Genomic DNA, 72,089 nt, shown 5'->3' on the forward strand with positions numbered 1-72,089 from the left:
CCAACCTTACATATAATTTTGATGAACTGCCAGTTTTAAAAGTGAAAGAAAAGTTTACAAGAACTACTCATGGTATTTAATATTAATAATAAACACATTTATGCTCAAGTACTGACATTCAAAGTCATTGAATTTGTGATCACATTAGTTAACTCAAGTCCTTTCAGATGTGTGAATTAATGACTCAACTGAGAAAGACTTGAAATATACTTGGACAACAACATGGGAGGAAATGCTTAATGGATGTTGCAAGCACTGACTCTCAGACACTTGCACATTCTTTTTAATCAGAACATGAACTTTTAAAGAGAAGGGAGGTTCCTGCCTTTAAAACCATATACCCCCCAAAGGTTAACTTCTGATACCCCACTGTATATTTCTTCATCATTCCCTTTTTTCCCCCCCAATATTATTTCCATGAGTAGTGAATGATTGAAGATGACCTATAACACATTTCCTAGGAAACAGAGAACCCAACCAGCTTCATGGCTGTTCAGGACAGGGGAAGTTGCTTCCTTCCTACTATACCTTGAGTCTAGATACAAAGGGGCCTCACACTCAGGATTCCAATTCTTGAATTTGAGACAGGAAAAAGAGGATGAGAGGAAAGCACAGCTTTAGATTTGGACAACAAATAAGTGTAACCTGCATGAACTGTCATGTTCAGCAAGCGTGTTCAAAAGGAGATACTGATGCCTCATTGCTGTGGAAAATGTGGGCTCAGCTCTTTGCTGCCCAAGGAGAGGAGAGGTGCTGCTCAGCACAGGGCAGTGCCAGGCAGCAGGATCCTCCTGAGGTGCCTGCTCACCAAGCCCAACCTGCTGTGCAGTGCATGCCTGTGGCAACTGCGAGCGCATCATGACCAAAATAAAAGGGCAGGAGAACAACAGCACATGGCAGGGCTGGGCTGACCTTCACCCCTGGGGAAGGGCAGCCCTGGTCTAATCCTGCAACAAGGCATGGAGTGGTCTTTATAACCTTTACTGGAACAGGACAACCTCTTACCTCTTCCTTTTTTGGGATGCCTTGACCATGTAAGTTCCAAAATGATGCTTACATCGCCATGACACGGAACATGTCATTTAACCTGGCTGGTCCTTACTCATTGCTCCAAAAGAAAAAACAAAAACAACCCTTCTACTTACATCACTCCTGGCAGACATTTCTCCAACCAAATCTTTGGTAAGGGAACCCTACATCTTCAGATAGTCCAATGGTTCAGCATCCCAGCCATAAGAAAGCTTTTCCCAGCAAATGACTCGTAACTACCTTGCTCCAAATTTATCCCATTATTTGTGTGTTATGCATCACAAGTATAGAGAACAAATACTTATAATGCTTTTACTTCCTTATAATGTTTTTACTTCCTCCTTCACTTGTCTTCCTACTCTCCTTGTCCCTGGAAGGGACAGTACCAGATCTTTTAGCTTGTCCTCACAGGTTACAGTTTGTAGGTCTCTGATCATACGTATTTTTTACAGTGGACTGATAGGTGAACATTTTTTTGCACATCTTTCTTGAAGACACTAGCCACAATATCTGAGTGCACACAAATTTCCTCTTGAATCAATGAAAAGATATTAATTCCCTCAGAAATGTAACAACTTAATGGGTTCAACAGAGAGGTCACACTCCTCCCTCATCACGTGGACATACTGTGTAGCCTAATACTGAGGATCTTCTCCTGTGGGATAAATGAAGCCAGTCTGACTGTCCTTGGGTAAGCCTGGTGTCTGACCTTTGGCATCAGGCATCCATGCACTGACAGACAGGGATCAGAGAAGGGTAGAGAGGGCAATTCCTCTCCCTCCTGTTTTTGTCTCAGTGCTGGCTTTGGCTAGGGTAGTTAATTTTCTTCACAGTGGCTGTTTTTGATCTGTGCTGAACACTGGGTTGATAATACAGAGATGTTTTTGTTATCACTGAGCAATGCTCATACAGAAAAACCTTTTCTGCCTTTCCTACTGCCACAATGGCAAGGGGGCTGGGGGTATGTGGGAGATTGGGAGAAGAGACAGCCAGGACAGCTGACCCCAGGTGACCAAAGGGATATTCCAGACCATATGACATCATGCTCAGTATACAAAGTTAGGGGAAGAAGGAGGCATTTGGAGTGATGGTGTTTGCCTTCACAAATCACTGTTACACTTGATGGGGCGGGGGGGGGGCTGGTGCTGCTGCTGCTGCTGTCCTGGAGATGGCTCAACACCTGCCTGCCCATGGGGAGCAGTGACGTAATATTTTGCTTTGTTAGTGTGCACAGATTTTGCTTTCCCTTTCCCCATGTTTATCTCAACCCACAAATTTTCAAGCTTTTACCCTTTTGATCTTCTCCACAGTCCAGCTGGTGGGGGAATGAGCAGCTGTGTGGTACTTGGTTGCTGGCTGGGGTTAAACCAAAGCATCCACATGGGACTCAGGCCTAGATTTGTGTCACAGCCCTAGGCAGCTTTTGACAAACTAGCAGGAGATTTGTTGGTGCTCTGGGAACTCCGCTAAAATAAATATAGATGACTGTGGTTGTACACAGGAGGTTAGGAAGCTCCAAATGCAGATCTTTGGCATGCAGTGTAGTACTGGGTACCCATGGCCACATGGCTATTAGAGTTTAAAAAGCTGAGTTGCTGAACTGATGGTGGCTCAGGTTCCTCCATCTCCTTGGCCCTGGAAAATACCCAAGCACTGCACAATTTCACCCAGACCACAGTACTCACTTGGGTCCATCATGTCCATTCATGCAGCACAGGGAGCTAAAAATAAAGTAACCAGCCTTTCCCAAATCAAGGAAAGATACTGCAGGTGAGAATGGAGAGTAGAAGCTAAGTAAAAGGCAAAATAAAACAGGTGAAGAAAGAAAAATCAAAACATCTTTCTGTATTGACACTTGTTTTCAAACTAAAGACATAATTATCCTGTAGCAAACCTTGGCTACAGAGAAAAACATTTTGTTGGGAACTAATTAAAGAATTAGCCAGTGTTTAGCTTTTCGTAGATAAAGGAACATAAGCTTTGAAACAGAAGTGTTTGCAGTATGCTTTTGAAAAGTCTCTGAAGACAGCCAAGCTTAAGTCTGTTAAGACTCTTTCTTTGACAATTAAATGTCTGTTCAGATTTTTTTTTTTTCCTTCCTTGATTTTTTTTTCTTCTTATAAAAGAAGCAGCTGGTACCTCCTAACAGCAGGCCTTTTCTCCCTTGTTTGGAGCATGGGGTGGTGTGTTACCATGTATCACAGTCATGAACACAGGTCATCCACTGAACCACTCTATGGGTGGGACAGATGTCAAAGCTGGCTTGAAATATGGTGTTAAGTAAATTAGAAGCAACTGCTGGCATTGCATGCCACATCAACCCCCCCCCAAGACTACATCCCAATCAGACCTTTCCAAGGCACAAGGCGGATCAGCACCATGCCCCTGACAAACAACCTGTGGGTGCCGCAGAAGAATGCCAAGTCCCTTTTAGGAAGCTAATCAATTTCTTGGTTCAGCAAGAGGGCACAATGACAGTAACCATTGTCTCTCATCCACTTTAACAACTCAACATCCTCTGCCAGGGAAGGGATAACCCATCCTGAAGAGGATGCTCTGCTCTGCTCCCTCTACCCAGGGAGCTGTGAACCCCTGTAACCACAAGAGATTTCTCAGAGCTCTACCAGTTTGGACTACAGGGTCTTTCTTTCCGTGCTTCTCACCAGCCCCACACACAGAAGGGTTTTAAGAGCCAGCTGGCTCCTCTCCTGTCAAATCAGGTCTAGAGTGTTGGCTAAGATCAGGGATCACAAATTTCCTCCTCTCTAGCAGGACTGTGGGTGCCCAGCATGCTGGCACTGACTCTGCTGCCACTTAAGAACTGCTGGTGACTGCCATTGACCCAGTGTGGTTTATCAGCATCTCCAGCTTTGTTTAAAATAAGCACATGTGCAGATGAAATTATCCCTGCTTTCCATAAGACAGATAAAAAGCTCAATGCCTTGTGGAAGATGATGGGAGTTTTAACCAACTCTCTGAAGTAGAAGTACTCCATGGAGACAACATTATGTGGGAAAGGGGAATCAAGTTTTACTAACCTCTCTTCCACTGTCATGCTCCTTCGCAATTTTCAGTGCAACCTCCGATATCAGATGCATTCTCAAGAGTCATGAGAATTGTCAGTGCAAATATATTTAGCCATATCCCTTTGGGTAGGTGGGGGAGGAAAGAAACCCCTAAATAGCTGTAAGATAACAATTGCTGCAAACATATTTGCTTAGAGAAAGTTTAGTCAGAGTTCAAAGTCCTTGGCAGCTGGATGGCCAACGGCCAGTTTCTTCTCAAGCTGTCCCTAGAAACCTTTACTCTTAGAGGAGCATGCTCAGAAGAGAAACCCCTCTGCTTTCTATAGGTCTTCTCCCTATGCTCTAAGAACTCCTCAGTCTAAAAGAAATGCATAAATCGATGGCAAATATTTAGACATCTCTTCTCTCTCTAAAAAAAAAAAAAAACAACAAGTCAAATCCAAGCCCTCCATGACAGAAACCAGGTTTTAAATAGGAAAAGGGAAAATCTCCTCTTCATGAGATTGTAAAGGAATCAGAAAGTTCACAGATCTACCAAATGAGTGAAAATGCCCTGGCTTTCATTCAACTGCTCTGTTAGTGGGAGTGAGGAGAAATCTCCCACACAGCCACAGGAGAAAACTGTGGGATTCAGACTGGAAAAGTAGCAGGGGGAGGATGTGAACACTGTTAAAAATAAAACTTATCAGACAACAATTGAATCGTGAGAATGTTATCTGGTTCAACAGAAGTGTGAAAACAAATGGGCATTTCAAGAAGAGGGTCACTAGCAAGGTAAATAACTTCAAAATAGCAGGAAGTGACCAAGGGAACGTGCCAAGCCGAGGGCAACAAAAAAGGGCTCTCCAACAGCAGAAGACAGTCATGGATACAGATTTCAGTGTCACCCTACATGCAGCTGCATGGCACTGCACCCACCCCTTGGATCCCTGGCCACAGTAAGACACAAGACTGAAGAGATTTGCACAGGACAGTGTTTAACATGACCCAGTGTTTATTGACTCCTGCGACATTTTTTAATAGCAACAGGAACACAAAACGCGATGTGTGGTAAAATACTACTAGGGGTTTCCACATGAATCCAATGCAAAGTGCCAGCATTGTTGACCAGCATACAACCTGACAAGAGAAGATGTAGTCATAACTCACTCTCAGATATCTGCTGGGAGTACATCACAAAGTAGAACTAGTCATTTGCCTGCAAATAGACACATTTTCTTCTAGATGCAAGTGGTGTTAGAGCCAGCTATTTTGCAACAAGAAATACATATAATATATTCCAACATTTTAAAAAACACAGGACTAAAATTGTTTAAAAATAGAAGGGAAAAAAAAGAGTGGAACTTTTTCGACACTATTTTGTAGAAGTCATTCTTCATAGACCCAAAAGAAACCTAGAGAAAAAGATTTATTAGAGGCTACTTTGCTCAAAAAGCCAGTGCTCACAGGTTTAAGAATAAAAACAGTCTCTTGATTTTCAGCACTGTCTCCTGGCCTTTTTTCCTCCCTGCACAACAAAAACCTCCTGTTGAAAATTGCAGCTTAGTGGCTCTGCACATTTTTCCCATGAAATTGAAAAGGCAATCATGTTTTATAGAGCCATCAAAAACCTGCATGACATGACATGCATGTGCAGCATGAAACATCTTCACAGATATGAACAATGAAGGCACATTACCTAAAGATTAAAAACAAAAAAAAAATTTTGGAGGATTCAAAGTTAAATACCTTAGATAAAGCATTCCTATTCACAACTGGCTGACAAGTGCTGTTTAGCCATTTGATTCAGTTTGCTATGAAGACAAAACACAAGGAAAAGGCCTCTTTGTAACACCCTCCCCATGCGTATGTCACTCATGACCAACACCCCCCTACACCTCACCCCCAGTAAAACTACAGCTTCTTCAAGGAGATCATCCCACTGAAAACAGAGTAGAGATCTGAAAACGAGGACTGAGGAATTGGTTTCAAGCTCTCAGGCCCTCAATTTTTTTTGCACTTGATTACAAGTGTTAATAAGGACAACACACCCTGCCACAGAATCACGGCTCTGTCTTCTGTATATGTAATATAGATGAGGAAGATATTCACAAAAAAGAAAATATCTATTTATTTACAATGAATGCAACTATACTGCTCCATTCACCACATGTATTGCTGACCACTGCAGAAACCTGATGGTACCAACAGTGATAACTAAAGTACCTTCCTTTTTCAGCCCTCACAGAAAGCTCTTCCCCTTCCACCACATTGTTTTTCCACTGTTCCAGGCTCCAGTAAGATGTATACTAACAATGCTTTCTAGTTCATTTTTAAGGTTACAGTTTCTAGATCAAAGCAGTATTTGCTCTGCTCTGATTTTCCTCCTTCTAAAATCATGGAAGAGTTTCAAATTTATGTGTCATTATTAACTTTGAAAAGGTGTATTCCATCACCTTTTCTAAATAGTAATGCTGTCTTTTCCAACACCTTTCACATTTCAAAGGATTACTCTCTCTCAAGGAAGAGCCCAAACTCTTTCAACTCCCACATGAACATTTCAGAATGAGAATTTCAAGTTATCACTAAGTTTCCTTCAAGTCTCTGGTGTTACTTAGAAGCAACTGTAGTAGAATAATGTTTTTCTTAACATTAAAGGACATTTATCACGTTCTTTGTCTTTTTCTAGTCTTGAGTTGTAAGGATATTAATCACACATGTTTCCTCATACTCCTCTCTTAGGGTGCACAATGGTCAGGCCTTTATGACCATAACTAGATCTCTGGGAGAAGCCAGAGAGAATAAGGAGTTTCTTAGCACTGCTGTATTCACATTCAGCATTCATGGGCAGGCTGAAGGATGCTCAACTTTTCTTTAAGACACAAAACTGCTTTAAAAATTACTCCATTTTCTAATATCATTTTTTATGCCATGAAAGTTACTTCTCTTCTGTGCTATGCAGCTGTTACCTTTCTGTCACTGACATTTAATAGCTGCCATTGCACACTACTTTTCCATTCCCTAGCTCAAGAGCAGCCCATAACAGCACAACAGTGCAGCAGAGAGTGGGGAAGCGGCGCAGGGGCCGGCGGTTCAGACACACCACCTTCACCAGCATGGACAGGTGGCACAGGAAACTATGGGACACCCAAGGGGGCATCTATTTGGAACATTTAATAGTGTCTGACATATACACTGACAGCATGAGATAAAAATGAATGCAAGTGAGTGTATTAGGTTGAGAACAATTAGTGTGAGTGATAAATTCATCCACTGCCAGATCCCAGCTTCATTAAGAGCCATTCTGAACTGCATAGTAAGTGCTGGTTGTAGAAGTTTAGACAGATTGGGAATAGGTCACCAGTAACTCATTGAGTCTAGTAAGTTTAAAAAAAATAACGGAGGAAAAAAATGTGTGCTTTGCCATTGAATAACTCTGATCTCACAGCCTGGGCACAGCAGTAATAGTTACCTGGCATTACAGATCAATTGAAACAGAATTGCAGTTTCATTCAAATTACATATGCATGCAAAATAAAGTGTGTTCACTAAGAATATGCAGCATAAAAATTAAGTCTAAGTTACCCATTATTTATCATATATTTGTCATACTGCCCAACATATCTTTCAGATTCATATCTATGTCACACAGAACACAGCAGATGGAGAAGTCACAAAGCAAACACTTCTCTACATATCACTGGCCTTAAGGACCAATGCATTGTGTGCCATAGGCCTTTCAAGTTTACCAGATTTTTGTGAGAAAACAGCTGCTTTACCAAACTGTGAAAATAGAAAACATAGAACCCATCCTGCTCAAAACAGAAAAAAAAAATGGTTTTATCAAGTGTGAACAGATGCATAACTACTTTCCCCTCGGTCCTGGGACAGAAAGGGCAGTACAAATGCAGAGCTAGAATGTGCCTCTTGAAGAGCAAGCAAAATCCAGAAAATGCAATGACTGCGTAGACAAGCATCCGGGAAGTCATGTTTCTGAAGAGCTGAACCAATGCTCTGCATAGCAAAATGATGAACAATACATCAACAGGTCCATTTGGGACAGACCGTAAAATGCTCTACAAACATGCAATTTAATTTCCCATGTCAAATATCTCTCTGTGCCTGTCAGCAGTCTGCCAACTGATTTTAAACTTGCAAGGTTTCTTCCCGTTTAACTAGAACTTTTTTTCCCCATAAAGTGCAAATAAGACTCAGTTTTTTACCACTAGTTCCAATGACCACTATCTTAGTTACAAGAGTGATCAAAAGCCAATTGGCTGAGCCACTACCACTAGGCTTGAGTATCACATACTCTTTTTTTTTTTTTTAACCCTGGTTATTTTTTCCAGCAAAAGGCAAAGAGTAAACAAGTCTTTCTTCTACCAGATGCAGCATGACAGGAGGCTCCCTTAAGTACCATCAGCATAAGATGCACATGCTAGACACAACCGGTGCATACTTGTGCATAAAAATGTTTTGCTCTTATTTGCTGGAAATGGAAGTCATCTTTGGGATCTTATTTCCTCACAAAGAGTTCATGAACAGTTGATTAGTCTTCATTAAGAGGTGCTTCTCTCTTCCTCGCATCTACATCAACAAGAAAAAAAAAACCCAAGAAGTGGTTAAACCAGGAGGTTCTGACTGTATTCATCTGAACACTCAGAATCAGAAAGAAGTTGGTTTGTTCTCAATGGACAACACTTTCCATTTCAGAATCATGGCATGAATCCACTAGGTGGACTGAACTGCTACATGATACCACGGCATGTTAACAAGGACAGTCCCAAAAAGATCTTGTACATTTTTCATGTTCAAATTGAAGATGACACATGCAATATTTAAGTAGCCCAATAAACTCTGAGACCCCAGATCAGTGATGCTTTTCCCCTACTGCCTCTTGCCCCTTTTTCATGATCCTCTTTACGGGTGAAACCAGTATTTGCTTTGCTTACAAGCTAGAGAGATGGCAACAGTCTATTCTTAAATCATTTGACTAATTACAACTTTGCCCAGCTGCACACATTTTTAAAAAGACAAGTGCTCTCCACACTGTATTTTGGAGAGGCAGCCCCTGAAGAACAGATCTTAAACTGCTCTGAACAGCAACCTTTAGATCATGGTCCCAGCTAGCGTGTTGGAACACATCTGGACAACTCAGTCCGTGACTCATATGCCATTACCACAGCAGCAGTGCAGGGTGGCTGCCATTAGAAAGCTGGGTCAGTTCTTTGTGGGCTTCTGCCCTTCACTAATACAGAAGAACCTATTCATTCAGAACATTTAGAGAACACAATTATTAAACTGTCTGTGAAAGTCCAAACAGGGTACGAAACAGAATTTGGAGGAAGCAAAATATACCTCCCAAATAACAAAAGAGCTGACTCCCTGTGATTGCAGTAGCCACCCAGGGTAGGAAAAAAAAATCTCAGCCATTTGCGACTCAAATCAGAAACTGTCTCTCCCATTCTCCCCATTTTGTTCATCAGGGATTCTAGGGCCAGGCCTGAATCTCCTGTCACAACTTCTCCACTTTGCATAAAGTAACTGACTAGCAGTAACAGGAGAAAAAGCTTTCTGAAAATACATTACCTATGCTTGTAGCTACAGAACCACTTCTGGTCTATCTCTGACTTTAGAAATATCAAAATGCATTAAATTCTTTCTAGTGAACATGTATAAAAAAATCATACCAGTTAAGGTCCTGAACTTCTTTTTGGCTTCTGCTCTCTCTTCGGCATCAAAATACCACACGGTCATGGCGTATCTATGAAAGAAAGAAATCTTGCATGTCTTTCCACTTTTGATATTAAAATACAGCACTGCACTTTTATGCTCATGGAGAAAGCAAAAACAAAACTGGATTAGAAGACTAAAAAAGTAGAATGAAAATGACACATCTTTATAGGCAAACACAGACAGCATTTTAGTGCATTTTAACAAGTCAGATTGAAATATAGGTGAGAATTTCTGCTGGAGACACAAAAGAGAGCACAGCCCCTGGTAACAGAGGGCAAAAGTAGCTTCCAGACCTTTGCATGTTTTTCTCTTCTGGGACGCCTGTAGGCAGCTTGGGGGCTGCCCTTCACCACATCAGCTTTTCAGAGGCTGCTGACAGATGGTAGCCCCAACAATCCCTATAGTGTTACAAGGGCAAAAGAATAACCCAGCACCTCCCAGCTTGTAAGATTTCTCCTGTCAATGCTTAGGGGCCTTTTTTTCCAACACATGAGGAAATGTATCATTTGAGCTTGCTCCTCCTTACTTAATGAGAGAATTCCCAATGACTCAAAACCAGGAAATTCACTCAACATCTGTCCATTTTTTATGCATACGTATTTAAAAATGATGGCCATAATTTTGGATAGAAACACTGGTAGGAGAGATGCTCTGGGGTTTTTCCTAGCCAAAAACCAGTATTAAATATGCTACTTACCTGGTTGCATAAGAAGGCTGGACTTCATGTGGATTCCTTCGATCTGACCAAAAAAAAAGTAATCGGTCAAAAATCGGCTCAACATCTGCTACATAGGACTTTCCCTCTGGGAATATTCGAAGAATTCCACCATGCAGCTGAAAGAAAAGGAAAGATTATTTTCTTGCACACACAAGCACACATTCACATGAAAAATAACTTATTTCTCTCTCCTCCACACCTAACAAATGGGGAATAAACGTCTAATGATAAACACGACACCTACATGACAACACTGGAAAACCTTACTGTGTCACTTGGCCACTCTGATTTTACCAGTTTGTAATGTTTCAGTTTAAGCTTCTGTCTAAAGCAAATGAACCAAGATAAAGGTAACACCAGCCCTGCAGCAAACACTGGGAAACTTCTGAGCTTCCGGTCACATTTCTAGAACCAGTAAATACCACAGAGCTGCTCCACCTGACCAGTCTGAGATCAGGCTCTCTGCCCAATAATTCTTAGATACTGCTCACAGTACTTCAGACACCATACCTGATCACTTAGGAGTTAAATTCTACACACCTCAGGAAGAGTCAAATCCGTTTTATTGTTAGATTTGTAAAAATTCTCAAATGCATTATAGATCCCAGCCACCATTTTCCGTACTCATAACACAGCCTGGTTTCTCTACCATACAATTTCTGTCTTTCCACATGCCACAATTTTTAGGAAAAAGGTCTGGTGATCTGCACATACTCTAGAAACTTCAAAAAATGAAGATGAACCCTGCCTCCTCCTGCTGCTATTAGAGTCCTCTTTGGAGACTTTAACGCTGCATCACAGAGTGCAGTGCAGCACCAACCTGACGTGGTACCTCCATGCCACATGCAGATCTCAGTGAGAAACTATTAAGCCAGGTTTAAAGTCACAGGGCTGCTTTCAAAGCCCAGAACTATTATACTCTTATATTGCATGTCCTCCAATATACACTTACATAAAATCACCATCACATCTACATAATCAGCTCCATCAGTGTCCTCCATTTCAGTTAGCTTTTCTTAGTGCTCACTTGGGTGCCTCCCCACTGTTTGGATAAGGGTGCAATGCACAAAATAAACTATAGGATATTTGCATTTCCTCCCACATCTCCTTCATTTTATTATATTGAGCTGTTTCACTGTCATATGCTCTGTAACAAGATATGCTTTTCTGCAACACTGCATTTTTCAATCGCATTGCCTCTGTATCTGAACTCACTTACTGGGGTTCATAGTATTTACCTGTTCTTAAAGAGTATATTGGCCTAAAAAGAGATTAGAGAAGCAAACAACATTGGACAATTTTCAAGTGATAACCCTCACAAACAGTTTGTGGTGCATTTACAACAACAGACTTCCAAAAAGACACCCTGCAATTTTACAAACTCTTCTTTTGCTTTTAATCTAAAGGTAAGTCAGCCTTGAATGTGCCATAACTGCCTTATAGTAATATAGGCAGAAACAAGAGTTCTATCCAGTCAAGAGACCCACTGTTGGAATCAAACCATGTTTGTTCCTCTTCCTAAGCCCCACTGCTTCATAAATAAGAAAAGGAAACTGCCTGAATATCTTCTGCAGGTTAGCCTGAAGTATCAAGACTGATAAAGTCACAAATTTGGGCTGTCATTTTACTCTGCTCCTGCAATTCACTTATTCTGTAGTGAACTGATTTTCTTTTTCTGCTGTTTCCTCTAAACAAAGTGTTAAGAGCATACAGGCCAGAGCTTAAAGCTTTATCCTATAGCAACAAAACAGTATGTGTGTAGAATGGGAGAGAGGACAATAAGTAAACAGTTCACACTCTTACTTCCAAAGCATTGCCAAAAACAGACAGAAAAAAAAAAAAGAGATGAAGAATGGACCAGCAGCTCAGAAGTTCATCAGAGTTCACAGAAACAACAGACAGCTCCAAAGCTCTGTTTCCAAAGTAGTTGTTTTTCCTTCTTGTTATGCCTCAACCCCATGGCTTACTCACCTTGGAGTCCCAGTTCTTATTCAGGTAATAAATACAGGTGATGCAGCGCCCATCACCATTTGGATTGTCCACATGACGAACATACCCAGTTCCATTTCCAGGATAGCAAGCAACCATAGCCTGAAATACACAGATTGTAAAACAGTTAAATCTACAGGATGCCTACCTTCAGTTTTATTTGCTAAACATCCTCCCACCACTGTTTTTCAGATGATCAATCCAAAACCTACAGCAGACATCACCTGAAGGTATTTTTGCACAAACATCTTCCACAGGACAGTTCAGCCAGAGTGAAATTCAAAACTGGAAAATAAATACCCTTATAATTCACAATATATACACTAAAATAAAAGGGAAAAAAAATGAAACTAGAACACTAGTATGCATGGTACAAGCTTGTTATAAGCTATGTGACTTTGAGGCAGTTTCAGCTGAAACTTGCTTGGGTTTCTACAGATAAGCAGTCATTGCAAAACGGATTTTCCAGTTATAATGAAAGTAGAAAGCAATCCCAGGATGCCATGCTTTACTACCACCATCCTCCTCTATTCATATCTTCCAGTCATTGTCATATACACTCCTGTGTGCAACTCAAAGTGAGTGGTCCCCAGGAGGTGTTGGTAAAACTCCATAGAGCAAAGTGTGCAAAAAGCTGCAACTCCTTTGTGCTGTGTTTGCACAGGGCAGTGCATGTTTGCTTTCATGGACTGAGCCACAGAACTAATCAAATAGCTTTCAAAGCATTTCTTTCTTTAATCATCTTCAGACTTGCTGATACAATCACTTAATGCATGGTTTATATTTCACCTTGAATGATGAGATAAACCTAACATGAATTACTCCAAACCACGTGGCAATCAACAGGTCTTAAAAAGTTTTTATAGCAAAAACATATTAAACTTAGTTGACTTAATTTGCAGCCTAAGCAGAATGCAGGCAAGAGCAGGTGAGACTGCTGGTAGGGTACTAGATCTTTGTCTCACTCACTCATCACTATTGGGGCTACTTGGCATCAATACCAACCACCCCTAAAGCTCTTGCAATAGAAGTCTTGTTCCCACTCCCCTGACATCTCCAGATTGCTTGCCAGTAATTACCAGCAAGAGTGATGGGAAATGATGGACTAAATTCAGCTGGGAAACTGCAGATAGTGTTCAGATGTGGTTTCCGCAATTATCACTCCTCAATCTGTGTCTGTGCTCCCATAAACAAGTTGTGCAGGAAGCACACCATAGGCTCAAGTTCAGCTCACTGTCCACCAGGATGAGCTGAGGGTTCCCAGGCTCCCCTAGGGAACAGAGCTTCTGGCAGTCCCCAGCCTGTACTTCTGCAAGGGGCTCTTCTTTCCCAGGGCAGGCGTCAGATTTGCCCATGTTTAATTTCGTAAGGCTCCTGTTGGCCTGTTTCCCCAGTCTATCTGGTTTCCTTTTCGTGGCAGCCTTGCCCCCAAGGGCATCAACTGGTCCCTCTCAGTTTGGTGTCTTCTGCACACTTGAAGAGCGCACCCTGCCATCTGTTTCAGGTTACTGATAAATAAGGGTGTTTAACACAACAGGTCCCATGACAGATCCCTGTGGTGCCCCATTTGGTAGCAGCCTCCAGGTATTGGAGGTCTGATGGACCATGATCCTCCAAGTCCAACCATCCAATCAGTTTTTTTACCTACCTATTTTTCCATCCTTTCAGACAATAAAACCCTAACTTCATATAACAGTATTTTACATGCCACAGAATGAGGATATGATTGTGCACCATTTGCATGACCTGCTCCAATGATCAGATATGCACAATTTATAAAGTAATTGATAGCTGGAGATTGACAATATAGGCTTTACTAAGAACTTTCTACCTAGGAACCCCAGAATTCCTGTTTCCTTCTTCCAAGCACATGTGAAAGGCATGCTGTTCTCATGGGACATGACCAGGTACAGTATAGCACATGCTGGTTTAATCAGCAAGGAAATTTTACTCTGCTAACAAACGCCAGCACAGAAGCTACTGCCAACCAGCACAGTGGATCCCTCGAACCCTCTGCTACCTAGAACAGAACCTATCCACAGGAGTCAGCCATGTATGAATTAACTTTCCTCCCCACAACAAGCACCAGAACAGTACCTGCAGGCAGCAGTAAGTCACCAGGGCCCGCTCCCCACACCTCAGGCCAAAGGTGCCTAGAGACTACTGGCCTGCAGGGTCAGGACACTATGCTAAACAAAAGCAAGTACTTTTAATTCCAAGTAATAAGCCCTCTTCCATCACACCTAGCAGTTAGGTAGATGCCTTGCTGTAGATCCTATCTGCTCTGTTGTCATTCTGCTGTTGCAGATGGCTCCAGAACCGCGCTACGTTTCACTATCAGCCTGATAACAGCAGTAAGGGCCAGTCTACAGCACAGTGCCCAAAACATGTTAAGGGCATAGGTCTGCTGGAAACCACAAGTCAGCTGTATCTGCAATGTAATAATGGTCTGAGGAAGCTGGACCCTCACTGGTGAGGATAACCCAGTTTGTTTCCCCGTCCCAGTTACTAGCACAGCACCTAATGCAGGGGCACCCTTCACGCATCCCTCGTGCGGTGAGCTGCATCAGGTCTAACAACTAAAAGAGTAACCTTTTGTAAAACGGGATCTTCATACGCCGGGAAACATGAGCTTGGTGCCCCTGAAGCCACTCCATCACTCTCCTCCTCGACTGAGCAGGGAAAGAAACACTCATGGGTTCAAAGGATAGGAAGAGATCAGTAACTGTCACAGGCAGAACAGACTAGACCTGGGGAAACTAATTCATTGCCAACCAAATCAGAGTAAGATGGCGAGGAATAAAACCAAACCTTAAGACACCTTCCCCCTACCCCCTCTTCCTCCCAAGCTCAACTTCACTCCCAAGGTCCCTACTCGGCCAGCAGTGGGTCCATCTTGTAGCATTGGCTCTGTCGGACACGGGAGAAGCCTCAGACAGCTTCTCACAAAAAAACCCTGAAGGCCTCTCAGCTACCAAAACCTTGCCCTGCAAACCCAGCCCACCTGAGAGCTAAGAGTACCAAGGAGAGGGGGCAGCGATTCCAACCGTGGGGTAGGGAGGAGGGCAGTGCTGGAGCTGGGTGTGGCACAGCTCTGCCAGGGGCACGGGCACCTGCAGTACCCACTCAGCTCAGCCCTGCTCAGCCCAGCTCACCATACCAGGGGATGATGCATGACAGAATACAAGCTCCCTGACCAACAGTACCTCGTTTTTAAGTCGATGTACAACACAAAATTATGGCGGCCTTAAGTCTCTCTTTAGAGAGTAGACTTGACTCCAAGATTACTGAACTGCCTAAAAATCAATCCAGTATTACTACTGTTTTTGATGCCACAAACAAAAAGCTACTGAGCTGCAGACTGAAGGGCAGATCCTGAAAGGGATTTAGGTGCTTTATTTACTATGGAAATCTAGGCAAAAGGCCAGAGCTTCCCTGGCCTCCCACACATAATATGTTCTCTTAGAACATGTGTTTTGTCTCCAACATTGATGCATTATTTATTTATTTACAGAGCGCACCTTTTGCAACTGCAACACTCCATCCCTGGAGATTAAGTGGAACAATTCCCACAGAATCCTAAAGCATGGGCCACACTATAGCTTAATTTTCAGAAAAGCAAAGAGAAAAAAAGGTTTCTAGTAGCAGCAGCAAAAGAAGAAAAGCAGAAGTGAAATATCCTTTTTCCTGGCACAGCGAATATTTGAATGAAACCTTAAACAATGAAGGGAAATCATTCTGGTTCTCCTAGAGACTGTTGAAACGATATCAAGCTTTATCAGAGCAATGGCTGGAGCAGCTCCAGAGTAGATCAAGCTGGCCTCAGCAGGGATTCCAGCTGTTAGCAGTACTTTTGGATTCATTTAAAGCAAACAAGAAACAGGAGATGAGATGCGTGACCCAGACTTAATTTAGGTAATTTGTGAACACTGGTATCTGCCAGTGTAGTGCACAGTCCAGCTACAAAAGCCAGAGGCTCGATAACAATAATCAAACCATTTCACAGGTGTGCACGTGGAGTGTTAGTAAAAAAATGTTTCCTACACTTTTGGCTATTGTGTCTAGAAGAGCACACTCCATTTTGGGAAACAACTACTCTCTTCATTAACGATCTCCAAACCTAAACTAATCAAACTTACTATAGCAGGCAGTAATGAGCAGGAATGTACCTAACCTTTTCTTTTCCAATACAATCTATTACAATGGCTGTTGGTTGGCTTAACTTCCCAGGGTAAGCACTCAGAAGATTCCTGCAACACTCCCCTTTTTTAAGTTAAAAAAAGAGGAGTTTGTCTTTCTCAACAGCTGAATAGTTAAAAACTGATATCCAGATGCATGCCTCTGGAGTCACACACACCACCATATGAAGACCAATGCTCTGGTAGTCTAGTCAACAGTCGTAAATTAAACCCTACAAAACTTGGAAAATGAAAAACAAATCATCAAGACTAAAGCTCCTGCCCTGTTATTTTCAGGGATGTTAGCTTTCCCAAGAGGGTGCAAATCAACCACAAGTTAAACAAGCAGCAACTACCAGCTTTAGTAAGGACCTAGGAACCATCAGTAAATTCCACATTGCACAGAAGCTTGCAAAAATAAGTTGTGTATCATTCAGTTTAAGTATTGCACGCAAGTCAGCCAGAGAAATCTGCGAGTCAAACTGCAAGACACTAGTAAAGTCTGAAGGCAGATAAAAAACAACTGTTCCATTGACAGAATTTTTCCTCACCTCCCAGTGCTTCTAGCAAGCAGAAAAACAAATTCTCTTAGCTGATGGCCAGGATCATGCTGTGAGACATGATTTACAAAATAAGCAGTGCTAGAGCAGCCTGATACTTGTAACAGAACATTTCAGAAAATATCTCGGATAGAAGATGCTTGTAAGTGGAAACAGACAGTGCTTAATAGGAAGCAGTTGTGACACCAGGTCAGAAGGTCACAAATTTCAGCCCAATATGTGGTTCTCAGGTCTGAACTTGAGGGCAAACAAATATCAGTTTTGACCAGTCCTCTAGGGTATTAGGACTACCAGGATTCACTTGATTGTCTTAGTTTTGAATGCATATTGTGCTCATCCTGATTCTAGTTCATTGTACTTATCCTGACTCTAGTTCAGTCTTTACATCCAGAAAGGGAAAAGCACCCAGCATGCTCTACATTAAAAGAACATGAGTAGGCTGACATTTCATGATCAAAGGCAGGAGATTCTCAGTTGAGGCTTGACTGATATACAAACACTATGGGGTATTTCTTAAGTAATTTCTTATTGCACCCAATTGCACCCAAGTGTTTTGTGCTGCATAGCTTATAATGGTGAAGTCTAAAATATTCATGAACATTATTAAATATTAGTTTGTTTGAATTTATGAAAGTTAAGATATTCAACTACTATACTGAAGCATGAACTGGGAACATTGGTCTAACTAAATACTCTATAGAGACAGGAAGGAACAGAGGGAAAAAAATTATGTTGAAACACCGACAAATCAGAGACAAATTGGAGCTTAGTGCCTGTTGGAAAGGCAATCACCAGTTCCAAGATGGAGTAAAATTCTGCTCACTTCAGCCAAGCAACACATGAAATGGGCTTCAGTAGCATTTTTCTGATATTGCACGAGAAACTGGTCCCTCATTTCCTCACCATAACCAGTCTTCAATCAAACTATTACTTGTAACTGTGTAAAAAAATCCTGTTTCCATGGATAGCACTTTCACCAGGTGGTCTGGTACTTGCTTCTTGCTTATATGCAAGACTGATCATTAGATTCAGATCTTCCAGGAGCTGAAACCTCATCTCTCCTTTCTTATTTTTTAATCTTTTGCATGCACCACAGCTTGCTTGTTGCTTACAGGTACATAAAAGGCCTTTTGAAAGAATTTTTTGAGAAACAACCCAAGGGTGGAAATTGTGGGAAAGACTATTCTCATCTGCAGGAAGAAGATGTCAAGACAGTGGTTTATTTTTGCTTACCAACCAAAAATCTTTTATTATCTGATAATATTCTGATTACTGTACAATGAAAAACTGTTCCTGCTTGTTAAATTTCTTTTAAAAACTAAGGGTAGAAAAAAAAAGAACTACCCATGAAAGCTCTGTTCATGGATTACCTCCATGCCACACAGCTGTTGATGATTGGCATGTTATCTAGTTGTAGCTCAAGGGGCCTCTAATAAGCCCTCAAATCTTATGGAAGGTGTCTGTAAGGAAACCAGATCACAGATTGATGCTGCTTTAAAAATGAGCTCCCTGTTAAATGAATCTATGATGGAGCTTAAGAAGCTTTCCTAATGATTAGCAACAAAATTTAGTTTTTAATAGCCTATTAATATGAAGGACTGTTTCAGCCTGTGACTACTTTTTTTCAATTTTTCTTAACAGAACACACACTTAGAAATAACAAATCTGGATGCCCTTCAAGTTCAAGCTGGCTGCCAGAGCAGGGCCACTGTGAACTGGGAAGGCAGGAAACAGCCGTGCCTCATGTGGGCAGCAGCCATCTGCAACTGCCAAGAGAACAGGGAGCATTTGGGGACCAGCCTTTGGAGACAGTAGGGAGCTCTGCTGAGCTGTTCCCATTGCTGGATACTTCCTGGGATCCTACAGGATCCTAAAGTCAAGGGACAATTCAGAAACTCTGAAAGGATCTGAGCATGGAAGAAGCTCTCCAGGTTTCCAAGGGCAAGACAGTTCCAAGCATTCATCTACCACTGTATACTGTCTACATTGCTCACATTTTTTTTAAAAAGCCAAGGAACCAACACTGCTTTCAGACCACCACCCAAATTCTCTGTATTCAGCCTCTGGTCACAGCAAGGAGAAAACAGAAAACTGAAAGTGAAGGAAACAAAACCGAAACTGCCATAGGATCACAACCGGTCCTTGCAATGAGCATCTTTGCTTGTTGTAGTAATTAAAAGAATTAACCTCCTTTCTTGTATGCTTAATTAATCTACATAAGCCTATGTGCATGTCAATTAACACTTTTCTCCAGTACTTCAAGTGCTTCTCTCGTCTTCTGCAAAGGCAGAATCAGACAAGATTTTTATTTTACATCCTCCTCTGCCCCAAAACCACGCTTTGGTGGGTGTTGTTAGCGGCTCGCTGTGCCTCGCACGAACACAGCGGCAGCGCCGCTCCAGAGGCGATCAGCGCTGTGAAGAGCAGGCACAGCATCACGGCATTTAAAAGGCTATTGCCAGTGAATTAGTTCAGTCAAGGATATTCAGATTAAGTCTCCAATTAGCAGCTGTAAACATGCGCAGTGCATCGATGTATCAATAAGGGCTGTTCAGTTGAGAGAGACCGCCCGCCCCTGCGCCTCGGAGGGCTGGCTGGGGGCCAGCGGGATGATGGCTTAACGACAGTGCTACGTGCGGAGCGTGAGGCCATCGGCCATCGAATGCAAACTTCGCTCCAGAGCGCGCTTCAGACACAGGCTGCGGAGGGAACGGGGGAAACCCACACGGGCTGCGAGCACACAGGCGCTCACGGCGCTTCTCGGCTCTCCTTCTAACTGGGCTGTCCCTCCCTCCTGCGCTGCAAACACAGGCACAGAGGCTTATCTCCCACACTTAAAGAAAAATGCCTTCTAATTACATTTACAATTATTTTTGCCTTTCGCTGAAGCCCTCTTTCATCACCCAGAAAACTCTTTCAGTCCTTTCCTCTCCCCAAAGAGCAAAACCTGGCCAAGCTGCACTAATGAGAAAGCATCCCAAGCAATTGATGCAGATGGAGAAAGCATCCCCTGTAATGAGCCCTGGGGGACATCGTGACAAGCATCACCCCCGCAGAAAGGCAAATTCATAAATAAGTGCAAGCTCATTAAGGAAATCTGTAAGGACTGTCCCTGTGTGTTCAGTTTCTCAGTGGGGAATAAGAGCCCGGTAACCAGCACACACATCCTCTGAGGAAGATTCGTCATCTGTGCGGTAGAAAGAATCTCACAGTTCCTGAAATATTCCAGCCTTTCATTCTTCATCAGCAAGTCAGACCTTTTCAGTTCTGCTACTAGTCACCCAGAGGATTACACCACTTTTTTTTTGTTTGTTTGCAACATTTAAATAACTTCATATTTTGATGCTCTTGTGGTTGCACTAATAAAGGTCAGGAAAGACAGCCACAACATAGGCAAACTTTTGCTGCTGTTGGAGCTGCCTGAGCTGACAACATCCTTTTCTTTTTATTACCCATTTATTTTTAGCCTGTGGGCACAGGGCAAGTGAGCAACAGAGCCCACGAGACTTTTATCAGCTCACATTTGATATGCAGCCCTTCTAACACTTCCCACGAGCTCATCAGGGGCAGCCCTGGACATGCTGGCAGGCAGAGGTGATGAGCCACCACCTTGAAGCACGTGTGCCAAGGAGACAGGAGGTCCCAGCTGCCAAGAACAGTCCTGCCTTGAGGCCACCACCCAGGACACCTCTGTGACCCCACATGATCCTGCCACACCAGAGGCAGCACCACACTGGGGGAGTTGTTTTCCTTTGCCCCCTCTGGCTCAGTGAAAAACGCCCTTCACTGCCAGAGAGGAATGCAGGGTTCAGAGAAGCACCACCACACTTGGCAGGTACCCCAAATATGCCTCAAGGGTCCTCCCTGTCAGAGCCATCTGGGCTTCTGAGGCTGCTAAGACATCACTGTGCTGCATAAACAGAGAGATCAACGTTCTTAAGTGCTTGTTATCACAGCAGTAAAACCAAATTAATGCTAATTGATGAGACCAGTTATCTCCTACGTTCATTTTGGAAGGAAGCCCTACCCTACCCACCTATCTTTTGCTCACTCATACCTTTACAGAGGACCTGCCTAGATAACAGTATCCTGCATAAGATTTTGAATGAATAATTAAGTGTAAAACCCATTAAAATTATCTATAACAAATTACCATCAGAAATAATTTCTACTATGGTTCAATAATGTGTAGTCTTTACCTCTAAGGCTTTGCCTGCACATTAAGTTGTATTGTTGTGTCTACATGTGCACTTTACAACAGTGTAATCTCTCAGTTAAAGAGGACAGATGTGTATTCAGTGACACACCATCCTTCCACGCAGAAAGGGAAACAAGATATTCAGATTCAAGGGAAATTTGTAATAATAAAACTGTACACCTGTTCTAAAGCAAGTCAATAAAATGTATTGGTAAAAATAACAAATAAATATTCTTAAGTGTTTTAGTGCCTTCCCTCTCCACCATGCACACAGCTGGTACTTACACCACTAAGGTATTTATACCACAGTGGTACTTACACCAGTATGTGTAGACAGACACTCAGCAACTCTGAGCAAAGCAAGCATGCACAGACAGACATGCACACACCAAAACTGACTGCCAGCCTTACATCTGCATGTCTCAAAGATATTCACAAAAGCTCTCATCTCCTGAACAAGGAAGTTTGCTCCTTAACCCAGCTGTGGACAACATTCGATTCTGGACTTGAACACGGGCTGCTGAATTCCCACTTCCCTTTGTCCACTGGTCAAGCGTCTCCAGTGGATTTATGCTGCCACCACCTGACAGAAGAGACCAACCTAAGGGCCAGCTGTGTTGTGGCCATTGACACATACTTCGACTCTCCTGCTGGGGCAGTGGCCCTGCATCCATGCCTGACAGGTTTCAGCCTGCTCACACCTGCTGCTCTGCTTTGCTGCAGTCCCCTCTGGAACCTTACCCAGTCATTCCCACCACCACAACTCACCGAAGCAGCACCCCATCCCTTAGGAGATTTCTCAAGGCCCACTTCAGGACTGAGTCTTACAGCAATAATGTTCTATGGTACCTAAAGTAGTTTTTGCAGGAAGCACTCCAACTGTTGAGCACAGGAGGCAGTCTCTCTGGTGTGACTTCAGGATGTTTCCTGAGGATGCAGAAAGCCTGGAGTGTTCTTTCTGGCTCACTTCCCTCCTTCTTCCTCTTCCTCTCCATAATCTTTCTTCTAGCAGTCACTGTGACAAGAGCAGTATGTACTCAGAGCCACCACAGGGGAAGCCAAGGCTGAGCCAAGCTGGAAGTTGGACAGAGGCTGCTCTCCCAGGGTACCAGCTGCTTGGGTAGCCAGAGCCCTCATCCCTGTCTCTTCTCTGGGATGGAGATGAGAGATAGTGGCTGCACAGACATGATGGGCTGTGGTAAGAGCAGGGATAAGAAACCACCTGGTGGGGGTCCTGCAGCTGGCTTTGCTAGAAATATGGGGTACAAATGCATCTCTGTGGTGGGAAGCACAGAGGGGGAAGGCAGGACAGATACTTGAGGGGAAGGCAGAGCTACAGGGTTACATATGACCTTTTCAGTGTGAGGGTCAAATAGGTACTATGTCTGCCTGTAGCTCTGGTCAGCACAGGCACAGCTAGTGCCTTTTCTAACTGCAACCAAAACATTGTACTAATACAGCTTATAACTAGCAGCAGTAGCTTCTACATATGGTAAGTAGTGAAACATGCTTTTAACCGAGTGCCAGCAAAGAAAAAAAAAATTTGTTTCAGTTGCAGACGTCCAAGTGTAAAGAAACAAACAAAAAAAATCACTTCAACTACATTTTTACCCTTGCCAAGAAATTATCAAATGTAAGACTACACTGAGCCTTTACATCACCAGTTAAACATCAATTTATGCACTCAGATATCTTGGTAAAATGCACAACTTGGAGACTTCAGTGTTTGATCATCATGAAATGTTGAATTACACCAAATTTGGCAATGAGGACCAGAGTCCACAAATCCTCTCACTGCTCCTTCATGAGGAGGAAGTCTGTAAAACAGTGAACCAGGCAGTGACCCTTCCTGTTGGCTTGCTTCAGAGACACCATGCACGTGCTCCACACAGCAGATGACAGAGGGTGAGTTAACTTACTTAGGTAGAAATATTAGTGAATTTTGTCAAGAACAGAGTTATCAATACATTCTGGGGGACTCTCTCCTGTTTGTGCACATCTACTTATATGGCATGGCTTTTGTGTTAACAGCAGGACATGTTAGAGCATTTATGGTGAAGCTTCTCCTTTTTCCACTTTTCAAACCACATCTACCAGATTTCCCGAGGGAAATCAGAAGGAGAGGGTGCAGTTACAAATACAATCTTCAGCAGCAAGCACAACATCCTAGCACTGTTAACAACCCAGGCACAGGTAAGCTGAGGACTAATTGACACTTTCCCCCTCCTGCCACTTCTTTAATATCTTCTCTCTCAAATTCTCCTGGTTCTTCTCTACTTTTTCTATCCACATGGTCCAGTTAGAGGCTATGCAAGAAACTTTCTTCACTCCCTGGAGTTCCAAGGCAGTCAGGAAGCTCCATGCCAGTCTCCACCACCACAAAGCCCACTGTTCTTACACCCCAGGCTTTTCCCATTCCACATGGCATTCCTCACCACGCACTGCCTTATCACTTTGAATGCATTACTAGAATAGGTGCTACTGTTAATGGTATTAAGACAAGTTTGCCATTAGACAATCAGTTGCAAAGGTCAGATAAAAATCATAACTACTATCTGTTTCATCACTTGAGGCTCCTTGCTGCCTCCCAGGAGACCACATAAAAGATGACCAGCATTTCAAATGTAAGAAAAAAAGTTATACAAACACCAGGGATGGCACAAGATACACAACTTTTCCTGAAGTTTTCTAAACATTTTCTAGCATAGTCTAAGCCAAGCACCAGAATACATGCTTGAAGTCCCATTGATCTGAAAGTGCCTTTAAGAAAAAGTAGTTAAGTGAATTGCTGAACTGGAGCCAAAATTTTAAAAACATTTGTCTTATCACTTTGTATAAAAAATTACAGTGCAAGAGCACATAAGCAATGACTAATTATATTATGACTTAACAGACAGGAAAAATGCAGACATATAACTTGTTTGGATTTTCAGGTCCAGAAAGAAAGTACAGAAAACAGACTATTTATTTTGACCAAAGGATTCACATGAGCTAGGCAGACACAAGACTCAAAATGGGTATCTTTTTTTGCTACAAAGCAGGATGCAATTTCCTGATGTTTGGCAAATAACATGGCTACTCTGCCTTTTCCAACTGCAAAGCTTTGGACAAACTGTGCTGTTTCCAGTCCGTGCAGATAGAGTGCTATGCGGTACTCCTGCCATTTAGACTACTCATTTTTATCTGGGTGGCTAAACATGAACATTTATTAAGCTTCCATGGAACCACTATGGTCAGCAAAAATCTCTTTGATTACTTTATTTGTGAAAAATCAGAGCAACAAGTAGGTTGTTTAATCAACTGCTTTCTATTAAGTGCTTTGCATGTTGGCACCAAGTTTATTCACCTACTAATCTTATCAAAGCACAATGTCAAGAGAAAAATGACTGTAGGGGAAAAAGCTCCTGTCACTGAGAGATACTAGATGCACATGTGTGAGTGATGGAGGGGAAACAGAGCTTACAGCTCTCTCCAAATCATTCACAGGAATGATCACGAGTGGTGTCTGTGACGTGTCTGTGAACAGTTTAAACAGTAGGAGATAGATGATTTACTTGGCATGAGCCTCCTTCAGGGTCTTACTTCACCTCACTGACTGAACTGAGAGACCTTTTTGCTTTTCTGAACAACTCTGTAGCATCTTTTCAAAGCAATAATAGGTCTAAACCAAATTGTTACATAGTGTTATGCATCAGTCAAAATCTTCTGTCAAGCCCCACCAAGTTCTGTACCACTGCATCAGTTATTCACCCTGGAGCCCACCACAGCAGCCATCAGCCATAGGCACAGGTACCAGAAGCAGTTTCCACAACATCTCTTCCCAAGAGCTCCTCTGCTAATAAACCTTACCAATAAAGCCTTTTCACAGAAGCTTAGGGAGACATGTTCTTGGCAGCTTTCTAACAAGGTTGTTTCAGTCTTCAGCTTTGTGACAGAAGGATCACAGTCATGACAAATCCAAGGCAGGGCTTTAAATTCCCTCAAGCTGGTATGCACACATCCTCTTTCATAGAGGTAAAACCAGTAACACTTCCTTCTAGGCTTTCCTTCCCAACCTCCTCATTCTCTCAAGCCATCCACTGCAAGATGGGTGAGTGCTATGGGCCTGCTGGTGCCAAGGGACCACTTGCTCCCAGCCTGCTACACAATGAGAAAACTCAATCCAATTGCAAGAAGAGCAGAAAAAAGTTAATACCTCAAAGAAACAAAAAAGAAGAAAGTACCTTGGCTTAGTAAGAGTCATCTTGAAACATTTGAGAAAGTATTGATCTCTTCCAAGTGTATTGAGTTTGTTCAGGAAACATCAAAAATTCCTCTAATTAAAAATGCATACATGCTTGGATCATTGGACCTCCTCCCTCTCTCACCCCTTCCACACACAAATGGGAAAGATTTGTAGTACTGTTCCACCACCACCTCAGGGGAAAAAAAAATTTAAAAAAAAAATCCGTGCAATATGGAAAAGGATAATTCCAGGTAATAAATCAAGCAAATATCTCAAGAAGCAACACGCAAGATAAGTCTGTATTACATTAAACCACCATCCAGATAAATTTGGAAGTCAGAGAAAGAAGAGTTTATTGTGAAATCAAATAAAGACATTGGGATTAACACAGCTAGACTCTTTAATGCAAAGCAACAGGCCACTTTTACTGCATACCTCCTCTACTGCATCAGTGTTATAAGAATCAATGTCCATTTCAACATGTACTGCTATTAGCAATGAACTGTATGAAATGGACTGAATTACTCATTAACAATTACCTTGGGAAAAGGCACACAAATATTAATAGCAAGGATCATTAGGAAGAAATTCTTTGCAGAAGGGGTGATTAGATATTGGAATGGGCTGCCCAGGAAGGTGGTAGAGTCACTGTCCCTGGAGGTGATTGGATGTGGCACTTAGCGCCATGGTCTAGTTGACATGGTGGCGTTCAGTCACAGCATGGACTCAATGATCTCAGGTCTTTTCCAAACTAATTGATTCTGTGATTCCATAGCCAGCTCTCCTCCCTCCCAAAATGCAAGCTCAGCAGGACAGGACACTGAACTCTGAATCTTGTCATTTCCCCAGTGGCTTTCCCAAGGATACTGCACCTTGTGATACCACACACACTTCCCCGTGAGTACAAAGGACAAACACTCCCATACACAGAGGCCCTGATGCCGCCTGTATTACAGTCACACCGGCAGTCAGTGAGCAATGGGTCCTCACAGAAAAACAAACTGAGTGGCATGTACTTGTTTGGGGCTTGCAAGTGATCAAGCTTTTGGCCAGCACACCAGTAAGGAACCTCTGCAAGTCCCCGGCATTAAGAGCTGGCATGGTAGCAGCAAGAACTGCTACTAGAGCTGCCACAGCAGTGAATAAGTTACTGCAGAAAATGCATGACCAATATATGAAAGATTGTGGAAAACTTCACTGCTTTGTCACCATTGTGTAATACCAGAGTCTAGCAAGACTCTAAGATCTGCTGGACTGTAAAACTACAGACAACAAAAAAAAAATTGCCCTGATGCCACAAACACATGCACAAACTCAGGATAAACAGACCATTCATATCTTTACATTGCCTGAGAGCACTGACATTTGCCTGCACTTGTAGGATTAACCACCTTCTGCCTTTCTCGGGGACTATGGCTGTACAGCACATGGAAAGGCTCCTGGCACAGTGTGATAAAGGTCACTGAGTGGATACAGACTTCTCTGGCAAAAGGGGGAAAGGAGGACCAAGAGAAGCCACCTGGCAGCCAAAGGCCCTGGTGTCACACACACTGAAGGCAACAGGTTTTTGCCACTGCCTGCCATGAAATAAGTTTGCCAGTGCACTACAGTCAGGTTTTTAAGAGTGATGCTACATAACAGCTACTGAATTCAAGCTGCTTGCAACTTCAACACCTGAGTATTAACTCAAACACCATTCCCTAGAGGCTCACCATGCTCCTGAACCCACCTGCAGACACGTCCATCACTGTCTGTAAAATATTGATCCATTTCTCCAATACCCTATCCCTGGTGAAAGGAGAATTTATCGAAACGATTCTCCAAGTGCCTCTTTCAGAGAAGTAGTTCTTTTGAAAGTTTCAAAAGTCATTGAGAATAATTTGATGAAGAATAAAAACAAGTGTTAATATGCCCAAGTTTATACTCTTCTGATTGTCAAGTAAAAATTATACATTCCTGTGTATAATTAACCAGGCTAACTAATCTTGCTTGACAAACACAGATATAAACATCAGCTTTGACACTGAGCCAAAGCAACCACACTAGGATCTGTGCCAATGCTGAATTCTTCGGTCTCATATCATAAAATGACTTGTCTGTTGTATTTACAGTTCCAGTGGCTCTGGACTCTGCCGGCAGCTGGCCAGAAGAACAGATTTGAACTTGTGCATTATGGCAGAACATGTGCATTTGATTAGAAGAAAGAAATTATGCATATTTCTTCTGGATGGTGGTATTCATCAGACCTCCCATTGTAAACTAATTGTAAAGCATGTTGCTACCCAAGTATCAAAAATACTTTGTAAGTACAATAAGCCAGTATATCTCAAGGGGCAGTACTGCTCTTCAGCCTACTATAGCTAGAGTTTTCTGTTATCTCACTCTTCAAATCAGTACCTCAAATCAGAAAATTCAGCATGTCACTGTGTTTTAATTGCAAAGGATAGAATTTGAATGTTATAGAACAGCACTTTTCTTTCTTCATATATAAACGCAAAAATACCTTACCTCCTTACCTGAGTCATAAGGGACTTTGTAAAACTACTGCTGTGACATCTCATCCATTTCTTCCCTCAGGAACAGAAATCCTGGTGTAACAACCTGCTAGGCAGACCATATTTCAAAACCTAGCTAGGAGCACCTCATCACGTGATAGGCAGAAGAACCCACTCTGGTTTCCAGCAAACACTCACTAGCTATGAACTGCTACCACAAAAGACCTACTTCTCCTGTGACCATTACAGAGAGTCCACCAGGGTGGGATGAGCAGGGCGGTGCTATGGCAACAAGCAGAGGAAGCAAGTTTTTGAGAAGGTTCACATCCCATAGTGACTTCTAAATTAACTAGTCTTACATTGAGAACACTTTTTTTCAACTTCAGGCCATACTCTTGGCACTGAATGTGAGCAGTTCTGTTCTGAGCTGAAATCAGTCACAGGCTTCCTTCAGCACAGAGAAGCTCTTAAGATTATGAATTCTTGCTTTATTTTCAACCCAGCAGGACTCATTGGTGTCCAGCAGGTGCAAAATGGGCTCAAGGTCCCCAGTGGCAGCCCTGACATGGATTTCAGCCCTTGGTGGTACCCAAGAGGGCATCTGTGACTCAGAGCAGGTGAGGTGCAGAGTCCACTCAGAGCGCAGCCCCACCAGTTCAAAGTACCTTCCACCCTCGCCGTGAGGACCAGCGCAGCACTGGCAGCGCGTCAAGCGCTGACTCAGCTGAGGTACCCAGGGCACCAGGCACCGATGGCATTGCTCTGCCCAGCCACAGGGAGAGCTGCCCTTCTCCAGCAGAGGCAAAATGAGAAAAGGGCAATACCACAGCCTCTTAGCAGCAGATGAATTATGCAGACACCCCACTGCAAACACAGCTTTAACATTTCCACACACCAGCCAGCCAGCCTGGTTCCTGCCATACTCTGTCCCCTGCCTCCTCACATCAGGGACTTCCAAGTTCCCCCAGGCTCCGCAGAGTCTCCTAAAAAAACTTCAAAAAAACCCCTCCAAAGACACTCCACCAACCACCAAAACATTTCTGAAGTCCTGAAGGAGAAATTTATAGTACAGTGTTTTCCTACAGGGCACCCCCTTCAAGCCCCTGCAAATGCCAGTTAACCCCAAGAAGGAACTTTGGGACCTGGAAAGTCAGAAGCTGCAGCACATCACCCTTTCACCTGCAGTCCCTGGAGCATCACCTGATCCAGAGGGCACTCTGGGTGACTGACCTCACAGACCAAGCTGCAGCTTTGCTTCTGACCTGAAACACCCACCAGCTTTTCTCCACCAAGTAAAGCTCCAGCAGAGTAGTGACAGGTCCTCAAAAACAGAGTGACTTCGGTCCTCAGGCCAGAACATCCATCTGCACAAGGACATCAATCTTCTCACTCTGAGGAGAAGACTGAACTTGGGTCAGTTATGCCTCAGTGATGTCCTTAGTCATTTACCTACTAAAAAAGGGGAACCATTCCATTATCTTACTAGAAAATGGAGACCAGTTGACGAGAATGCAAAAGCCAACAAGCAGCGCATTGGGTCCATCAACCTTTAACCATGCTTTGATCATTTAACCAGCCAGTATTTTAAAATACAACTTACACCAGAGATATATTTGTATCTCTGATCTGCAAAGATGGAAGGTTACATCTCATGATCAGCCCTCAAATGTCAGCCAGCAGCTCCTATTGAATATCCAGCAGTCTTGAAAATTTTACTTCTGTTCATTCTCTTTGATGCAATCTTAACTCTCTTGAAGTGTTCTTGAAATTAATTTGGAAACAGCACAATCCTAACTGACTTATTTCTCTCATTTAGCTGAAAGGAAAATTTCCTCTGTTGGACAAAAGTTGTTCAGGACTTATGTTTGTGTAGCTACAAAAATATTAAGCACTTCACACTAAACTGACATAATCTGACATAAATTCATTTGCTAGGCAAATCTCTCACCTTCTGCCAAGACTTTGGCTGAAGACTAAAGTCATACTACTTCTTAAAAGTATAAACCTTTAAATAATGATGGGCTGATATAAGTACATTTTCATGCAGATTGAGTTAACATGTACCTAAAGGCTTACATTTTAAACAAACTGTTCTGAACTCTTAGTTCTGAGTAATATCTCTATCCCAAAACAATAAATTACAGCAGCACACGTCCCACAAAGATGTTCTGGTCCAGTCGCCCATGAACACCCCACATCCCCACAAAGGTTAAGCTGTGAGTTTTGTGGGCATTCATTTACATGCATAATCCATCAGATAAAATAAAAATACACTGAATTTAAATTTGGGATTTGTGTGTATGCATTCATAAGACTTCAGATGATAAGCAGAATGGGAAGGTTTTATGATGGAAGAGAAATGTCTTAAACCGATGTGGGAACCTGCATGCACTGTAGTAATCAGTCGTTAGTCACAGGAATAATCTTCCTGCTGAAGGCATCCCACATCTCAGTTACAGACAGCAGCTGCTATTCCAGGGCCTCACATAGCCATGGTACTTCTTATTATAACAAGGGGATTGGTTGCTATTACCGTCTGATGAAAATTTCTCTGCATTTGGTTTTACAAACAGCACTGAAATATTGAGCCCCTTTCAGTCCTGGACTGTTGTGCAGCATGCCCATGCACTGTTTGGAGTCTGACAACTTTCACATTAAAGCACAAGAGCCAGAAGTCTTTCTTCGTTGTAAATAGCTTGCTGCCTAATTATAAAACAAGTTCTGTTCTATTTTTTATTACTATTTGTACAAGAATGCCTTTAAAATCATCTCTACAACCCAAAGTCACTGCCCAAAAGACCAACATCCTTCATTCATCCATCTGATTTGTTTTACAAATACCTTGTAAAAAGGCTGGACAGCCTCCTTTCACTCCATCCAACTTTTAAGTAACGCCCACCCAATATCCACCTATACAAACAGCCCCTTAGCCAGAAATGCACTTTCAGTAGTAAACAGGTAAACAGAAATCACCCCGAGAAAGGATGGGGATGACCTTAAAGGTGTGCCAAGGCAGGATGGTTATTTATGCCTCCTAATACAAGGCTATCAACAGAAATAAGTAAAATCCAGTCTACCCACATTTTAAAACATACCTCCCCAAGCTTTAACTGAATTAATGATCAGTAATTCAATGGAGCTAAGAGTAAGGAACCTTTGTTATTCCTACTACTGTGTGTAAATGTGAGGGGGTGTATGCACAGGTTTATGTGTGCTCCCAAGCAACTGGTAAACATCACTGTTCTTTTTTCTTCATTTTTCACGTGGGAATTGCAGTACCACTCACACATGCCCTTAGTCCAGTGCAAGTTAGGATCAAGAGAAATGCCTAATTTCTCCCTAATGTCATTTTTTAAATGTGTCTTTGTTTTTGTTTCTGGCATATCTCTAAAAGCAGTGGACCTTATGAAAATGTACTATGTCAAGTCAGAAATTGGGATGTTTTCAGCATTCAGGACAACAAAGTAAACTTAGTTCCAAGTTAGTTCACTTTGCCGTAGCAAAACAGATAAGGAAAGAAAAGACAAGTTATCCCACACTAATGCCATTGCAAGTGCAAATAAACTTCATAGGGAAAGAAACTAATAATACAAGTGTCCCCTCCATTTCTGAGAAAGCCTAGAAAAACCCAACTTATCTCTTTAAAACAAAAGTTTGCCGTGCTCAAACTACTAAACATCCCGTATTCTGTGCATACTCAATGCAGTAACGATAACCTCTTCAGCTGCAGAAAAGCGACAAGAGTTGGAACCGCGAAAATAGGATAATACATGGGCGAAAACATCCAAACAATCAGATCGGAGCCGGGTACGTTCGCAGGGAGAGGGTGGAGACCTTGCTCCCCCGCGAAACGTAGTCAAGGTTAGACATTTTTGGTGGGGTACGCCCCGCACTGGTCCCCCCCTGTCCGCACCTGCGGTGAGCACAACCAGAAGCGGGGTGCAGCCGGCTGCAACCCCACCGCGAGAAGCGAGGAGCCGCCTGCAGCGTCCGCGACGGCTGCGAAGTGACGGCCGGTGTCACACAGGTGAAAAGGCAAGGGACCGGACGGGGTCCGGCAGCCGAAAAGCTCGGCGAAAACGCAGCAAGGGGAGCCGCGAGGAGCCGCCCCGGAGCGCCGCTGGCACCGGCGGGGCGAGGGACCCGCAGGGGGCGGCCCCGCTTCCAGCGGGACCCCCGCACCCGGCGGCACGGGCTGGAGAGCGGCTGCCGTCACGGGAGTCCCGCAGGCAGGCACGGCGCCTCCGCCACCCGGGGCGGTGCTGCGGACAGCCCCGGGGACTGCCCGAGCCGCAGGCACCCGCCGACAGCGCGGACGCGCCACGGGCGAGTGCCCGTGGAAAGTTTCGGGCAGGTTCCACCGGCAGCTGCGAGGCGGGTCGGGCCGGCTGGGAGCCGGTGCCGGCGGGCGGATAGGATGTCGGGGCCCCGCGGACCCTTACCTTGGATCGCTCTTTCACGTAGTACTTGCCGAGCCGGCTCCCGCAGTACATCACCAGCCGGTCTATCAGCGTGAGGAGAAAGTTGATAGCCTCGCAGCCCTCCTCCGTGCCTCCGATCCACTTGATCTGGTCGCCGCGGAGGTGCCGCTTGGCGACACCGCGGCTGGGGCCGGCCAGCTGCCCGTCGGCCAGCTCCCCGTCGCGGTGCATCCGCTTCACCCGCTCCAGGACGCAGTCCCCCACCACTTCCCCCAAGAAGTTGTCCAGGTAGCAGAAGCCGATGTCGTGCAAGCAGGGCACGACGTACTCCAGGGCGATTCTCTCCAGGTCCAGCCTCATGATGTGCCCCAGCGGCATGGCGCGGCGGGGACGGGCGCGCCGCTGCTCCGCCGGCGCCCGCGCTGGGAGGCGATGCCCGTGGGGCCGCCGTCCGCTCCAGACCGAGCCGGGCAGGGGCTCCGCCACGGCGCGAGGCCAGGCGAGGCGAGGTAAAACTTTCGCCGCTGCGGGCTCGGCTCCGCACCGCGGCCCGGCGCTGCGGGAGCGGCGGTGCTGCCGAAGCCCTGCGCTGCTGCTACTGCCGCTGGCGCCGCAGCAGCGTGCGGGAGCGGCTCGGGGCGTGAGGGCAGGCCGCGGGCAGCCCCCGCCCGCGGCAGGAGGGCGGCAGATGGCCCCGCGCTGATTAACGCGCCGGCTACGTGCGGGATGTGTGCTCGCGCCGCCGCACGTGGGAGGGGCCGCCCGGCGCGAGCGATCGCCCGCCCCCTCCCCGCCCGCGGCGGCCCGGACAGCCAATCGCAGGGGGCGGGGCGGGGCCGGCCCGCGGGGAACGCGCGGCGAGGGCTCCCACACGTGCGCGGGGGGCGTGTCCCGCTGTCCCGCTCGCCCCCGGAGTGGGCGTGGGCAGCGCCATTGAGGAATTCTCCCCCGGCATGTCGGCTGCGACCCCCGCGCCTCGCCTCGCCCTGCCCTGCTCCGCCGCTCTTGGAATAGCCCGAGTGAAGTTTGCCAATGCCCCGCCGGGGCTTTCCGGCCGCCTCTTACCTCCGCCCACCGCAGCGGCACTTTCAGCGCCAGACGGAACTGTTGCATTAAGCGGCAGATACAGTTTTTCTGGGCGAGAAGTGCATCTTTTACAAAAGGTTTACATAGCAAAACAGCACTTCCCTGAATTATTTATCCCAAAGGGCCCTCCAGGTTGCTTGGCTCTTGTAGCAGGAAACACCTCTCGGACTATCGGCGGCTTCGTGCCACGACGGGACAGCTGAGGTCAAACCGTGCCAAAATTCGTTCCAAACCAAAACTCGCCTTTCCCCCGCGTACCCCTTGGCGGTAACACTGTCCCTGCCCCGGCCGGCCGCGAAGTACGGTCCCGCGGTCGCTGTTGGGTCTGTTCCGACCGAGCAGCATGCTTTCACGTAAAATGCCTCCTGAGAAGCGAGACGCAGACAACCGCTCAGCTCCACTCACACACGCAACATGCCCGGGATTTGCTGAACAAACAAGAGAAGCCTCCACAGAAACCCAAAACCGAAGCAAAGTCACGTTGCGGAGAGGCGCTGCCTGCGGGCAAGCCGGGCGGGACAGGGCAGCCGTGCCTGAGTCGGTGTCTGTGAAGGTAGCGATGCCACAGAGCCCCGCAGCCGCTGTCCGTGTGCCGAGCGATGCCCCCTGCTCGGCGGCCACCTGCGCTGCCCCGGCGGCCCCGCGGAGTCCGCGCACACCCACACACCCACACACCGACACACCGACACACCCGCACCCCTCCGCACCCCGCGGGGGCAGCGGGGGCCGAGCCCCGGCCGGAGCCCGCAGGACGCGGTCCGTGTGTGCCTGCCCGTACCGGACGTGCCCCGCCGAACCCGCTCAGCGCCCGGCACGGCACGGCACGGGACTGACATGGCTCCGGCTGGAACCCGGCACATTTCACCCCCAAAAAAGGCAAAATTTGTGCTGGTTCTTTTCTTCCCCTTCACGTCGCGAATCCTGACGGGATTACAAGCAGTCCGTGCTGCTGATGCTGCTCGAGCTGCAAACTCCAGGCCCCGGCGGCATATGCAGGAGCGGGTCACGTATTCCACGTTTGTTCTCCTTGAATCCAGTGGTGTCTACCCTCAGTGCATAGCACTAAGCACAGGTCTAATCCTCTAAAGTTATTCCCTGACAGCTCTGTCGAGAGCCGAGCAACATTACATCAGATAAAATCGTATGTGGTGAGATATGGACTGTCAAAGGACCTTATTTGATTTAGGTACACACTTCACATTAAAGTGGGGTTACAATTAATAAGATACAATTCTGAATCTTATTATTTCCTTAATGCTTATCTGACAAATCAGTCATGTATGATAGGGTAAGAGCAGTTGTCATAATCAGCAAGGGATGCAAGATTAGTTCAACTGCAAAATCTCAACGTTATGAAATTTGGATACATTAGGAAATATTGTAGATGAATTATTGTACTATTCACATATTTTTATTATATAAAAGCCATTATGTGCCAAAACCCTTTGATTTTTTCCCCTTTTCTTGTTCACACACACATGCAGATACACAGTCCTGTACCAGAATCAAGTATTTGTGAACGCTGAACTTCCAGCCTTTCTATCAAGTGTAATGATGCCACAAGTCAAGGGCTAAGAGAGATGCCTTCTGGCAGCAGCTGAAGTTGGTCTTTGTAGCTTTATTCCTCTCCTTTTGAAAGTTTGAAATTACAAGTAAGACTGATGCCAGGTCTCCATCAGTAAAAGTCACCTTAGAGAGTTAAAGATTTGTCTTAGAAAACTGAGGCCACAGCCCCAGTTGCAGAGTGATGTTCACAGAGTTGTAAATACTTTTATTCCTCCAGCACTGATGTCATGTCTTCCTCTGGAGGGCATTTGCTGCCCTTTTTTAGCAAATCAGGTTTTCTGGTGGACGAAGTGTTTTGTCCCTTGAAGCATGATGTGCTTTTCATACTAGCATTTGCAATAGCAATCAGATGCATTACTGTTCCATGTGAGGATAAAACATCAGGAGGAACAAAGAGTAGTGATTCTATTTATTTTTATTTACTGGTGCTATTTTACTTCATCTCTTTGTCCCTTGATGATGATAATAATAAAGGTGTGTCATAGAGATTGTGATTGCTTAGGTAAGAACCTCTCTATGCATGCAGACTGCCCCCAGAAACAGTTTTCATTCCATCATAGTTTGTGACCTGAGCAATCACAGCCTCTATCACACATCACCTTGATCATCACCAAGGACAAATTCCTGCCTAGCCCAGGGACACTCTTCAAGTGTCACTTTCATTCCCCTTAGGGTACCAAAGCTGAGTTGAGAGATGCTGGACTGCAATTGTAGTAATTCCCAAGCTAAGCCATGAATTTGTCAATAAAAAAGCAAAGCAGTCCTCAGTGTATACCACCGTGCATGAGAACCACCCAGAAGAAGAAAAGAGCTGGATCAGGACCAAACATTGAACCTTCCATAGCACTTCTTGTGAGCACTCCACTGCTCTCCAAACAAAGCTATCACAGAGCATGTACCATGTAAGTGTTGCACGGGGCACAAACAAAGGTGTGGGGGTGTGAAATCAGGCAATTCCCATCACCTGCACTTTTGGACATGCATAAAGTTTGTTTACAGTGCTGTGCATCTCAGGCATGAAAGGTGTCACCACAATTTAATTAAAAATCCTACATCATTCAATTATAGATGAGCAATCCCTCTGCCATGTAAAGCTCTGTTTATCCTTACAATGTAGATTTTTTTTTTTTCACTTCTAAAATTAATTCTGTGCCTTCTTATTTTCCATTTAATCTAATTTTGAAAACTTCTCAGTCCTGCATATCTGTTGCTTTTACTGCCATGGTATACATTAGAGTTCAGTAGACTAAAAAAGGACATTAGCAAGCTGGCAGAATGATTTTAAGGAGATTTGTTTTAGAGGATTAGAATAATTGGTGTCAGTCAAGCCTGGATATTAGTTATACACTAATGCTATTTTTCTGACAAGAGAATTTACAGATGAACTGCTTCACACTTTTTTAGAGCAGGGAGTTTTAAACATTTTGAGTCTTGTTTTCTGATTTTTCCTGCTGGAAAGTCAGACTTCTTCAGTGCCAAGGGCTGAATTGCAAAGGCCCAGCAAGAGAAAGGGAAGAAGGGAAGAGTATTCTTTGTATCAGTGAGAAACTGTGAAACAGTACTCTTAATACCTCATAGCATGATTTGTAGAGCCGATGTCTCATAATCTAGTGAGAAAATAGCTGAAGTTCTGCCTACAGAAGGTTCTTTTCTGACAATGTTGATATGGTTATACAACCCCTCTGGCCAAGGGGCAGGTAGTGTTTGTACAGGGATGACACAAGAGTGCTAGCACACCTTGCCATGGCTTCTTATGGGGTCACTAACCCCACCTGCCTTTCCCACCCCTCTGCTGCAGGTTTCAACACTGCAACTCTGGCAGAAGAGAATGTGTTTCTGCCTCAGCCCCATCAAAAGTGCAAGTCCAGAGCCTTACACCCACCTTCACTGGGGGCTTAGTTTTACACAGAAATAGCTGAGGCATCAGCAGCTGTAGCGTTCCTTTGCCTGCTGTGCAGGTATCATGGCAGAGCAGCCGTGTTTTGGTGTGATGTGTCCTCCAACTGCAGCCACAAGACAGGACAGATCTCCTTTGTCAGCACCCTTAATATTATGTCACACTGAAAGCAGGAGTGAGGGCAAAGGTACCTGTCATGGCTTGAGCTGACCTAACAACTCATTCAGCACCTTTTCCCCCCACACCTCTCTTTGCACTTGCTTTGGCACACTTTGGGCTCCTTGATGGCTGATCTCTGCTAAGGTGGCAGAAAAGTAATTCTGAGCAAAAAAAAAAAAGAGTTGTTTGGGGAGTTGTCTTAGGTCCAGTGAGATGTGCTGGAAGGATGGGAACCATTGGGACAACCTCTTTGGGCAGGAGTGAACAATTTGATAAACAAGAAGCAACACCAGCTGTCTGGCTGAGGTGGTGATTCTGCTCCTCAGCTCTGCCCTCGTGAGACCCCACAAAGACTGCTGGATCCAGATCTGGAATCTTCAGCACAAGAGGTACACGGGTCTCTTAGAGCAGGCCCAGAGGAGGGGCACAAAGATGATCGGGGGCTGGAGCAGCTCTCTTATGAAGACAGGCTGAGAGAGCTGGGAAAAGAGAAGGCTCTGGGGAGACCTCATTGTGGCCTTGCAGTACTTACAAGGGTTTTTAAAAGAGAGAGAGAGGAACTTTTTATATGGGCAAATAGTGATAGAACAAGGGTAAATGACTTAAACTAAAAGAGAAGAGATTTAGACTGGACGTAAGGAGGAAATTCTTTACTGTGACGTTGCTGAGGCTCTGGAACAGGTTGCTCAGAGAAGTTGTGGATGTCCCATCCCTGGAAGTATTCAAGGCCAGGTTGGATGGGGCTCTGAGCAACCTGCTCTGGTGGGTGACATCCCTGTCCAGGACAGGGTGTTTGGAACTAGATGATATTTAAGGTTCCTTCTAACCCATGGCAGTCCATAATAGCTCAGCTGTCATTGGTATCTTCCCTTTTTTTCCAGCCATCCAGCCTGAATGAGGTTTGAGTTAGTTAATGTGTGATAAACTTCCAGGTAGGCTTTGACTAGTCTAAACATCTGCTAAAGATTGCCTTGTTTGTAGTGGGCTGAGTATCTGATGCACCAGTATCTTCCAAATCCTTGTCTTGGGAAAAAACAACACTTTAAGTGTTGTTATGGCTAAGGGAGCTCAGCTACCTGTCAGTCACAATCAGGTGTTTCATCAAGATTTTCCTAAAGCAGTTGGGGTGTAAAAATGGCTCTTTGGGAAGTGAGATTTCCAGCTTCCTGATAGGATTAACTGCTCCTATCTTGTTCCAGCAGCTCCTGAGGAAGGCCAGACCTTAAACTCGCAGATTTTACTGGCCTGTGGTGCATCTCTTGTAGAGCAATGAATGTTTGTGGCATGTTGTCAGCTGCTTGAGGAGCCCTGGGGTGTTCCACTCTGTCCTGCAGGGAGCTAGCAAGTGAGCAGAGTGCAAGGAGACCAGAGCTGTTTGGTAAATGCACTTCATGCACAGTCTGACTATATTGCACTAGGCAGTTAATTTTATGGCTATCAAGTATCATACTATCAAGAACTTGAAATTAAGTATGGCTATGAGGGTAAAAGAGACAACTATTGAGATTTTCATTATGTAAACAGAGAAGTTCAGTATGGTAAATAAATAGCACAAAGAAGGGAAAACAATAAATTTTGATAATATAATATTTTTGTAAAACAACATTTCAATGAATTTTAAATTGTTACATCTTTGTAGGAATCTGAGTGTGCAGATATCCGTATGTATATTTCCATGTTTTAGAGAGGTTTGTTTCCCCTTTTTGATTTGGATTGATCACTTAAGAACTGTATCCCATGCAAGTATTTATGTTTGAAATTAAATAGAAAATTACCATAGATAGCATTATGATTAATTTAAAACTTGCTTTCTTTTTAAGTAGATATTCTTCCCCATAAACCACATTCCTTTCTCCCAAGTGTATCTCTGTGTTTCTGGAATTAAACAGTAAATCCTGATGGCAGAGAAATAAGTCTGCCCCAAATAGTGCATTGCAATAAAATAGAGGATATGTCCAGGAAAACAGTAATCCACAATCCTTTGATCAGAAGACTGGGGCCATAGACGTGTTAACTGCATTGCCAGGGATTTCAAGCCAGAGAACCATAACAGTCAGAAACATAAATTTTGACAGACAAGAAATCAAAGTTTTTAATATTAAAGAGACTTCTACTGATAAAACCAGATCTCAAAATCTTTTCTATGTCTTTTCTTTCTCAAGACATTACCTGATTATAATATAGATGAAGAAGAATGCCAGAAATAAAGTGTTTAAAATATCTTCCCTGCTGGTTTGCAGTTTGTTGAGTTTTCACATTTCTAGTTTTCCCATAGCTTCCAAGGAAAACAAGGAATAAGGATGTGATGTAAACAAAAATCAACACAAGAGTATATTTAAAGATGGACAGTTTTAGGGATCAGACTTGCCACTTTTCCTGCTCTATTAGTTAATGAATGAGCAGTCATTTCTTACCTGGTTTTATAATTAAAGTCACCGCTGTGCAATTTTCAGTACAGGCAAATTTAACTTCTGAGAAATCTCTAGCTGGCAAGAAAAACTACAGTTGACTTACAGCAGTTACTGAAATGCCAGTAAGATAACAGAGGTGTCTGGGTTGGGTTCTTGTCGACTTTTCTCTTTGGATGTTTTCTCTGTGTATGTGTTGGTTTGGGTTTTTATTTATTTTTTTTTAAGTTGCTGAATCAGAGACAACAAAAAACCTTATAAAGGGAATAAAATCAGAATTCTGGTTCTTCCTACCTGTTTTGGATCAATATGAATACAAAAATAGTCTTCAACATGGGGGAGTGTGATTTTGCTTTATCTTATTTAATCTCCTTGCCTTTTTATTTATTTTCCACTTACCTATGGGTGGAAAATTTTTAAGCAACTTAGCATACATTTTACATCTCATGCCTTATCTCTCAAGAATTATGGTCCTCCATTTTGGCTTTAGATTAAGATATGATACAAGTTAAACAAATAATCAGAAGCTAATTTTTTTTTTTTTAAGTTCCTGAGTGAGAAGTTAAAATGTTTCTAAACTACTTAAGATAATCAAAGTGGTGTTTTTCTGCCTTTTATTCCTATCCTACAAGTACAGGTCCTTTATAGTAAAATATAGACTTTTTTGCATCAGGAAGATAATAAATCCCATAAAATACAAGGCATAATAGTTTTATTAAAAATAGAATTAGCATTTTTACATAAAAATCACAATAAAATATTTTGGATTTGGGTTTCGGTCATAAAAAATTAATACAGATGTAAGCTTTTTCTGTATTGTAAGTTTGATAATTAGGAACAGATGTTCAAGCACTTGGACATCTTACCCTATATGTAATTACTAGAACTGTCTTCCTAATCATAGCATGCAAAATTGATCACATACCATACCTAATTAAAGCAATTTTTCCTCCTAATGCAGAACCATGAAAATACTGTTCCCTAAATTCTCTTCTGAATAGCTTGCTAATAAAACTTACACAAAAGATTTGTTTTGCTCTCTTAAATTAATTTTTCTAATAAAACTCATCTATTTTGCAGGACATTTGCCAGATGTTATTCTGAACAGTAGTGCCTAAGTTTTACTTTGGCTGCATAAAATATAAAATACATGTCCATGTAAAGTTTTACAATTGATAATTTATACATATAAATAGTTGTAGTGCCAACCTTGTAACAAAACTGCATTTAGTTTGTCCTGCAGACAGTTCCAAACACCCTCATGGCAGGGTATAGGGTTTGATCAATTTAAAATATTACTTTCTTTTTTTGTAAATAAAATTTAATCAAAATCTGGGCAGTCATGGATTTCTGAGGAGTGTGTGGGAGGCTGCTGCATGTGCACACATTTGATTTTCTGATAGGCAATTTTTTTTCTTATTGCAATTTCTTTCTGATAGCAAGCACTGATAGCAAGCTACCCAGCCACATAATAGCAACAGACACCAATGCTATTAGGTGATTTTCATAAATCAAGTGTTAACAGCCAAAGTCCCGGGAGTTATTGATCCCACTTGCACAGCTTTCAGCTCATGTTAGCCAAATGCTGTGCCAGTCCTCTTACACCTGAAAGTCCTTGTCCTGGTGTTTACAACAATGTGCACAAGGCTTTTCCATCTCTGACATGAGGCTCCAGCTCTCTTTGCTGGACAAATGACATCACTTTTCACAAATTACTTGCAACTCAGAAAAAAGAACAATACTTGTAATTAAAACCTGCCTTTTCAAAAATACTTTTCTGTTTCCAACTAGCTAGTAGTGTCTTTCCCCAGCAAAACTTTCTAAAGGCAATGCAGAAAAGAAAATTTAGGCCTTCATGTAGTGCATTAAAAAAAAGAAGACTCCTAAAGGAATTGCGAGTATTGTGGAAAAATACTGTTTGTATCTCTTTTCATAAGTGTTGGAATTATTTTTGTGTCCTATGGGAAAACTTAAATGGAATTTGTGTTACAGGCACAAGTGATAGATCAGAGGATTTAATGGAGAAAGGCCTTGTGTAATGACTTTCTTGCCAATTTAAAGCAAAAGGAGTGAAAAATACCATAACCAAAAGAGTTGACCAATCATTTAATTCATATATATTTAAAGCACTAATTTTGTAGACAAGCCAGTGTTCCTACAACTCAAAACAAGGATCCAGCAACTCCTATTTTATTGCCAGAATGGATTAATTGACTTTAATTCACATTTTTCATCACTCTTCCAGAGAGAAGAAGCTGATGTTAATATTTTTTCACTGTCTGTTTGACTGTGAAATGTTAGCATGTCAGGATGCTAGTATGTTCAAACAGAACCCTTGGATATTGCAACCATAATCTCTCTTTTGAAGAGGAACATTTTTGTCACCAACATTTTTTTTCCTGAGGGATCTTTTGAGCTGCCTTTCCTGAACAGACCCTGCAGTAATTAGACGCAGTACAAAATGTCATTCTTACTGAATAAACAGCTCAATCTCACTTTGCAGTCCCTTCATTGCCTTTTTGGGGATTTCCAAGTCAGAGGGTAAGTAGCTATTTACTGCCAAAAACTTATTGGGGGTTCAAAACCAGCCTCAAGGACATCAAGCCTGGACATCACAGAGCAGCAGCACCTTGGGAATATGGGTGCTCAAACCAGAGAGGAGCAGCTAGTATCTCCAGTGGAGATTTACACAGGTCAAGATAATTTGAGCAGATGCAGGTAGCTGCCTTACACAGAGACTGCAGCAGCCAGGCACATCTTCAAAGCTTTATGTCTGTGCTAAATAATCCTCTACCTAATCCATTCTTGAGCAATTTTCTGAGAAAATTATCTATTTTTTTTTTTGTGGATGTATGGAAGAAATATAAATAGACGCTACCCATGACTAAACTTGTCTTCCCATTGTGTGGTTGTGAATGGAAACTTCACCTGGGCTCTTGTCTGCACTGCTGTGCTCTGAATGATCAGATGGTGTGATCTGAAGAAAAGAAAATCCCATCTTTAAACTTGTTCTTTTTCTCCCTTCCCTGAGGAAGAGAGAGATGTTTGTTTTGAAAAGAAAGATTTTTGGCAAATGACTGCGCCCTTACTTAACTAGGAATTACTGAGGATGTCCTCTGGCTTGGGGGTGAGGAATCACCTGAAGAGATCTGTGCCACACTGTCTTGTCATTTTAGAGGTTGATTTACACTCTTTGCTTAGGCTTGATCAAGGCATGAGTCTATCCTGCAGTCCCAGGAGAGTATTCTTAAGGTCGTGCTATATCCCAGAAGCTACTCTGTCTTTATAAGTAAGAGAAAACTGCCTGATGAAAAGTCCACTGAAATCTCGCATGTGACCTCAGTCAAGTCTTGGGGGAAAAAAGAGATTTCTTGTAGCAGATTTATTGCTTTTATAGAGGCCAGATCAATAGGCTATCGTGTATTGATCCTAGAGTGGATTGATTCATGTTCATCTTTTTTCTTGACATTTTTGTTATAAACTTGTGTCTTTTCCATGAAATACAGAAAAGATAAATCAACATTTTAAAGATACTCTTTAAAGTAAGCTGCTGTTTCATCAACAAGCTGTCTGAGTGTATGTGTATTATTAAATATGTGACCAGGAGTAGATACAGCATCAATGATAAGTTGATTTTATAGAGAAAACTGGATCATCCTGTTAATCTGTCTAGTATCACCAACACATTTTAGTGCAAATGAACTATGTACTAAGAAGCAAAGAACATAGATAAGATCTGGGTCTCAGCATGCATGTATATTTAGATGTATAATAACTAAACTGTATACTATTTTATGCTCTGGGATCCACAGTGATTTTCAAAAGGCCTTAAAGGTCAGGGAAAATAAGTTTGCTTTGCAGGGTCACTGCTGAGTAAATAATGCAATCACGACAGAATTGTTCACCTGAGCATGGAAATTATGCCGTGAGGATTTACTTTGCTCTAGCAGAAATGTGTGTGCATCCCACCCAAATCTATCTGGCACTGACACATCCTGCTGACACTCTGGCACACTCTTTTCTAGTAGTGAAAACCCCTTCCAGTGGGCCACATCAGACCAGTGGAAATGGTGACTTGCACTGATAAAGCCATCTTGGGGCAGGTCACATCCCACAGTCAAGTGTCTGGTAAATGTTCTGAGTGCTGATATCCATAATTCAAAGACAAAGTGATATTAAAAGACTTTTTATATTATGATATGCTACATTTCCACTTCTGTTCCCTGTCAATGAGCATGAAGTGCATGGTCAATAAGATACAGAGAGGAAGTCATGGATTGTCTTGGACAGAAAGTCAAAGTACAATAAATTGAAAGCCCAGCATTGGTCCATGTCCAAACCTAACACAGAGACAGAGCCCAGAATCTCACTCTGATGCCTGAACTTCTATTACTCCACAAGAAAGAAACTCAGCTAAATATTTGGTACTCATGCTCTCTGTCAAATTCCTGACAAATAACCTTGAATTCAAAGTAATGTTTACTGCACAGAAAATTTTGAGTAAGCATCTCTGACCCTACCTTCCTAGCCGATGAAAACATGTATGAGTGAAAATGTGGGAACCCTATCTTTCTTCCAGCTCATTCACATGCTTTCAAATTATCTTCCATTTCCTCTCTGGCAAGATTTATTTTTTCTGATTCTCCACTATCCAAAACAAACAAACAAACAAACAACCTCCGAAACCCCAAAGATTTTCTTGAAAATAGATCATAAGTTTCCTTAAATTCACTAAAATCCTCATTTATCCCAGTTCAGTAATTTCCAACGAGTGGTCTCCTCTTCCTCACATAACACCCAAAGGCAGCTAATTATTGCCAAAAGCTGCATCCAAGAGCAAAAGGCAGTGCTTGGGGAGGCAGCATTTTCACCTCAGTGATATAGTACTCACTAATTTGTTGATCTTTTTAAAGCATGTGATTCAATTCATTAATGAAAAATATTTAAATCCTATGAAGTGTATTATATAGTATTTTTATGACAAAACTAATTTTCTGTAATGCCATCATATAGAAAAGTAGAGGAATAAATTATATAATAGATGCATGCAAACCACACTTATTGATTATGTTACATGTGATGTGAAATGTGATGGACACATATAAGCAAATAAGGGAGAAGACATCTAAGACTGCCTACAGAAATTCAATAACATTATTTCCAAAATAACATACATGGTTTTTAAGTAGAACAGGATTTTTTTTTCTGCTACAAACGCAGTCACAGTTAAGTAAACTTGTCTTGTGTGTGCATCACCTACTCTCTTTTTTGCACACAAACTTGAGTAGTGGATTGTGCCGTGCATGTTTCAGGTCATGCTCTGTCTGTTTTAACACGTGACAGAGGTTCTGCAAAGGCAGTATTTATTCAGGGCATGGGAAGTATTGGCATCATCTACAGGATAATGTCACAGTGCTCTAAGGAACTTCTCAGCCACTGGGGGTCTGCTCTGATCCCCCAGTGCAGATCCAGGGTGATGGACCACTACTGGAGAGGGAGAGGGGAGGGAGCTACAGAAGTCCCTAACAGCTCACTGGAGGCAGCCACACTCAGTCCTGTAGTTTATAGCTATGGAAACCTCTTAGCACTCATGTACTTCAAGGCAGTATTTCACAAGATGCTTAACATTTTGCCAGCACGGCACACAGGAGGAAACTGAATGTGGCAAGAAAGGAAAACATTCCTCGTATTATTCCACCAGCTCTTCAGAAGGCTGTAAAATATATTGGTGTAATATTTTCCCAGCTTGGGACTTGCCACTTAGGGATTTCTCTTGAAAGATATTCCCTCAAGGATTCTGTCTGGAATAGTTTAATATCCGTGACTAAATACTTCTTCTGCTTACCCTTCCCTGTCCCTTTAGATCTGTATTCCCAGGAGTTTTACAATATGCTGATCTTGCACAGTAAAGAAAAAAACCTCAAACCCAAGACCTTAACTGGAGTGTTTGCTTCAAGGCTCTAATAAAGGTTTAAATATATGTTTTTAAGGAGGGGAATAAAACAACCAGGAACAACTATCTGTTCTTTGTTTTTCCTGTTCACCCATGGCCTCAAGAAGCAAATTTCTGCAATCTCTTGCTACCCCTCTGAAAAATTTCTGGTCACGGTTGGAACCGTAAGAGGGGGGGGGGAGAGAAAGAGCAGTGAGCATATATTTTGTAATCTTATGTCCAGAGGCCAGCAAAAGACCAACAGGAATGGTAAATCCTATGGTATCTAGAGCTTCACAAGGAGTGATAAGTAACTGGATTTCTTCTCCAATCTAGTACGGCCATCCAGCTGGAATGGCAAAAAAAGGCCAAAAGACATGCAGCTGGATGCAGTCTGGACAAGGAAACATAAGACAGAACTACTGGCAATCAGTATGCTGCATTGGCAGGAAACATAAGCCCAGACCATAACAGCCAGACATGCAAATCATTGCCACCTGCAAATACATACATCACACTCCATCCTCCTCCTTCTGCTGTGGAACTCTCAGTTGACTTAATCATTTTACAACAATGCCTTGTTAATAAAGTTCAAGTGTTTTGTAAATCAATGTCCTTTTATTGTAAGTGATAACCATAACAATAGATAGGAAATGAACAACAGAAAGAGTAGAGATAAGCACCAGGGTGCAGCCTTACAATCATTTTTATATCATGATCACCGACTCTCAAATTAGTGTTGCATTCCCCATCACCACCCAAAATGGCAGTCCACCCACATGCCAAAGGTGAACTTCACAAATTTTATGTGCCAAAATCTAAGCAGGGGAGGTAGTCTCGCATATTTTTCTCGTTGAACTTAAGCCATACTATAAGCCATATCCACTTGCCTGTTGACTTCTTGCAGAACAGCTCCACACCCTCTGTGATCACCAGCCACTTGTCTTCCTTAGCAGGAAGAGAGCACAGCATTTCATCAGACTGGAAAAAAAGAGAGACAAGCAGGGACAGCTATTATCTTGATTAGTATCATGAATATCAACTAGGTGATTAGGGAGAGAGAAGTCCTTACTAATAGCTTTGCCAAATGCTTCCTGAATTGCCTAATGCTCCTCTCCACCCCAGGCTGATGGTACTGAGGCACTCCCAATAACCTGCTAACGTGGGGGTAACTAGCTCCTGGTTATCTCCCCGGCAGGTGGGTGAGGATGTCTAAAAATAGCACCCACAATCAATTAGGAACTTTGAATAAGTGCTTGTGGGAACTCTAGTCTCCCTGTACATTTACTTGCTGAAAAACCACAGCTCCAAGGACTTGATGCACCCCGGTTTTTTTGTTTCATTGTGGGCCAATATAGTAACCAGATTCACCAAATTGTTCATCTGCCTTGAAAACACAGCACTCACAAGCAGCTATGCTTTATTCCTCTCAGGTTCTCATGTTCTCCACCCTTGGGCATAAACACTCCTGGAGTTCTTCCCATTGCAGCAGCATATATGCTGACCTAACAATAGGAAAGTACTTAACTATTCAGTCCTCATCCGTGCAGGTGATGATGCACTGAGGAGTGAGACAGTCAAATAAATTAATAGGTTAAACAAAGCAAAAGTCAGAGTTGGAACCTCAGCTCCCACTATTATGAGGAGAGCTGGGTTATAGACAGGGCCTTAAGACCATCCCTGCTCCCAGAGGCCTGGCTGCAGGGTGCAGGGTCCTTTTGTGGCTGTGGGGAGCCCAGGCAAGACTGACTGGGTAGCCACCAGAATTGCTTGCATATATTTTTGAAAATGACATGCCATTACCATTTTTCACTTGTATCAAAGGTGGTTTTTTTCTCTGTGGTCTGTGAAGCTAGACTTTTCTCTGAGTTTTAACAGTAGTAACTGAAGCCTGATTAGTCCAATGAACTTCTAATATGTTGTCCTCTGCTAATCAAAAATTCATTTTTTTGATAAGGTGTCATTTATACCTGGGAACATAATGAAAGGAAGCCTATATAAATTGTCCAGTTAGTCTGTGCCAAAACTCTTTCCAAGGTAAAAGCACTAACATCTTCAAATGAATGAAAATATTTCATATAAATGTCCCCGTTCTAACACTAAAAGGGTTAAGCCTTCTATTCTGTTAAATTAACAAAAGCACTGTTACTATTTCCTCCTTGCTTGCCAGTGTGGTTTCCTCTGCAACATCTGTGACACCACAAAATTTTTTCAAGACCTAATTAGTGATGTTAGAAGAAAATGCTAGCTCACCAGATAGTTTGAGGAATAATATAATTTTTACGTATATATATATATATATATATATATATATATATATATATATATATATATATATATATATATATATATGTTTGTTTAGCATCTTGAATCTTCCTCATGTCCCCATGACTCTTGTATGGTAGCAGTCTTGGAATGCAAAAATAATCTAGGGAATTTCTGATCACTAAGTTTAGGGCTAAAGAGCCAATAGTTTCAGTATGCTGCATTGTTTAGATGTGAGGTTAAATTCAGAGATCAGTTGCTTTTCTGGAAAACCAGTCTAAACAGAGTTAGGGTATGCAAGTTCCATTTGTACTGCCTGGCATTGGACTGTGGAGGGAGGACCCTGGAAGATGCAGAACAGTTTCTTTAGGAGAGCAGTAGTTTGGCTAGGAAAGAAAAAGACAGTCAGTTTTTTATTTCTAATTCTCCAATCATTAAAATATTTTCTGTCACCAGAAGGAGAAGGGTTAAAAAAGATCACTGGTTTTAAAGAAAATACATTGATTGAATTCTTCAGAAAACCAGAGCTGATATGTGAATTTAATTCCGATATCTTCAAAGGAGTCAGCTTATACAAACTGTCTTATATAAATTAAAATGTTCAAAGGATCTGGTTCTCTGTAGTTCCTGAAAATCAAATGTATCCCAGTTAAATTTTATAAATTTTTATATCTAGAATTTTTTTCTCAACCCATGTTAATGTCTCTGTTGTTCAACCCTTTTTATCTCCTGACCTATTTTCAATGGATAAGGAATTGACTTTTAGTCATATTCTAACACTACTGAAGTGATCTTAAAGGTCTCTTCTAACCAAACTAATTGTATGATTCTTTGGTTCTATGACTGCTGAGTTTGGCCAGAAATCTGTGCCTTTAGAATACAGGGACAGAAATCTGCTGTTAATGGCTGTAGCTAAATCTGTAAAAGACTGTGAAGTAAAACCAGAGTTGTGCAATCTGCTAGGCTTAAAATAAAAAATAAATTTATTACTGTCACTGGAAATAGCAGCCCACCACTGGGAAACAGAATTAAAAAATAATTGATTTTAGCTTTATTTACATAATCAGGGCAAAAGACAGATAAATCAATAATAAATTTTAAAAAGATTACTCAAATACATTCTTCTATGGCCTGTGCCAGATTCCAGTAATATTTGTTGTTAAACCAGAACGGTTTAACAACAAATATTGTGACATGAGCAAAATATATAAACCCACAGTTCCATCTGCTTTCTTTTACCCAATCTCTGTAATCTCAAATATGATAATGTGAAGATAATCTGGGAGTTATAGAAAGTCGTTCCCATAGCACAGCAGCAACCAATTACTCTACACCTTTTCCAGACCAGCTAGTGTTTTAGATGACTTCTCTTGGGTAACCTGAGAAGGTTCACAAACTGATAATATAGAATACTGTTTTCTGATCTTTCATGCAAGACCTCCTGATGCCTTATATTGACCTATAATAACCCTTGAATATGATTCAGTAGTAGATCCTAAGTTTTCCACAAGCAATTTTCAAAGACCTTTGTTTATGAAGCTGGTGGCATTCTTATAAAATTGTGTAGCATGGATTTAATATTACACCTAGAACTGATAAATTAGTGTACATGAGAAAGACAAGTTTTCCTATCTATGCTATTTAATTTGTGCTGAGAACATTTAGAGTTAAGTAAGGAAAAGCAGAAGAAAATAATGTAGGTTTTCCAATGCCACACACCTGACTTACCATTCCTTTCCCTAAGCAGATTTAGGTAGACATAGTGCAGACGGTGAACTCCTATTGACAGTAGGCAGAAGTATAAAATGGCAGTGAAACTGGTAACTTAAGCATTTCCAAAGAGATTGCCTACTGTTTAAGGCAAGATACTTTCAACAATAAAAGAAAGATCTATGCAAGTTCATTTGTTAAAGATACTGTAATTTTCTACTAGCAAGATGTACTGCATTTTGCTATTTTATGGCCACCGGTGCTATTCCGTTGTTCTGTAGAAAAAATCATCTACAGAATTGTCCATTTCTTTTTGTAGTAAGGACAAAATAAGCTTTCCACATAAATTAAACTAGATTGAGATTGTATATTTAAAAAACCCAAAACATTCCCTTCTGATGCTATCTGAAAACAGCAGCAAGTTGCATCCACTATTACCACTTTTTTTACATTGAAATTATTGTATGTATAGGAAAGGTAGCTGACAATAGTAAATCAGTTATGTTATATACTGAAATGGGAAGTCAGAATTACATAAAGAAACAGAAACCAACAAAAAATTCTATAAACTGCATTTTAATATGACAATAAAAGATTAGGCTTATGATGACAAAGACCAAGCAGAATATGAATACTAGCAACTTTTTAGTAAATGTGAACTAGGGCACAACGTGAAAGTTGATTTGTAATGACAAAATTTCTCTCACCCCAAGGTGAACTTGATGCTGGAAGACATTCCTATGAAGAATATTGTTTTCTTGAAAAAAATGAGATAATCATAATGACTCTTTAATTATTAGCTGAGACTTATGACAAAATACCTCTGCACTCAGAGTTGCTAATAGCACCCGGTTGATGTAGGTCTTTGTTCCTTCCACACAGCTGAAGTCACATGAGGATAACATTGACCTTATTTCAAGGAAGAATTATTCCTGTCATTTCTTTTAGTTATAGGGGTTGCTCACCCAGTCACGCCTGACTGAAATGGAAAGCATGGATTTACAAATTCAGTGCCAGACACACTGGGTCAACAAAGCACTTCATTTAATATGTAAAATTAGTTCCAGAGCTATGAAAGGCAGAGGAGGAGACAGATCCAGCATGCTCACTGAACTCTGTGATGTGAACTCGACTATCATTCAGGACCTCAAGCAGTCACCTGTCAACTTCTATTGTCTCTACCCTAAAGACTTTTTCTCTCTATCCTTAGTACAGTCCGTATACTTATCTAGCCACACTGCTCCATTAGTCGTTTGTTTTCTTTCCACTTCCACTATCATGTCTGCACTACCATCTTTCACACAACAGACCCTCCAAACCTGCCATTCTTGAAGATGCCTTTAGAGGATTGCTCTCTGAAAAGTAAACTTATTCCCCACCCACAGTCACCAATCCTTCTCTTTTCTTTAAAATTCAGGGAAAGAAAACAGAAACTCTGACATGCCAAGGTGACAAAGGGCAGCTATGCTAAGCTGACAATCAAATTCAAGACATCTACAGTCTTCACAACAGGATATATCCTCCATGTCTTCCAAGTCCCCTTTCCCTCTTCATTAAGTCCACCTTTACTGCTAATTGGAATTTAGCCAGGGCAACTACTTGTAAAACAAAACGCTAAAATTACAAGGAGTCCAAACCTTTTTGGTCCTACAGGTGTGATGAAAGACGCCTCTGCCTAGCAAGTAATGCTCCTTACTCTTCAAACACAGACCTTGGGATAATTCAGGCCACCCCTAAATCCCTGGGGAATATGGCCCTGAGAGAAGAAACTGTATCATCAACTTGCTTTCATTTTGAGTAAAGAGTATCCATGCAGTAGGATAAACACTGTTCAACCACTACAGCTTGGAGTCCTGTTCAGAGTAGACAATTATTTCTATATACAGAAGCTTTAATGGATTTTTCCTGCAGATACCACTCCAGTCAAGCCCTGTTCAGCATTAGAGGTGTGCCTTATATTCATAAGACACCTTATTCTGAAGATATATGTTCTGTGTTGTCCACTTTTGGTAAGATATGCTATGGGGCACAGCACTGGGTGCCAGTTATCTTAATATTTATTAAGTGACTCATAAAGGTCAGCAAATGACAAGGATTGCTTGTTCTGTCATACACCATTACTTGAATGGGCATTACAGCAAGCAGCACTTCTGCTCACATTTTAATCCAATGTGAGTGCTGTTTTCCACAATGATACAGTAACAGGCAATAACTGCCTCATGACAAGCTTTCTTTGTGGAACTTCAGAGCCCAAGCAGAGAAGGGGTTAGTAGCGCTGCTTTTACAGGTCATTTCGATATTGGTATGGAAAGTAGCTAAACTAACAAGACTGCAGTTTTTCACTTGAGCATCTTTCTATTTCATCTCATGTCTATTTCATCTCTCTATTTCATCTCTTTTGTGTCAGTGCATCCGTTTCTGTGTTTATTACATCATCTCACTAATACAGAAAATAATTGTGAAACTTTCTTTCAAACAAAGCTCTGCATTGTTGACTCTATTGTATCTTTGCTGCAGTTATGATAACAAACACAAGTATATGAGCTATAAATGGTCTTGTCACGGCCATTATCTTTCTCCTGATGGCTTTTGAGTTCAGCATGAACTATTTACACGTAACCTTTGGAATCACAGAAACAAGGGCAGGAAAGGACCTCAGGAGGTCACCCATTGCCTCTCCCTGCTGCAGGGCAGATCCAAAGAGCTAAACCTCAGCTAAAGAGGTCTGAGCTCTCCCTAGCTGTTACTATCTGACCCATGTCCACACAATAGCTGCTGGTGGCTGTTTACCTCAGCTTCAAGATCTGATCTGTTTATAGCTGCTTTAACCTGAATAGATGATGGGATCCATACTGTGCATTGCATGTGCAGCTCTTTTCATTCCGTGCTCTTACAGTCTCCTTTCACAGTGCTCTGTGTCCTCTGCAGGTCTGGAAATCTACACATTGCAGTGGAAAGAAGGGCATTTCCACTGTCCCTATAACCACTCTGTGATCTACAAATAGTCTCATCACTCTCCATGTCCTCACATAAATCCTCTGCTTACACAAGCCTGAGCAGTTATAAATAACAAGACATGATATTTATGATATCAAAAAGCCGCAAAATTTCCCAAGAAACTAATTGCCAAGCAGAAAATGAAGAAAAAAGGGCAAAACTGACAATGATGCAAGAAGTAGGCAAAATGAGTGAGACTCAGCTTTCTTTCCTTTGCAAATCACTCGGGCACAAGTGTCATTTTGAGAGCTGACAGGTAACACATGACATTCCACAGCTGAATGAAGAAGACATTTTTGGGAAAAAGAAATTAAATGTTGTGCATTAACTTTACAGATCAAAAGCCAGCAAAGCACAGGAGGTCTACTGAAGAACAGACGTTTTCCTTATTGAATTCTTCTGCTAGCAAAAATAAAACATATAAAATGCACAAGAACAAACTAAATTCTTCATCACTCATGGCAGAGTAATTAACTTCATCCAGATTATTTCTAAGAATCATAATTTTGGATGATAGTCATGTGAAAACCAAAAGGGAATGGAACTTGCCGGAAATATGTTTAACAGTTTGGTTTGGAGCAGAACAGTGCTTTTAACTGCTGTTCTTTCTAATTCTGCAGCTATTTACTTGCATACAGATATATACCAGTCACAGCAGTACTGTTCCTTGGAAGGGAGACTATAGCAATTGTTCCTGATGTTCCAGAGTTCGGTAGAAAGTTAGATTTATGCAGAAAGTGATTTATGATTTTCAGAGGGTAAAGAGGTGACAGCACAATATCTGCAGAGGATGCTCAGCTTTGGAATGATAACGCCAGAAGGGACTACGGGTATGCAATTTGGCTGAGGATCTGTAGTGTGATGGACCAAGATCACACTTCTTTCCTTGGCTGTACCTGTCTCACGGGTTGCAGACATCTCCAACACCAGGGCTTCTAGCCTTGCTCTGGGCAGGTCTCATTAGTAAGGATTTGAAACTGCCTATGGCATCCAGTGACTCAACTTCTATAATGACTCAGTGTTGCAAGCTCATGGAACTCAGCCAGACTGAACAACAGTGGAAAGTTTTCAAATTTCTTTTTCTTTTCTCAGACAAGATTTTTGAGTCTACCATCTACTTCTCTGCTCACAGATCCCCGTTCAGAGCCCACTGACCATCCATTTCACAGATCTCACTGCAAGATGCTTCAGTTTTGAAAACTGCTCAGTTCCCACAGTTATTCTATTCCTAGCATGTGAACAACATAGTTACAGCATTCTTCCTGGGGGACATCCCTCAGAGCATGTGATCCTTTAAAGGAGACACCAGAGATCCATAATCAAATTATCAGATACGAGCTTACAAGATTGTCCTTATGAGGAAGTATGATTCAGGAAAGCCATTGCTGGTTTTAGAACAGTAAAGTTTATGTATGATATTTGTGTTGCAAGGTGAAGCTCTGTATAAGCAGATGTTGGGTAATGAAGGTTCAGTGGAAGCTGCACTACCCACGTCCAACATTTCCCTCCCTATTAGGTTGCAATTATCGTGTTACGCAGGCACAGGCCTCCTGGAAGAGCAGGCAGCCTTTGTGTGACAGGCTGCTGATATTCATGCAGAAAAGCAAGACCACCAAACCTTTGCACTTGTCAATATTTGTACACTAACAGTTGGTGGCTAATGGCTTAACACATTGATTCTTGTTGCCACCCTCCCCCCTGTATTCCAGGAAAAATAAGATTCAGTTTCCCAACTCAGGGATTAGAAAAAAATCAAAAATGCAACCTAAACCCAGCCTCCAAAATAAATATCCCTAATTCTCACAGAGTCCTGTACATCCACATGCACCCCAGACCTTTCTTAAAAGCAAAACCAAATTAAATAAAATACCAAAACCAGAATCAACCCCACTACCAGCAACAAACCCAGCAAGGACTGTGACATATACTTCAGATGCAAAGCACTTAGTGTTTTGGCTGTGCAAAACAGGAGATTTCTACTTGATCTGGAACCAGAACTTTCAGAGTCACATTTCAGTAGCCCATCAGCTGGGTCAGGACAACCTACCCAGTGTTTCCCCACCCAAATCTTGCCTGCAGGTATTTGCATCCAGCTTGCAGCCATGTCTTGGCGGAGGTGGGGACGGGAGGTTCAAGCATCCTCAGCAGTGAAATATCACCTCCTACATCTCTGAACAGCATTACATTAACTCAGGAGAGCTGCCTCTCATCGCTTCCACTTAAGCAAGGATGAAGTAAACACAAACCCAATTAATCATCTGCAGGAGCATGGTCAGCACAGGCATACCTAAGCAAAACAGCCTGCAAAGGGCCAAAGACCTGGAGGTCAACTCCTTTGTCTGCCAAGATGAGGCATGGTCTTCCCATCCACTGAGCTCAGCATAAACCACTGCAGATAATTTCGGTCCTCTTGTTTCAGAAAATGGCTGGTTTATTAACTAGGAACTCTGCTTGGCAAAACCAGATTTGTATTGCTTTAAGTGGGCAGCCACATCTCATGCTACATCAGGGTGGAACTCACCAGTAATTATAGTTTGGTTTCCTGAAAGTATTTGGTTTCAGTTTCATGTTTGAAAAGAAAAAATGGAGATGGGAAAGGGAAAATAAATATGGCCCAAGGAATCCTCAAATTCTTTTATACTGTGAGTTTTCTGCCAAGACTATCCACAGAAACAGAAGCAAAGGAAGGACATTTACAATAAAGAGGTGCTTTGGCAGACTCTCCCTTTAAAAAACTGATTTTACTAGAAGGCTTAACACAATTCTCAATTTATAGCAAGATTATGGCAAGATTTCAGGAAGAATACAGGGCACTCCTTAAAGGATCCCATTCTTAGGCCTGGTGGTACCAAGAGATGCTGTGCAAAACCTATTCCCTCTGCCTGGACACAGTTCCAGAGGTGGCTAATGCATTCCACATAGCAATAGTCAAGGTAAAATCCATCAGAAGCCAGAAGCCAGAACTGAAACTGAGAACAACCATCTTCTTCAAGAATGTCTTCATTAAGCAGCAGCACAGCAGATTTTCACCCTACATTTATTTGTTCATATGCAATTGCTTCTTATTTAATTATCTGTCATAATTACCTCTACCTATTTGTAAAGGTAGTTATGACAGTGTCACAAGTATAAGCCAAAAAATAGACTTACTTTTTAAATGAAAATATCTAAATTTAAAAAAAATGGAATTGCAATGGAAATGTGTTTTCTCTTTTTTTTTTCTTTTTTTTTTTTCCTCTTTTTTTTTGAGAAAAAATTTGTCATTTTTGCTAGAAATACTTTTTTGCAAGTTTAGGTGAAATAAGTTTACAAATAAGTATTTTGGCTCAATACTTACTCACATCTGATATCTTTTGGAGGATCCTTTTGTCGAAAACTACCTGAATACGCAGGATTGTGGGTTCATTCCTTTTCCTACTATTTTTTAAAGTTTTTTACACAGAAATTACTTATGTTTTTGCCAGAAAGATAATGCCTGTAAGTATATTAGCCACATTTCTTAGGCTACCACAAAGACATCAGTATTCATAATCCAGGGTGTTGGAACCAGATGATCTCTAAGGTCCCTCTGAAGCCAAACCATTCTGTGACTCTAGTGCTATGTTTCTGGCTTTTAAGACAGACATCTGAAACTAGAAACAGCAATATTTAGCTTAAAGTCCTCTGCATTATTTACAAAAGATGGTCAGGTAGCAGAGTGAAACAAGTAAGTTGTAAAGTGGCAGAAAGCTCCAGGTGAGGCTTCAAGATGATAGGATGTTTCAGTGAAAAAATAATAAAATACCTGACCACTTGAGCTGCTACAATATATAGCTACAATTATTTATTCAAATGATGTTCCTTGGCTTTCCTTTCAGGAAAACTGCCAGAAAATAAATGAAGTATTCACTGAGTCAACAACACAGAAAAAACACTTAAAGAAAGATCTGAAGTCAGAATATGCAACACATGTCATTTAACTAGGCAATATACTTAGATAAAGTTTAGTTTTTCTTTGGCTTACTAGGATTGCTTTTTATTATTTAAATTTTATTTGGTTTATTTCGAACGAAAATAATTAAATAGTGGAGTGAACTATGCCACCAACATAAAAGGCATACAAAATAATTTTATTTCCATTTATGAGAAATATTTTCCTCTCCAAATTTTCTCATTCTTATCAGTGTTACTTGGCCAGTTTAGCCTTTAGTGATTTTGCTACATGATTTACTATACACAGAGGACAATGAAGTCAACCCTTACCTTCTAGTTGAATGGGGATTTTTCATTAAACATGTGCCTAAGAGTCTGGGTTATGGATGCAATAAACACGGATAGGGGGCAGTGGTCTGGGGTTCATCAGCCACCATCAGCATGGAAATACACAATGTGAAAAGCCAGGCAGCTTGAGGTGTGTGTTCTGGGTGCTAACAGCTGCTGTCTTGTGTGGGAAATGTGTGGGAATGCTCTGACTTGCCTTGGGCCACCTTCTGGGAGATGGGCACCAGAGGAAAGTCAGTCTCTTGTCCTCTGCTGCCAGGATCCATCAGCTTCAGGAAGGGTGGAATGGTGGCAGTGACAAGCATGGAGAGCCAGGTGCAATGGGTTACCTAAGGAAAGGCACACAGGATGTCATGGCATGCCTGCTTCTCACTGCCACCTGTGTGCCACTGTGTGCTGGCAGTAAAACAGGCACTGGAATGGAAAGATAATAAACCCAGCTCCTGTAAGTGTAACTCCTGTAGGGTTAGGATACTTTCTGGGTAAAATCAGTTAACTGATGCATCAGATAGGGCAACCTGTTCCTTAACACCTAAAGCCTGACTAAGGCAAATGACACGAAGACAAACTAGATTAAAATGTACCATGTCTACAGTTTATATGTTTGTTCAGTAGATTAGCTCATACCTACAAAAACAGTGACATAATTCTCTCCCCTTACCTTTTTCCTGAGGAGGTGTGTACCTCTGGAACAATTGATGCAACCCTGTACACGTTTTTCACTGCCTGGCAGCAAATGAAACTCCCAAAATTGTCTCATTAAACCTGACTAACATTTGGGTCTAAAGCACTCCAAATGAAGAGTGAGCCAATTTCTCTGTAAAAGATCTATTAACAATGAGAGAAACATGAATAGAGAAGTTTTGAGGAACCCTAACTTGCATTCTGTTGCTAAGGGATACTCTTCCTCGGTATACATGCTCCTGTGCTCTCAGCAAGTCTGACTCACAAGAAGTCTGATTTTCAGTAAATAATGAAAGCCCTACACTAATGAAAACAATGTAAGAAGGGTCAAAAATCAAGTAAAATAAAATAACATGCAAATTAAATATTACTTTACACTCCAGACAGTGCATAGGGTGCTTTACCATCGGAGTGCTCTCTGTAGGATGCATAACGCACCTGAAAAATTTATGTTGAGACAGACTGGACTTTGTTCCATTTCAAAGTGATGTTTTCACTGCTCTGCTCCCCTTCTATTGAGTCCAAACTGCTCCTTTCTATTTGTGTCCCTTTATTTTTCTCTGCAGCAAATGCCACGGCCAGATATCTTTCTCCCACGATATCTCCCTATCCCTCTCACTTTTCATAACCTCTACTTGTTACATGGAATGGTTTTAGACACACAAAGGTTAAGGCCAGAACTTACCCAAGTGACTTCCACTTTTGGATGTCTCCATATGGGGTATCTGAACTAGTGACTTCTTTAGGGTGAAGTTTTTCTTTCCCATGAAGTTCAGAGAAAGCTACTGGTAGTGGTAACTTCTAAAACCGGGAATTATTTCTGAAAATTTTCACTAATCTTCTTCACCCCAAAGGTCACTGCATGAGGCAAATCCCAAGTCCTAATACTGGTCTTGGCATTTGCTGGGGGAATTACAGAGGAAAGCCATAACCAACTTCCTCCTCCATAATTGCAAGATTCTCTCCCTCGTGCTGTTATGCTTCTAGCAGCATGACCACTGGAATGACTGGCTCTGGATTTCCTATGGTATTTCTCTGAAACTATTCATATGAGTGAAGATAATAATGAGATTAGAGACTGACCTTCACCAACTAGTTCAAAATATTTTCAATAATGGAAGCTACATGCTGCAAAAGGCACAAAATATCTGCTTTGTAAAACCAACACAGAATATATAACTATATTATTACCTATATCATTATCTGGATAACTCTATAGATTAGTAATCAAAATATACAATTTGAAAATCTGAGACAACTATAAAAAAGAAGCAATCTATTGCAATAAATGTGGAGAAAATACAGAATAGGAATTTTACCTTTTGTTCACCTGCAAACCAGGTTAAGGGAAATTTTTTTCCTATTTTCAAAAGGTCATATGCACAGCTATTAATCCTGTGACTCACAAGTCAGAAAAAGGTCAGTGGGTTTTTCATGTACACACACTACCTATTATAATATAACAAAGTTAAAATCCCCACTGGGGCAAGATAATAAAAACCGGAAAAGAAATGTGAGTAATAGAGGAAGAAGAAAAAATTTAAAGGAGCTAACTTTAAAATGCAACATTGTTTTTGATTTTTACAACACAGGTGTTACAACAGGGGGAGAAAATAAATAAAACCTAAAATATTAAAAAGTATCTGTGATTTTTTATGCAAACACAGGAACTTTCTCACAAATTCCTTATCCCAAGTTATTTCCCCCTTTCTCTTATTGCACTTACTACTAAACTTCCCACTAAAATAAATAATTTCAATAAAATCCTGTGTACTAAATCCTGTAGTCCTTGTTCAAGCAAAAAATCCTACTGACTGCAGTGGAAATTGCATTTGAGCAAGGCTTTGATCAAACATTTTATATTCTAGAATGCTGTAAGTGGAGCAGTGGGAAACTATATCAAGCAGGTGAAAATTTGCACTTAACACCTGTCCTTCTGTAATCTGCTCTTCCTAATGCACTTCACATCTGGAGGGATACCATGCTAACCAGGTTTTGGTAAAACACCTCTGAATTCAGGAGTCTTCATGTGTCTCCTTCTTTGCCACCGTATACAGTTAAATAGAGAGGGATGTGGGTTTAGAGAACATTTTACATTATGTGTAGCTAATTTTGCCATGTTATCAAGTTTACAAATGCTAAACTCAGGAGTCTTTAATGCAAAAAGACTTTAATGTAAAAAGAGTGCCCGTGGCTTTATGGAAATGATGTGTATGAGGTGTTTCTGTTTACTTAGAATTCCAAACAAAACTACAGCAATGTACCAGTGTTGTTGGACTGGATCCTGCTCTGGCTGGAACAGAACACACTCGAGTGCTCTTCTTTTTAAAGGTCTCAGGTGTAATATTGTCTTACATTTCATACCTAGAAAAAGTAAATTGGTACCCTCCATGCTAAAACAAGAAAAGCAGTATGATAAGAAAGAGAAATAAGTCTTAATGGCTTAACATGAAAAAAAAAATTGACCCCTGGATTAAGTGCTGTTGACTGAGGTTAACCAATACTTTGGCATAAATGGGGTCACCAGTTGACCTAAAAGCATTTTCTCTAGTTTCAAAAAGCAAATTTATGGTTTCTTGTCTGTAAATGAAGCTTGTTGCATTAGTGAGTGGACACCGGAGACAGTCGGGAGTAACCTGCTCCCTGTTTTCAGGTAAATGATTTCCATACTCAGAAGATGTGACTCCAGTAGCACATAAAGGTAGGAAAAGCTTAAGAAATTCACTTCTTCTTAGTAAGATATGCTACTAAATTAAAAAAACTCCACCTTGTGCCAGAGAGATGTTGAACTATATGCATACCACTAAAAGAAAGCTAAGACATGTGTAAGATTTTGCCTTTTCTTAGTGACTCCCATGTCTATGAAGATCAATCTTTAGACCTTAGATGTTTCATAAATCAAAAGGATGATTGTTAGTCACTGATAATTGTCTTTTTCAAGAAGCACCATGAGCAGTTCCTTCCATCCTGAAACAGAGAATCTGAGTAAACAGACCATGGTACTGTTTAGTTCTGGAGTTAGGGAGGATCCTGAAGCTTCCTGTCCTACCCACACTGAACCTCAGTGGCTGACTTTATACCTTGAAGATTTTCTGCACAATTCTGGGATGAAAGGCTCCATATCATTGCACAATGACGTCTTATTACCATGACACACAACTGGGAAAAGCTTCAGACAGAAAAAGCATTCATCTGGGCTCCTGATACAACCAGTAAAGAGCCCAAGGGTATGCAGTTTCTAAAATCTCAAAATAAGGATATTTACTACCATTCAGAGAGCACTGTAGCTCTGTTGTCACAGTAACAAGTAGCAGCAGTACCATTACTGAACCTAATCACATTTTCAGTCTCATAGCATTGTATTCAACAGAATATATCTGAAGGCTTTCTATTTGCTAGCAAAAAGAAGGATGTTAGCCTAAATGAGAAGCAGGGACACAGGATTAAGCTCTTATTTCATCTCTTATTTCAAATGAAAGCATCATATCAGGAAAATCATGAATGCATTTTTTAAAATATAATACACAGCGTATTCTCTAATGTTCTACTGCAACTCATGGCAATTCAACCTTAATCAAACTTCAGAATTCTGGTAATTCATTTGCAAATGTTAAAGTTTTGGATTGTTTCTTTTTGGGGTTTTGAGGGTTTTTCAAGGAATCTGTGACTATTGATATAATTAAGAACTATTCAGCAAGTTGCCAAAGGAAACCTATTTTTTCAACTAACCCAATACCTCTACAGATATTTGATATTATTACCTAATGCTTCACTGGAAGTAGAAGATGACTGTTATATTTAAGAATCAGCATGGTTGGCCTTTTTAATGTAGGCAAAATATTTGTCATCATTAAAAACAAAACCAACTTTGAAATGTCTTTTATTCTAGTTGTGCAGGGGGAAAAACAGTTAACTTCCTCTTATACATATCAGGTACTTGCAGGGGAAAAAAATGTATTAAAATACCAGAGGAAGAATCCCAATCTGTACGAAATGAGAGCATGATTAATTTCTTCTCTTTGCTGGTGTCATTTTATTTTGATTAGAAATACTCAGCTTGGAGGAGGAATGTTCACTGCCTGTGACTGGTGTTCATGCACCATTCTAATTTGGAGATCTTAAAAACAAGCAGGTTCACTTTGTAGTCTGGTCTACAGGAAGCAGTGGAACTGAGTTTGAAAATATGTTTTCTCAAAAAGGGACTGAAAGTGGCTCAAGGATGCAGAAAACCCTCTAAAATATTTTCCACACAGCTTCAGAATGAGCTTCAGGAACTTTCTACACTTTAGAGAAATGTATCTTTTTTACAAACATTCCTTCTAACATGTTGGTAAAATACTGTGCTCATTAAACACTGCTTTGATAAGACTTGCTCCAGTCAACTGCACTGATTTAATGGAAATGTTGAATGTCACTGGCAGAGCACCAAGCTAAGCCCTATCCCCGCTGTTCCTACCTGTGAAATCTCCCCAAGCCTGGCTATCCAAAGTGAAAACTCTCTCTCAAGGTAACAGAAGTCTTTAGAGCCACTTCAGGCAGACAATGATTTAACACTTCAAAAAAGAAAGCACTAAGAGCTAGTGGGGCCACAGCTCCTGGTGACTAGTACAGCCTAAATCCCTAAATCCCACTTCAGTTCCCACACTGGAAGTTCCCTCTTGGCTGGAGCTAAGTATGAATGCACATTCTGGGCTATTCACAACTAGATTAATTATTCTTAGTGGTCAAATCTGAAAGGAGAAAATACCACCCTGAGTGTCCCCCATGTCAACTGCCTGCTTGTTCTCATCAGCTGTACTCCTGTCAGATCCTTTGAACATTAATTAATCAAACAACCCAGAACATGTTACAGAACATATTTAATCATGTTTAGGGCCATGTAGATCTGATTATTTTTATTATTATTACCCTGTTTAAACACTCATCTTTACAGAGTATTTCACCTCTTTGGTTTCTACACACTCCAGCACTGGACTTCAGCAAGAATATAATACCCCTTTTCATCTTCCCCCTCCCAACTCACCTATTTGGTGTTGAAAACACCCCAGATCAGTTGGTAGGGGAAAAAATGCACCACTGCACAGTCATCTCAGAAATGCTGAAGCTGCATCCAGTGCTGCAGTAACAACAGCTGCTTTTATTACAAATTAGTTTGGTATGATTTGGGCAAAGAAGATGCAACAAATTCTCTATTTGGCATGGATATAAAGGAGAAAAAAGTTTTGCACACTATCATTTCACATCATTTAAAATTAGCCTGAGATTTCAGTCTTGCCTATAATTTCAAGGTCAGTCTTAGTTTATGCTCTCAAATTGTACTCTTGTAGACATGTCTTGCAAAGAATTGTTGTTTGAAATATCACATTCAGTACTTGCTAAGTAATTCAGTCCAACTATGCAAGAGTTAAAAACGTCCTAATCATACAGAAAAAAATAAATCCAAAGTCCATTGTTAGTAGGGAGAGGCAAGCACAAACAGCAGTTAGCAAAAGCTAAATAGGACATGCAAAAAACTTCCATTACATAAATAGAGATAATTACAGGGTTACAGAAAATTCCCACAGAGTAAATTTGAGAAGTCATATGGTTAACAAGGAAAACTACTCAAAGACGACCTCTTTTGGTGCAAGAACAAAGGTGGACTAGAACAGAAATGAGATGTCAACTGATTTTAAGAAGAGCACAATAAACATGCAGCAATATTGCAAGGATGAGATGGAGCTAAACAAATTCTAGTCTGTGTTTAAAAACAGGATGTCATTAGAACCAGTAAAAGCAATATTTCTAGCCTTGTTTGCTAAGGCCCCGTGACAGCAACCATGAAGACTGACTTTTGGACATTTCAGTATTAACCCAAACACATCTGTGAGGCTTATCAGGTAGTACTCTTACCTCTGTCCACCCCTTTCTTCTGTTTCTGTTTTATTAAAAGACTTTTTAACTCTCCTCCATTAACTACAATAAGACAGAGAAGAGTTCAAAGTCAAGTGCCAGAACACAAGCAGACAGGGAAAAGGCATAACTATAATGACAGATGAAGATGCTATAAAGTTGAATAAAAAAGAAAAAAAAAGAGCAAAGAAAAAAGGATAGGGAAGAACTTATTGCTTTGGCAGTCCAGCATAAGTGGGAAAGGAAACGCTGTATATTGGTATGTATTTTGATGGGCTTAATCTCTGTATAGCTATGTAATGTTGTAACTCTTAATAGAGCAACACAGAAAAGGGAAGTATGGGATGTAATTGCTCAGGCACTTATGAGGTATGCAGGCATACGTGAGCTCCTGCACACAGACCAGAACAAACACGAACACTTATTGTTGATTTGATAAAGAAATACAGCCTGTCTGGGGGTGTGTGCCAGCCAGCTGCCAGGTCACTGGTGAGCAGAACGTGCCCACAGCCTGGACTGAGTGGTCCTGCTGCCCCACGCAGCATCTGAGCTGCTCATTGCTGCCTTTCCCAGAGAGCAGAGGACATCATATCATCGGGAGTAGTCCAGAGTAAATGATCTTGCTGTTAAGCATTCCTAGCTCACCCCTAATGAGAATCTAGGTGCCCAGGACATGATGAAGGGTCACATACCAATAAGCTGTTCGAGCCTCCGCCTTCTCTCCCTTGACTTTAGGAGCCCTCGCTTGATTATTAGTGGCACTTTCTAATTCACATTAAGAACCCACAATTTTGGAAGAAGGTCAGCAATACTGATCATAACTCCTGCATGGGCAACTTCTTCAAGCTCTCTTTTGCCACTCCACTCCTCCACTATGGAAGCTTTTTCTATAAAAGACTTTAGGAAAACAGGATCACTAGTGTAGCTGCTATAAAGCTGCAGTGCTTATCTTTAGCAGACCTACAGACTCGTACCAGCTGTTTAATGCCAATATTAAGCATGGGATATTGCTATTTGTCTATTCTTCTTGGAAAACCTGGGCTTATCCACAGATAAGCAAGTAATGGCAAGGTTCCAGAGGCAGCCAACCTTCTACCTGTGTTGTGAAGGATCCTAGGCTGGCTCAGGGGTGGTCTGATAGCTCCAGCTGTGTTTGTACTCTGAAAACAGTGATTTGTTCTCACAGTCAGTGTTGGGCTGAAACTTAGACCTGTGCATCTGCCCTTGCTGAGGGAAAGTAGGAGAGAAAATCCCAAAGGGAACTTTTGCAAGCAAAGTCCCTCCATTTTCCAGTGCTGTTCAAACATGAGTCTTCTTCATCTTCTGGCATCACACCATTTCAATTTCCTGCTGCACTCAGTCAAGAATATTTCTGTCTAACACATTCCGAAGAGGAGTGTCACTAGCATTAGTGCTCAAGGTCTTTGAAATTGCAAAGAAAAGGCAGGTGTGTCAATATGGAAGGCATTATGAGAGAGCAGCAAGGTTAAAATATTTCTATTTAAAGCTGACCCATTTTAATGAGGAGAATAGATCATACAACAGACACAGATTTTGTGAGATTCTATAAATTCTGTCTTCAAACCAGTTTGTCTCAAGTTTATTCTCAACCGTTCAGGTACCATGGAGTAAAAAGGAATGAAAAAGTATTAAACAGCAGAATGATTCTATAAATATGTTTGTCAGAATCTTCTACTAAGTAAGGGAATATTTTAACTTATTAGCTAAGTACAACTCTTTGTACTTCATCAGAATAAATGGTTTGGGATAAATTAAAAGCATTTTCCATGGACCAGGATATAGCTAACAACCTGTATTCTAAAAGTAATCTGTAAAAACCTTCCATGCTGTCTCAAAATTGTCCCAACCCTTTTCACAGACAGAATACAAAAGACCCTGTGAGATGTCTGGCAGCTAAGAGTAAAACATATGTACATTGAGCATGTTTTACATAAATAAGTTAACACAAAATAAGAGAAACAGAAAACTCCTAAAGAGACAAATTGAATTAATGAAAAAGGCTAAAGCACCCAGATAGCCAATGTTCTTAGGCCACTAGACCAAAATGTATCTCCTGCTGCAAGAGACAGACAATTACCCTGGGACAATTACCTTCTTTTGTCCTGTGTGAATCACCTTTACCTTTCTTTTTTTTTTTCCCCCCCAAGTTTTCATAATCATATTAAACAAACTGAGTAAGTTGTGTGATTCTTTTATTTTATCATTTTGGCTAATTTCTGGACAGATTCCAGAAACGTGTCTCTCTGCCTCTGAAGTATGAGTCTCATCACATAGCACAGTAAAAATAAATCATGACTTGCATTTCTCAATAGCCTTCAAATAACTACCTGGAGTAAAGCCAAACCCAACCTCTTCATTGAAACAAACAGCTTACATTTTCACATACCCAGATTGTTTCTTGTTCATGTAGAGAACAATTTCTGCCTCCCAATTTCCGCATGGGCCACTGCGTGACTTACTACCAGCCCCATTTCTCCCCGGTAGCTCACGTAGTCAGTGCTTTGAGTCAGCAGTCCAACCACAACAGCAAACTTTGATAGGATTTACTTCTACCATTGAAACCTTCTGGCACGTATTCAGCTCATGACTCAGGGTGCTTATCTTCGAAGCGAAACTCCCTCTGGGGTGTGAAGCACCATCATCTCAATCACTTCTCCTTTTCCTCCGAAAAAACAAACAAACATTCAGCACACTTCTGAGTCTAGGTCCTTCCTTCTTTCTCATCCCTCACCCAACCCTAGCCAGAGGCAAGCTCTGGAAAATGTGAAGAACACAGGCACAACTGTTCTCAGCTTCTACCCTATGCTCATTATATTGGCAAAGCCCAAAACCATTTGCTTCTGTTATTGTTAAAGTTCTAGACTATCAGCAAAATCCCAGCACCATTCTTCAAAATAGGTTGCTGCCTTCTATTTGTCATGCTTTCATTGAACAAATGTATCACCATGTTCTCATAGTTTTCTGGCAGATTATTAGACATTCAGCCCTTAAAACAACACGTGTCCTCAAAAGGGACACTCTTACTGATTCATAAGGTAAGCAGACATAAGACAGAGAGGTCATGTACACACAAATGTTAAATTAAAAACCGATTCTAGTGTAGTTAAAACAACACCCCAACATAGCTACTCCCAATGCAGGCAGCAGAACAAAACAAAAGTGTAGCAGGGCATGTAAAATCACAGCCACTTTTACTTGCTTAGTCGTTTTGATGAAAAACTCCATGGTTCAGTTGAAACAGTTACTCTGGTACAAAGACATGAAGTCCATAGCTGCAGCACAAAATTTGGGAAAAGCAGGAATCCTGAACCATTGTAGTTCAGTGACTGTATTGTCTTCAATAGACTCTCCTACTCATATCCTTTCCTTTGCAAAAACCTATGCACCAAATGCAGTTCCAGAATAATTCCAGAATTTGCAGGCAGATTGTATTTGTAAAAGCAAAGAATAAACACCTCCTTGTGAAGAGTTAGCTTTACTAGTCCATGGACTAGCTTGGCTATTTTCTCTATTGGCCAAAGAAAGAAATGAAAGAAAGCTGTCAGGAAGAAAGCCTGGGCAGATAGCAGGGACAGGCAGGGGCAGAGGCAGAGATGAAGAGAATGTAGTGTGGGTAAGGAAGTAGAGAAAACTGAACTTCAGAGGAAGCCAAGGACAGCCCTTGAGAGAGAGTAAGAAAGGAAGTTTCTATACGTGCTTAGGATTGCACCTGCTAATCTGCACAATGCAAACCCACAGGAAGTGACTCAGTGGTCAGAGCCTGACACACAAAAGGAAGCATCCTATACTCCAGGAAAAGGTATTTGGCTTATGCATGGACATAATGTTTTTGTTCAGGTCTTGAACCACAACTGCATTTGGTTGTGTTTCCCATAGGCAGCAGTTGCCCTTTCTAACTTACTATTTTTAACTCAAGCCCATCAAAGAGGAAGAGAAATTTTTGAGGAAGATTTCAGTAATTTATCCACGTTTATATGAAGGAAGGACTAGAGTCATAGTGCCCTGAACATGCTGTGGGCCCATAGGTCCATAGAACCTAGCCCAGCTTCTCTGTGCATCTTCATCTATAACATGGCATTACATAAAAATTAACAAAAACTCGCTTATTTGATGTTTCAGGCCAGGATCTCACACTGAAACTGCTTTGTGTCATACTTAGTTTAATCCTTATGAAACAAGATCACAATATAGTGCTGTCATACCAGACATACAAATCTCAAGGACAAGGAAGCAGCTGGGCTTGGTGGTGACTGAATCCTGCTAACTCAGAGAGCAAACTAAAGGGATTTCAATGTCTAATTCTCTTTGCTTCCCCCACCTACAATGGCTTTAAATGAGAAGAGACAGGATGAATGAGCTGAAGTAGCTCCTGGTTAATAAAGTTACTGCAAAGTCGTATAGGCTGCCATCATCTTTTGCAGACAAGGATGCCCATAACTGGAATTATCCTCCAGACAATAGCAACCCCACTACCTTGGAATCCCCAAATGCACCACTTGGGAAGTTCTTTTCCTGGAGTCTGGCAGGACCGATGTCCCTTGGGCCCTCAGCATGTGAGGAGCATCAGTTAGGACAAGGCCACCTACATGCTACCCTGCAGACCAAGTGCCACCTGGCAGAACCACAGCATGCAATCCTCAAGGTTTGTAGCAAAAGGCAGGAAGGTTTCCAGCTCCTTTTTGACTCATATAGCACAAGTTTAAGGTCAAAACATACTAATCACATCCAATTGCATTTTCTCTCCGGCAGGAGCAAATGCAGCCTCTGTGAAGCCAGCACAGAGTACATTGTAGACAAGGAGAGGCTCCTGTAAAGGCTCCCTGAACTGCACTTAGCGGGTGTTTGCCCCAGGATGATAACGAGTCACTGCTGGTGAGACGTGCTAAATGTCAGGGCCATAGAGAGAAGTGTTGTGCTCAGGAAGCGTGTGATGTGACTAACAGAGTATGACAAGGGGTGTGGTTATCATGAGATATTTACCTCCCTTCAGTGCCTCCATGAGACATGAGAAAATATCTCCCTCCTCTCCCTGTCTCTCAGGAACATGTTTATTCTCTTAGAACTAAACTTCCAAAATTTATCATACTGCTCTTACTAAAAGCCCTTTTGAGGCAGTTTCTCAGGAAGGAAGTTAATTACAAGATTCCAAATTCCCGTTCCAGCTGAGTAACGCTGGACACAGAATTCAGTTTACTTCACAGTAAATAGTTCATGAAAAAGCTGAGTTCTTGACCAAAACAATGTATTTGAAGAAAGTGTAAAATTTCTTTGCTGTTTGAATAGGAGGTCCCCATCCCCATGTAGGATGGGCTATCCCATCTCTGATTCCCTTGGCAGACTGCCCAGCTCCCCGTGTCTGTCTTAGTGTGAAACCTCAAGGCAGGTAGGAAGGAGTGAGTAGCCACTAAGCCAATTGACATCTGCCTGTAACATTTTTTTCCTAGATGCAAAGGTAAGAGAAAAAGAACATGCTGCTCTCAAGAAAACAGAGATGAAAAAAAGAGTGGAGGAATCAGAGAGAAGAGCACTGGAATGAAAGGTAAGTGCTGGAATGTTAATCAAAATATGGAAAAGTAGTAAATGAGAGAGCAAGGGGGAGAGAGAGAGAGAGAGAGAGAGAAGAGAACAAAATAGACTTCCAGGATGGAAGAAAGGGAACCCAGAACCTGGAAAAGGAAATAGTCATGTGAGACAATTGAGGTGTATCTTCAGTAAAAAAAAGGGGGAAATCAGTTGAAGGAAATGCTAATGGAAATTAACAAACTGGGCCTGACAAGAAAAAGAAGGGCAAGGGGAAAAAAACTGAACAAAAGACAATAAACATTATTAAGAAAAAAGGAATGGGAAGTAGATAAAATATTTTACCCATTACTTTTTTCTTTTGGTCTTGTTTGTCTCCCAGAATATCTCATTGTGAAATAAATGGAAATTATTTCCCAAGGAAAACAGCTATTTAAAATAGTGATGTGTACATAACCCACATTTTACCCTTCAACTCCAACCTCCATTCCATGAGTGACCCTTCATTTCCACTAAATATTCACCATGCAGACTCTGGTCTAGGTAGATTTATGTCTGTAAGCATCCCAAGCCACAAAATACAGCTCAATTCCTCACAACAAGAAACACAGCAAACAAATTCCTTCATTCATTCATTCATTCATTCATTCATTCATTCATTCATTCATTCATTCACAGAATTTCCTGTAGATTTTCCATAATGATTCTGCAGAACTGAATATCAGGTGGGTTTGGGTTTTTTTTTTTCCTTTTTACTCATTGCAACATCAGGAGCCGCTTGAAACGTGTGACAAAGCCAGGAAGCAGTTGGTGGTAACAGACAACTCTTCTGCATCTCTCTCCCCCTCACACCTCATGACAGAACAATTCTCATCACTCTCATCAGCACCCATATTTTCACACCTATGTAAAAAAACCCCCAGATGCATCTATATAACATACCCAACAGTAGCTGGATGCCCAGATGCAACAGCCAAAGAGTTGGGCTTCAGGACCTCAAGCTCATGATCATGAGAACCAGCTGCAAGATTAAAACATATAAATCGTGCTGAGGCAAATAACCATGCCTTCAGAACTCTGAAAATTGTTGCTTTCTTCAGGTTAGAGACTGTGCTTGTGGGGGAGGGTGTGAGAAGCTCCAGACCAGTGGAAGACCCTGGCAGGCAGGCAGGCAGGCAGGCTCACAGTTACAAAGACAGAGCCTCTCCCTGCTTCCTTTCTGCAGAAGCAGACCAGGCTTTGGGGATGTCTGTGCTTAGCTGTAGCAAGAACATCCCTTAATAACAAGACATGTATTTTGAGCAGTGCTCAGGTCTAATTAAGGTAAAAGGGCTAATTTTGTATCAGAATACTGTGCTAAAATCTGTACCAGCAAGATTACTTACAGCCAGCAGCATCTCAGCACTTTCTTCTATACAATATTAGCAAACCACTCCAGGAAAGTTTGAATAACTGCAGATGGAGGCGACTTCCCATATGAATCATTTCATGAAATAAAGACTGGTCTGTCCTCACTGAAGCAGAAACCAGATAGGAACAATCATAGAACCACATCCATCACAGGAGATTTACTACTAGTGTCAGACTAGTGTGTCATGATGAGATTTCTGAATGTTCCTCAGTCTGGGACACAACCCGAGCCACAGCAGAGAGTAGAGGCTGAGACAAGGAAATCAGATGATCAAGAAGCCATGGGCAAACACATGCTGAACATTTAAGAGACATCCATATTTATGCTGAAAGCACAAAGAACTTAACTTGCAATAGCAAACTAAAAGAGGAAAGATGTACCTTTTAAAAACAATTAAATGAGAAATCTTCCTGGGCTTTGGGATTTTTTATTAAATACCTACATACAACAAGACATTTTCATTAATTTTTTTCTTGAGAACTGTATCTAAAGCATTCAGAAATAAATAACAAAAGCACTGGTTATTAGGGAGAATTAATGCAATAACAGAACCAAATGTTTTAGTGATAGAAACCCTTATTACAGAACTACCCTGCACAACACTGATTGATTCCATATTCAACTATCCAAATAAAATATGACATTATTGTGTTATCTGAAAATTACACTGGCTCAATAGACTCCTTAGGCAAGGCCTAGTTACCTTGTTAGATTGTAATCCTTCAATAAAAAATGGCAAGGCACAGCTATGCATGTGTGTAGAGACCCATAGACTCAGAAATGTTTTATGGGATGGGACCTGAGTGCCAATTTAATGATTGTAGTGTGTGCTCAGCTTGAAACACATTTTTTTAAACTCTTCTTTAACCAAGCAGTTCACTTACCAGGAAATGAAATGCTCTGGTAGTGAGGAGACATAATGCATAAGTGACACACAAACTTCTCATCATATTTACATGCTATGTGCGTAATGACATGGAGCTCTACAAGCAGCACAAAAGGTTGAGTTTGGCTTCCTGTGATGCAGATGCTCCTGACTGGAGTTTCTTGTGTCTAATATTTGTCTGCAGAGTTTGCCCTGAGCACTCATCAAATCCTCCATACAGATGGATTCTTTGGTGCAGAATACTGTTAGACTCATATTGCAATATTTTCTCCTGAAGGGTTATCAACAAGACTCACTTGGACTCTAATAATCTTAAAAGTTCTACACTTCTCCATTCAAAGTGGCTAGCCAGTTCAAAATCTACTGAGTATTCTCATGTCAGAAATCTAGGCGAATTCTACTAAAAGAATTGTCAAACTAAGTTGTTAATTCCTGAAGGGATTTCTGTCTGTAGATTCTAAGACACTATTAGAGATTTCCTTACTCTTTCCTTACACGTGGAATATTGTAGAGCTGGGGCCCTGGTAATCCATATTATCTATATTCCCATCTAAATAATCAGGTCCTCTTGAGAGGATTGGAAAAAGTTTTATAAAGAGGATCTAATTTTCAACAGGATCAGGATGACTTCTACTGGTCGTCATGAGACAAGGCATCACTTATCTTTTTTTTAAAAAGCATTGCCAAAAAAAACATGAGGCATGGATCGAAATGAAATTTATGTATCTTCTCCACAGCTTAGAGTTGATAGAGAAATTAAACAGAATGGAGGGAGAGAGCAAGGGAGCATGTGATTTGTGGTTTCACATAGACACTGAGGGTGCACTCAGCTGCACTGAAG

At 41.7% G+C, this 72,089-nt stretch overlaps 1 protein-coding gene across 1 annotated transcript; it reads right to left on the reverse strand.

The window, feature by feature from the left end:
* Positions 1–5,031: 5,031 nt before the first annotated feature.
* On the reverse strand, positions 5,032–33,153 carry EGLN3 (egl-9 family hypoxia inducible factor 3). The gene is made up of 5 exons (XM_059849890.1): positions 32,576–33,153; positions 12,460–12,579; positions 10,468–10,604; positions 9,725–9,798; positions 5,032–8,621 (listed from the first exon to the last, which is right to left on the reverse strand). The coding sequence occupies exons 1-5, from the start codon at positions 32,930–32,932 to the stop codon at positions 8,584–8,586; spliced, it is 726 nt and encodes a 241-aa protein (XP_059705873.1). The 5' UTR covers positions 32,933–33,153; the 3' UTR covers positions 5,032–8,583.
* Between the last annotated feature and the right edge of the window lie 38,936 nt (positions 33,154–72,089).

This window comes from Haemorhous mexicanus, chromosome 6 (assembly GCF_027477595.1).
Source record: "Haemorhous mexicanus isolate bHaeMex1 chromosome 6, bHaeMex1.pri, whole genome shotgun sequence".
NCBI lineage: Eukaryota > Metazoa > Chordata > Aves > Passeriformes > Fringillidae > Haemorhous > Haemorhous mexicanus.

Excerpts from the sequence above, each read along its gene's own strand:
- EGLN3 (XM_059849890.1), bottom strand. The coding sequence starts at position 32,932 with ATGCCGCTGGGGCACATCATGAGGCTGGACCTGGAGAGAATCGCCCTG. Across the intron at positions 12,580-32,575 it reads ACGTGAAAGAGCGATCCAAG|GCTATGGTTGCTTGCTATCC; the intron begins GTAAGGGTCCGC and ends TGTGTATTTCAG. Across the intron at positions 8,622-9,724 it reads GAAGTTCAGGACCTTAACTG|ATGCGAGGAAGAGAGAAGCA; the intron begins GTATGATTTTTT and ends TTGTTGATGTAG.